This window comes from Chiloscyllium plagiosum, unplaced genomic scaffold (assembly GCF_037043375.1).
Source record: "Chiloscyllium plagiosum isolate Xiang-an unplaced genomic scaffold, Cpla_swu_hap1 HiC_scaffold_35, whole genome shotgun sequence".
Classification (NCBI taxonomy): Eukaryota; Metazoa; Chordata; class Chondrichthyes; order Orectolobiformes; family Hemiscylliidae; genus Chiloscyllium; species Chiloscyllium plagiosum.
The window spans coordinates 4,840,063-4,912,151 of record NW_028270173.1 but is presented as its reverse complement, the minus strand read 5'-3'; the positions used below and the strand labels follow the sequence as shown (position 1 = coordinate 4,912,151).

General features: G+C 47.8%; 1 protein-coding gene across 7 annotated transcripts; it reads left to right on the top strand.

The window, feature by feature from the left end:
• The first annotated feature begins 15,504 nt into the window (after nt 1–15,504).
• On the top strand, nt 15,505–52,779 carry LOC122546503 (uncharacterized). Of its 7 annotated transcripts, none has more exons than XM_087978820.1 (10): nt 15,505–15,608; nt 16,298–16,564; nt 28,009–28,056; nt 42,301–42,567; nt 43,480–43,593; nt 43,689–43,790; nt 48,166–48,294; nt 49,992–50,072; nt 52,044–52,151; nt 52,661–52,779. In XM_087978820.1, the coding sequence occupies exons 2-10, from the start codon at nt 16,387–16,389 to the stop codon at nt 52,732–52,734; spliced, it is 1,101 nt and encodes a 366-aa protein (XP_087834946.1). In that variant the 5' UTR covers nt 15,505–15,608; nt 16,298–16,386; the 3' UTR covers nt 52,735–52,779. The 7 variants fall into 7 exon arrangements, with proteins under 7 accessions (XP_087834946.1, XP_087834942.1, XP_087834947.1 ...); XM_087978816.1 differs by having other exon boundaries at nt 28,009–28,347; XM_087978821.1 differs by having other exon boundaries at nt 16,298–16,568; nt 28,009–28,347.
• Nucleotides 52,780–72,089: the final 19,310 nt, after the last annotated feature.

Below are 72,089 nucleotides of genomic sequence, written 5' to 3'. Positions count from 1 at the left end.
ATTCCACTACATTTACCCCTTCACCTATCATGATTGGGTTATTTCCCATGGCCAATCCACCCTGACCTGCACATCTTTGGACTGTGGGAGGAAACCGGAGCACCCGGAGGAAACCCACACAGACAGTTGCCCGAGGGTAGGATTGAACCCGGGTCCCTGGCGCTGGGAGACAGCAGTGCTAACCATTGAGCCACCGTGCCACACACAAATAACCATCCAAATTCTTCAGTCATGTTAAAGGCAATCTGTGTGGAAGAAACACCTGTTATAACAGAACCAAGTGAACTGCAAACGCAGCCGAACAAGGGTTTTATCCAGCTGCGACATGGTTTGCTAACTCTTGTCCATCTGATGAAGGCAAAAGTACCACGATAGTGGTTTACAAAACTATGAGGGGTATGGAGAAGGTGAATGGCAGTTGCCCTTTCCCTCGGATGGAGGGGTTCAAGGCTAGGGGCATATTTTTAAGGTGGGAGGAGAGAGATTTAAAAAAGACAGGAAGGGCAATTTCTTTTACCCAGAGGGTGGTTCGTGTGTAGAATGAACTTCCAGAGGAAGTGGTGGATGTGGGTACAGTCCCAACGTTTAAAAGGCATTTGGACAAGTTCATAAACAGGAAGGTTTGGAGGGATACGGGCCAGGAATAGGCAGGTGGAACTAGTTGAGTTTGGGATTAGGGTCAGCATGGACTGGTTGGGCCGAAGGGTCTGTGTCTGTGCTGAATGACTGTGTAGTGCTAAGGGACAGATGTGGACCAACCTTTCCAGGGTCCACACCCTCCCTGGATTCACTTCCTGTCTGTTCGGATCCCAAAAGGCAACAACTCAAGTCTTGAAACAGGAAAACAGGATTTAAAACCTGATATATTCACAACACAGGAGGTCGGAGTGACCTGAAGATAGAGTTCATATTTCAGGTCACAAAACACAGGAATGCTACATCACTGAAGGAGTCTGTTCAGCCCACCATTCCTGACCTGGTTCTATCCCCCAGGGCCCAATCTCCTGCCCTTCCCACCCCTATCCCTGCCCCCCCCATTTCTCTCCTCTGTCCCTCTGGAATGCCTCAGTTGAACCTGCCTCCCCCCCTCCATTCCCAGGCAGTACATTCCACACCCTCACTACCCACTGGGTGAGAAACTCTCTCCCTCACTTCACCCTCCCTCCATTTGTACATCCCTTTAAATCTACCCCCCTCTCACTCCTGTTCCTTTTCCGAGTGGGAACAGCTTCTCCCTCTCTCCTCTGTCCAGTCCCCCTCCCCACTCAGGATTTTGGAAACCTCTCTCAGATCTCCCTCTCCCAGCCGCCTTCTCTCCCAGAGAGAACATTCCCAACCTCTTCAATCTCTCCTCATCACTGACCTTCCCCCATCCCTGGATCCGTTCTTGTAAATCGCTCCTGCCCTCTCTCCGACGCGTTCCCCATCTTTCCGATAATGTGGGGCCCACACCTGGACACAGTACTCCAGCTGGGGTCTAACAAGGGGCTGGGACACGTTCAGCATCAGCCCCTTGCTCTTGGACTCTGTGCCCCTGTTAATAAACCCGAGGACACTGTGTGCTTTATTCACTGCCCCCTCCACCTGTACCAGGTCATTCGATACCAGGTATGCTTACCTTGAACTGACAAGACAGTGTGAAAGTAAGTCTTGGTTGAAGTGGAGTTGGGAGGTGTTAAAATAGTCTCATAAATTCCGCTGTCAGCGATGTCTGCATTCACCAAGACAATAGACCCTTTGGACTCCAAATAGCGAATTCGGTACTGGTAATACTGGTTAAAAGTCACCTCACTTTCCCCAAGGGAGTGAATCAAAATTAAGGTGACGGAGAAAGGCCGGAGGATTGACCATCGAATCGATGTGCCCGGTTTCGGAACCAGCCCAGGGAACCCAGGCAGTAAGACGGAGGTGTTACGACAAGCAGAGACGTGTACAATCCCAGCAAATTCTCGGGTTATCTGGGACGAGAGCACTGGAAAACAGAGATTACACATGGACATCCGACCCTCAGGAACGCAGGTCAGAGATTACAGTGAAAAAAACACGCCACTCCCGTTCCCTGATCCAGATTAATCCCCTTTCCCTCACACACTGACTGATCTAGATTAATCCTCTCTCTCTCACACCCTGACTGATCCAGATTAAACCCCTCTCTCTCACACACTAACTGATCTAGATTAATCCTCTCTCTCTCACACACTAACTGATCTAGATTAATCCCCTCTCCCTCACACACTGACTGATCCAGATTAATCCACTCTCTCTCTCACACACCCTGACTGATCCAGATTAATCCTCTCTCTCTCACACCCTGACTGATCCAGATTAATCCTCTCTCTCTCATACCCTGACTGATCCAGATTAATCCCCTCTCCCTCACACCTGACTGATCCAGATTAATCCCCTCTCCCTCACACACTGACTGATCCAGATTAATCCACTCTCTCTCTCACACACCCTGACTGATCCAGATTAACCATCTCCCTCACACCCTGACTGATCCAGATTAATCCTCTCTCCCTCACACCCTGACTGATCCAGATTAATCCCCTCTCCCTCACACCCTGACTGATCCAGATTAATCCCCTCTCCCTCACACCCTGACTGATCCAGATTAATCCCCTCCCTCACATCCTGACTGATCCAGATTAATCCTCTCTCTCTCACACCCTGACTGATCCAGATTAATCCCCTCTCTCTCACACCCGGATTTATCCAGATTAGTCCCCTCTCCCTCACACACTGACAGATTCAGATTAATCCTCTCTCCCTCACACCCTGACAGATTCAGATTAATCCTCTCTCCCTCACACCCTGACTGATCCAGATTTATCCTCTCTCACACCCTGACTGATCCAGATTAATCCTCTCTCCCTCACACCCTGACTGATACAGATTAATCCTCTATCCCTCACACCCTGACTGATCCAGATTAATCCCCTCTCTCTCACACCCTGACTGATCCAGATTAATCCCCTCTCTCTCACACCCTGACTGATCCAGATTAATCCCCTCTCCCTCATACCCTGACTCATCCAGATTAACCATCTCCCTCACACCCTGACTGATCCAGATAAATCCCCTCTCCCTCACACCTGACTGATCCAGATTAATCCCCTCTCCCTCACACACTGACTGATCCAGATTAATCCCCTCCCTCACATCCTGACTGATCCAGATTAATCCTCTCTCTCTCACACCCTGACTGATCCAGATTAATCCCCTCTCTCACACATCCTGACTGATCCAGATTAATCCTCTCTCTCTCACACCCTGACTGGTCCATATTAATCCCCTCTCTCTCACACCCTGACTGATCCAGATTAATCCCCTCCCTCACACCCTGACTGATCCAGATTAATCCTCTCTCTCTCACACCCTGACTGATCCAGATTAATCCACTCTCTCACATCCTGACTGATCCAGTTTAATCCTCTCTCCCTCACACCCTGACTGATCCAGATTAATCCCCCCTCCCTCACACCCTGACTGATCCAGATTAATCCCCTCTCCCTCACACACTGAGTGATCCAGATTAATCCCCTCCCTCACACCATGACTGATCCAGATTAATCCCCTCTCTCTCACACCCTGACTGATCCAGATTAATCCCCTCCCTCACATCCTGACTGATCCAGATTAATATCCTCTCCCTCACACCCTGACTGATCCAGATTAATCCCCTCCCTCACATCCTGACTGATCCAGATTAATCCCCTCTCCCTCACACCCTGACTGATCCAGATTAATCGCCTCTCCCTCACACACTGAGTGATCCAGATTAATCGCCTCTCCCTCACACCCTGACTGATCCAGATTAATCCTCTCTCCCTCACACCCTGACTGATCCAGATTAATCCCCTCTCCCTCACACCCTGACTGATCCAGATTAATCCCCTCTCCCTCACACCCTGACTGATCCAGATTAATCCCCTCCCTCACATCCTGACTGATCCAGATTAATCCTCTCTCTCTCACACCCTGACTGATCCAGATTAATCCCCTCTCTCTCACACCCGGATTTATCCAGATTAGTCCCCTCTCCCTCACACACTGACAGATTCAGATTAATCCTCTCTCCCTCACACCCTGACAGATTCAGATTAATCCTCTCTCCCTCACACACTGACTGATCCAGATTAATCCTCTCTCACACCCTGACTGATCCAGATTAATCCTCTCTCCCTCACACCCTGACTGATCCAGATTAATCCTCTATCCCTCACACCCTGACTGATCCAGATTAATCCCCTCTCTCTCACACCCTGACTGATCCAGATTAATCCCCTCTCTCTCACACCCTGACTGATCCAGATTAATCCCCTCTCCCTCATACCCTGACTGATCCCGATTAATCCCCTCCCTCACACCCTGACTGATCCAGATTAATCCCCTCTCTCACACCTGACTGAACCAGATTAATCCCCTCTCTCTCACACCAATTTATCCAGATTAATCTTCTCCCTCACACCCTGACTGATCCAGATTAATCCCCTCTCCCTCACACCCTGACAGATTCAGATTAATCGCCTCTCCCTCACACCCTGACTGATCCAGATTAATCCTCTCTCCCTCACACCCTGACTGATCCAGATTAATCCTCTCTCACACCCTGATTGATCCAGATTATTCCTCTCTCCCTCACACCCTGACTGATCCAGATTAATCCTCTCTCACACCCTGACTGATCCAGATTAATCCTCTCTCCCTCACACCCCGACTGATCCAGATTAATCCCCTCCTCACACCCTGACTGATCCAGATTAATCCCCTCCCTCACACCCTGACTGATCCAGATTAATCCCCTCTCTCTCACACCCTGACAGATCCAGATTAATCCCCTCTCCCTCACACCCTGACTGATCCAGATTAATCCTCTCTCCCTCACACCCTGACTGATCCAGATTAATCCCCTCTCTCTCACACCCTGACTGATCCAGATTAATCCCCTCTCTCTCACACCCTGACTGATCCAGATTAATCCCCTCTCTCTCACACCCTGACTGATCCAGATTAATCCTCTCCCTCACACCCTGACTGATCCAGATTAATCCCCTCTCCGTCACACCCTGACTGATCCCGATTAATCCCCTCCCTCACATCCTGACTGATCCAGATTAATACCCTCTCTCACACCCTGACTGATCCAGATTAATCCTGTCCCTCACACCCTGACTGATCCAGATTAATCCTCTCCCTCACACCCTGACTGATCCAGATTAATCGCCTCTCCCTCACACCCTGACTGATCCAGAATAATCCCCTCTCTCACACTGACTGAACCAGATTAATCCCCTCTCTCTCTCACCCTGATTTATCCAGATTAATCACCTCTCCCTCACACCCTGACTGATCCAGATTAATCCCCTCTTCCTCACACCCTGATTGATCCAGATTATTCCTCTCTCCGTCACACCCTGACTGATCCAGATTAATCCTCTCTCACACCCTGACTGATCCAGATTAATCCTCTCTCCCTCACACCCCGACTGACCCAGAGTAATCCCCTCCTCACACCCTGACTGATCCAGATTAATCCCCTCCCTCACACCCTGACTGATCCAGATTAATCCCCTCTCTCTCACACCATGACTGATCCAGATTAAACCCCTCTCCCTCACACCCTGACTGATCCAGATTAATCCCCTCTCTCTCACACCCTGACTGATCCAGATTAATCCCCTCTCTCTCACACCCTGACTGAACCAGATTAATCCCCTCCCTCACACCCTGACTGATCCAGATTAATCCTCTCTCACTCACACCCTGACTGATCCAGATTAATCCCCTCTCTCTCACACCCTGACTGATCCAGATTAATCCCCTCCCTCACACCCTGACTGATCCAGATTAATCCCCTCTCTCTCACACCCTGACTGATCCAGATTAATCCACTCTCTCACATCCTGACTGATCCATATTAATCCTCTCTCCCTCACACCCTGACTGATCCAGATTAATCCCCTCCCTCTCATCCTGACTGATCCAGATGAATCCCCTCCCTCACACCCTGACTGATCCAGATTAATCCCCTCTCCCTCACACCCTGACTGATCCAGATTAATCCTCTCTCCCTCACACCCTGACTGATCCAGATTAATCCTCTCTCCCTCACACCCTGACTGATCCAGATTAATCCCCTCCCTCTCACCCTGACTGATCCAGATTAATCCCCTCCCTCACACCCTGACTGATCCAGATTAATCCCCTCTCCCTCACACCCTGACTGATCCAGATTAATCCCCCCTCTCTCACACCCTGACTGATTCAGATTAATCCCCTCTCTCTCACACCCTGACTGATCCAGATTAATCCCCTCTCTCTCACACCCTGACTGATCCAGAATAATCACCTCTCCCTCACACCCTGACTGATCCAGCTTAATCCTCTCTCCCTCACACCCTGACTGATCCAGATTAATCCCCTCTCCCTCACACCTTGACTGATCCAGATTAATCCCCTCTCCCTCACACTGTGACTGATCCAGATCCAATTCCTTTCCCTCACACCGTGACTGATCCAGATTAATCCCCTGTCCTCACACTGTGACTGATCCCGATCCATCCCCTTTCCCTCACACCCTGATTGATGTGATAACACTCTGGGTTTGAGAAGTGTATTTTGTTTGGAGTGGGTGGGGGAGAGAGACAGAGGCGCTGAGCCGTCTGCTCCAAGGCGATAAACATCTGTGATGCTTTTCAAAGTTGGTAAATTAGAAGCAGCCTGGCTGGGTGGGGTGGTGGTCCCACCAAACCGAGGTTTTTAGTTGTAACTTTGTGCGGTTGCTGTGGTGTTGATGGTGGGTGTGGAATCTGTGATTGCCCTCCCTCTGTTACAGCTATAACCTGGGGCTACCTTCCTGCTGCTGGAGTTAACTGGGGGACATTAATTTCACTGAATGTGTCATTGCCAAGGGTGTGTTTGCTGTTTGTGAGCCACATTGAACAGTTAATTATTGTCCCTAATATCTATATGATACTGTTAGACATTTTGATAGAGTCCCTGGATAAGCCAATTATTTTAATGTCCTTTAATTTAACCTGTATTTTAATTATAGATGTATTTTGCCCAACTCTGACAGAGTGACCAATGGAATTGTGTTTGGAACGTATTTAACTTTAAATATGAAAACGTTAGTCTGTGGGGAAGGTTTCCAACACATTGTGATAAATATTTGTTCAGTGTTTCCTATTAACCCCCATCCCCCCCATCCCTGTGTGTGTGTCCCATCCCCCTGTGTGTGTGTGTGTGTGTGTCTCACCCTGTGTGTGTGTGTGTCTGTGTGTGTGTGTCCCCCCCTGTGTGTGTGTCTGTGTGTGTGTGTGAGTCTGTGTGTCCCCCTGTGTGTGTGTGCCCCCCGTCCCCCTGTGTGTGTGTGAGTCTGTGTCCCCCTGTGTGTGTGTGCTCCCCATCCCCCTGTGTGTGAGTCTGTGTCCCCCTGTGTGTGTGTGTCTGTGTGTCCCCCTGTGTGTGTGTGTCTGTGTGTCCCCCTGTGTGTGTGCCCCCCATCCCCCTGTGTGTGTGTCCCCCTGTGTGTGTGTGTCTGTGTGTCCCCCTGTGTGTGTGTCTGTGTGTCCCCCTGTGTGTGTGTCCCCCTGTGTGTGTGTCTGTGTGTCCCCCTGTGTGTGTGTGTCTGTGTGTCCCCCTGTGTGTGTGCCCCCATCCCCCTGTGTGTGTCCCTGTGTGTGTGTCTGTGTGTCCCCCTGTGTGTGTGTCTATGTGTCCCCCTGTGTGTGTGTGCCCCCCATCCCCCTGTGTGTCCCCCTGTGTGTGTGTGTCCCTGTGTGTGTGTGTCTGTGTGTCCCCCTGTGTGTGTGTCTGTGTGTCCCCCTGTGTGTGTGTGCCCCCCATCCCCCGTGTGTCCCCCTGTGTGTGTGTCTGTGTGTCCCCCTGTGTGTGTGTGCCCCCCATCCCCCTGTGTGTCCCCCTGTGTGTGTGTCTGTGTGTCCCCCTGTGTGTGTGTGCCCCCCATCCCCCTGTGTGTGTGTCTGTGTGTCCCCCTGTGTGTGTGCCCCCCATCCCCCTGTGTGTGTGTCTATGTGTCCCCCTGTGTGTGTGTGCCCCCCATCCCCCTGTGTGTCCCCCTGTGTGTGTCCCCCTGTGTGTGTGTGTCTGTGTGTCCCCCTGTGTGTGTGTCTGTGTGTCCCCCTGTGTGTGTGTGCCCCCCATCCCCCTGTGTGTCCCCCTGTGTGTGTGTCTGTGTGTCCCCCTGTGTGTGTGTCCCCCTGTGTGTGTGTGTGTGTGTCCCCCTGTGTGTGTGTGCCCCCCATCCCCCTGTGTGTGTGTGCCCCCCTGTGTGTGTGTGCCCCCCTGTGTGTGTGTGTGTCTGTGTGTGTGCCCCCCATCCCCCTGCGTGTGTGTGTCCCATCCCCCTGTGTGTGTCTGTGTGTGTGTGTGTGTGTGTGTGTGCCCCCCATCCCCCTGCGTGTGTGTGTCCCATCCCCCTGTGTGTGTCTGTGTGTGTGTGTGTGTCTCACCCTGACTGATCCAGATCACTCCGATCCACATCCACATCCACATCCCGGGACCGGGACCGGGACAGGGGCCGGCGCCTGTAACACGGGGCGGGGCGGGGCGGGGGACAGGGGCGGGGCCTACTGTGAGGGGGCGGGGCTGCGGTTTGAAATCGGGCGGTTGGAAAAGGGCGGGAGGAAAATGTGTCTGTGGGGTCTCCTCGGCCTCACGTGGGTCTGGGCCTGGAGTCAGGGTGAGGGGGAAGGGGAGGGGGAGGGGGAATGAAGGGGGAATGGGGGGGAATGGGGGGAATGGGGGGGAGGGGTAATGTGGAATGTGGAGGAGGGGGAATGTGGGGGAGGGGGAATGAGGGGGAATGGGAAGGGGAATGGGGGGGGAATGGGGGGAGGGGAATGAGGGGGGGGAATGAGGGGGAATGGGAAGGGGAATGGGGAGGGGAATGGGGGGAGGGGAATGAGGGGGAATGGGGGGAGGGGAATGAGGGGGAATGGGGGGTGGGGAATGAGGGGGAATGGGGGGAGGGGAATGAGGGGGAATGGGGGGAGGGGAATGAGGGGGAATGGGGGGTGGGGAATGAGGGGGAATGGGGGGAGGGGAATGAGGGGGGGGAATGAGGGGGAATGGGGGAGGGGAATGGGGGGGAATGAGGGGGAATGGGGGAGGGGAATGAGGGGGGGGAATGAGGGGGAATGGGGGGAGGGGAATGAGGGGGAATGGGGGGAGGGGAATGAGGGGAATGGGAAGGGGAATGGGGAGGGGAATGGGGGGGAATGAGGGGGAATGGGGGGAGGGGAATGAGGGGGAATGGGGGGAGGGGAATGAGGGGGAATGGGGGGAGGGGAATGAGGGGGAATGGGGGGGAGGGGAATGAGGGGGAATGGGAAGGGGAATGGGGAGGGGAATGGGGGGGAATGAGGGGGAGGGGAATGAGGGGGAATGGGGGGAGGGGAATGAGGGGGAATGGGGGGAGGGGAATGAGGGGGAATGGGGGGAGGGGAATGAGGGGGAATGGGGGGAGGGGAATGAGGGGGAATGGGAAGGGGAATGGGGGGAGGGGAATGAGGGGGAATGGGGGGAGGGGAATGAGGGGGAATGGGGGGAGGGGAATGAGGGGGAATGGGGGGAGGGGAATGAGGGGGAATGGGGGGAGGGGAATGAGGGGGAATGGGAAGGGGAATGGGGAGGGGAATGGGGGGGAATGAGGGGGAATGGGGGGAGGGGAATGAGGGGGAATGGGGGGAGGGGAATGAGGGGGAATGGGGGGAGGGGAATGAGGGGGAATGGGGGGAGGGGAATGAGGGGGAATGGGGGGAGGGGAATGAGGGGGAATGGGAAGGGGAATGGGGAGGGGAATGGGGGGGAATGAGGGGGAATGGGGGGAGGGGAATGAGGGGGAATGGGGGGAGGGGAATGAGGGGGAATGGGGGGAGGGGAATGGGGGGAGGGGAATGAGGGGGAATGGGGGAGGGGAATGAGGGGAATGGGGGAGGGGAATGAGGGGGAATGGGGGGAGGGGGAATGAGGGTGAGGGGGAATGGGGGAGGGGAATGAGGGTGAGGGGGAATGGGGGAGGGGAATGAGGGGAAGGGGGAGGGGGAATGGGGGGGAGGGGAATGTGGGTGAGGGGGAATGGGAGGGGTAATGTGGGGGGTGGGGAAGGGGAGGGGGAATGGGGAGGGGAATGAGGGGGGGAATGGGGGGAGGGGAAAGGGGGAGGGGGAAGGGGGGGAGGATAATGGGGGGAGGGGAATGGGGGGGAGGGGAATGGGGGGAGGATAATGGGGGGAGGGGAATGAGGGGTAGGATAATGGGGGGGAGGGGAATGAGGGGTAGGATAATGGGGGGAGGGGAATGAGGGGGAGGATAATGGGGGGAGGGGAATGGGGGGGAGGATAATGGGGGTAGGGGAATGAGGGGGAGGATAAAGGGGGGAGGGGAATGGGGGGAGGATAAAGGGGGGAGGGGGAATGGGGGGGTGGGGAATGGGGGGAGGGGAATGGGGGGAGGATAATGGGGGGGAGTGGAATGGGGGGGAGGGGAATGGGGGGGGAGGATAATGGGGGAGGGGGAGGATAATGGGGGGAGGGGAATGAGGGGGAGGATAATGGGGGGGATGGGAATGAGGGGGAGGATAATGGGGGGGGATGGGAATGAGGGGGAGGATAATGGGGCGGGAGGATAATGGGGGGTGAGGATAAAGGGGGGGAGGGGAATGGGGGAGGATAAAGGGGGGGAGGGGAATGGGGGAGGATAATGGGGGGGAGGATAAAGGGGGGGAGGGGAATGGGGGGAGGATAATGGAGGGGAGGATAATGGGGGGGAGGGGAATGGGGGGTGGATAATGGGGGGAGGGGAATGGGGGGGAGAGGAATGGGGGGGAGGGGAATGGGGGGGGAGGATAATGGGGGGAGGGGAATGGGGGGGAGGGGAATGGAGGGGAGGGGAATGAGGGGGAATGGGGGAAATGGGGGGAGGGGGAAGGGGAGGGGTAATGTGGAATGTGGAGGAGGGGGAATGTGGGGGAGGGGGAATGAGGGGGAATGGGAAGGGGAATGGGGGGGGGAATGGGGAGGGGAATGGGGGGGAATGAGGGGGAATGGGGGAGGGGAATGGGGGGAGGGGAATGAGGGGGAATGGGGGGAGGGGAATGAGGGGGAATGGGGGGAGGGGAATGAGGGGGAATGGGGGGAGGGGAATGAGGGGGAATGGGGGAGGGGAATGAGGGGGAATGGGGGGAGGGGAATGAGGGGGGAGGGGAATGAGGAGGAATGGGGGGAGGGGAATGGGGGGAGGGGGAATGAGGGTGAGGGGGAATGGGGGGAGGGGAATGAGGGGGAATGGGGGGAGGGGGAATGAGGGTGAGGGGGAATGGGGGAGGGGAATGAGGGTGAGGGGGAATGGGGGAGGGGAATGAGGGGAGGGGGAATGGGGGGGAGGGGAATGTGGGTGAGGGGGAATGGGAGGGGTAATGTGGGGGGTGGGGAGGGGGAATGGGGGAGGGGAATGAGGGGGGGAATGGGGGGAGGGGAAAGGGGGGAGGGGGAATGGGGGGGAGGGGAATGGGGGGGAGGATAATGGGGGGAGGGGAATGGGGGGGAGGATAATGGGGGGAGGATAATGGGGGGGAGGGGAATGGGGGGAGGATAATGGGGGGGAGGGGAATGGGGGGAGGATAATGGGGGGAGGGGAATGAGGGGGAGGATAATGGGGGGGAGGGGAATGAGGGGGAGGATAATGGGGGGGAGGGGAATGAGGGGGAGGATAAAGGGGGGAGGGGAATGGGGGGAGGATAAAGGGGGGGAGGGGAATGGGGGGGAGGGGAATGGGGGGGAGGATAATGGGGGGGAGTGGAATGGGGGGGAGGGGAATGGGGGGGAGGATAATGGGGGGAGGGGGAGGGGAATGAGGGGGAGGATAATGGGGGGGATGGGAATGAGGGGGAGGATAATGGGGGGGGATGGGAATGAGGGGGAGGATAATGGGGCGGGAGGATAATGGGGGGTGAGGATAAAGGGGGGGAGGGGAATGGGGGGAGGATAAAGGGGGGGAGGGGAATGGGGGGAGGATAATGGGGGGGAGGATAAAGGGGGGGAGGGGAATGGGGGGAGGATAATGGAGGGGAGGATAATGGAGGGGAGGGGAATGGGGGGTGGATAATGGGGGGAGGATAATGGGGGGAGGGGAATGGGGGGGAGGGGAATGGGGGGGAGGGGAATGGGGGGGAGGGGAATGGGGGGGGAGGGGAATGGGGGGAGGGGAATGGGGGGGAGGGGAATGGGGGGCAGGGGAATGGAGGGGAGGGGAATGAGCGGGAGGGGAATGGAGGGGGAGGGGAATGGAGGGGAGGGGAATGGGGGGGTGGGGAATGGGGGGGAGGATAATGGGGGGGAGGATAATGGGGGGAGGGGAATGGGGGGGAGGATAATGGGGGGAGGGGAATGGGGGGAGGATAATTGGGGGGAGGATAATGGGGGGAGAGGAATGGGGGAGGATAATGGGGGGAGGGGAATGGGGGAGGGGAATGGGGGAGGGGAATGGGGGGGAGGGAATGGGGGGGAGGGGAATGGGGGGGAGGGGAATGGGGGGGAGGAGAATGGGGGGGAGGGGAATGGGGGGGAGGATAATGGGGGGGAGGATAATGGGGGGAGGGGAATGGGGGGGAGGATAATGGGGGGAGGGGAATGGGGGGAGGATAATGGGGGGAGGGAAATGGGGGGGAGGATAATGGGGGAGGTTAATGGGGGGGAGGATAATGGGGGGTGGGGAATGAGGGGGAGGATAATGGGGGGAGGAAAATGGGGGGGAGGGGAATGGGGGAGGATAATGGGGGGAGGGGAATGAGGGGGAGGATAATGGGGGGGGGAATGAGGGGGGATAATGGGGGGGAGGATAATGGGGGGGAGGGGAATGGGGGTGAGGATAAAGGGGGGGAGGGGATTGGGGGGGAGGGGAATGGGGGTGAGGATAAAGGGGGGGAGGGGATTGGGGGGGAGGGGAATGGGGGTGAGGATAAAGGGGGGAGGATATTGGGGGGGAGGATAATTGGGGGAGGATAATGGGGGGAGGGGAATGAGGGGGAGGATAATGGGGGGGGGAATGAGGGGGGATAATGGGGGGAGGATAATGGGGGGGGAGGGGAATGGGGGTGAGGATAAAGGGGGGGAGGGGAATGGGGGGAGGATAATGGAGGGGAGGATAATGGGGGGGAGGGGAATGGGGGGGAGGGGAATGGGGGGTGGATAATGGGGGGAGGGGAATGGGGTGGAGGGGAATGGGGTGGAGGGGAATGGGGGGAGGGGAATGGAGGGGGAGGGGAATGGAGGGGGAGGGGAATGGAGGGGGAGGGGAATGGAGGGGAGGGGAATGGGGGGGTGGGGAATGGGCGGGAGGATAATGAGGGGAGGGGAATGGGGGAGGGGAATGGAGGGGAGGGGAATGGGGGGGCGGGGAATGGGGGGGAGGGGAATGGAGGGGAGGGGAATGGTGGGAGGGGAATGGTGGGAGGGGAATGGAGGGGAGGGGAATGGGGGGGCGGGGAATGGAGGGGAGGGGAATGGAGGGGAGGGGAATGGAGGGGAGGGGGATGGGAGGATAATGGGGGGAGGATAATGGGGGGGGGGGAATGGAGGGGAGGGGAATGGGGGGGAGGCGAATGGGGGGGAGGGGAATGGAGGGGAGGGGAATGGAGGGGAGGGGAATGGGGGGAGGGGAATGGAGGGGAGGGGAATGGGGAGAGGGGGGAATGGAGGGGAGGATAATGGGGGGAGGGGAATGGGGGGGAGGGGAATGGGGGGAGGGGGAGGGGAATGGGGGGGAGGATAATCGGGGGGAGGATAATCGGGGGGAGGATAATCGGGGGGAGGGGAATGGGGGGAGGGGAATGGGGGGAGGGGAAAGGGGGGAGGGGAATGGGGGATGAGGGGGAAGGGGAATGGGGGGGAGGGGAATGAAGGGGAGGGGGATGGGGGAGGGTGATGAGGGGGAATGGGGGTGGGTTAATGAGGGGGAATGGGGGGAGGGTAATGAGGGGGAGTAGGGGAGGAGGAATGGGGGAGGGTAATGAGGGGGAATGGGGGGGAAATGGGGGAGGGTTAATGTGGGGGAATGGGGGAGGGTTAATGTGGGGGGAGGGGGTGTGTGGGGGAATGGGGGGAGGGTAATGTGGGGAGGGGGAATGGGGGTGGGTTAATGAGGGGAAATGGGGGGGAGGGTAATGAGGGGGAGTAGGGAGGGGGAATGGGGGAGGGTTAATGTGGGGGAATGGGGGGAGGGGAATGGGGGTGGGTGAATGAGGGGGAATGGGGGTGGGTTAATGAGGGGGAATGGGGTGGGTTAATGAGGGGAATGGGGTGGGTTAATGAGGGGGAATAGGGGAGGGAGAATAGGGGAGGGGGAATAGGGGAGGGAGAATAGGGGAGGGGGAATGGGGGAGGGGAATGGGGGAGGGTAATGAGGGGGAATGGGGGAGGGTAATGAGGGGGAATGGGGGAGGGTTAATGTGGGGGAATGGGGGAGGGTTAATATGGGGGAGGGGGAATGGGGGAGGGTTAATGGGTGGGAATGGGGGAGGGTAATGTGGGGGGATTGGGGAGGGTAATGAGAGGCAATGGGGGATGGTAATGTGGGGAATTGGGGAGGGGAATGGGGGACGGTAATGTGGGGAATTGGGGTGGGTAATGAGGGGGTTAATGTGGGGAATGGGGAGGGTAATGGGGTTACTGGGGGAATTGGGATGGTAATGAATGGAATGGGGAGGGTAATGAGGGGGTTAATGTGGGGAATGGGGAGGGTAATGGGGTTACTGGGGGAATTGGGATGGTAATGAATGGAATGGGGAGGGTAATGAGGGGGTTAATGTGGGGAATGGAGAGGGGAATGGGGAGGGTACTGAGGGTGTTAATGGGCGAGGGTGCTGACGGGGTTAATGAGGGAGACTGGGGAGGGTGCTGACGGGGTTAGTGGGGGAGGGTGCTGACGGGGTTAGTGGGGGAGGGTGCTGACGGGGTTAATGGGGGAGGGTGCTGACGGGGTTAATGGGGGAGGGTGCTGACGGGGTTAGTGGGGGAGGGTGCTGACGGGGTTAATGGGGGAGGGTGCTGACGGGGTTACTGAGGGAGAATGGGGGAGGGTGCTGACGGGGTTAGTGGGGGAGGGTGCTGACGGGGTTAATGGGGAGGGCGTTGACGGGGTTAATGGGGGAGGGTGCTGATGGGGTTACTGAGGGAGAATGGGGGAGGGTGCTGACGGGGTTAGTGGGGGAGGGTGCTGACGGGGTTAATGGGGGAGGGTGCTGACGGGGTTAATGGGGGAGGGTGCTGACGGGGTTAGTGGGGGAGGGTGCTGACGGGGTTAGTGGGGGAGGGTGCTGACGGGGTTAGTGGGGGAGGGTGCTGACGGGGTTAGTGGGGGAGGGTGCTGACGGGGTTAATGGGGGAGGGTGCTGACGGGGTTACTGAGTTGTAAATGGGGAGAGACATGAGAAATGTTGTGTCGAAAGACTAGTGTTGGTTTAGTTTTTAATGAACGTGTTCAGATATACTGTGGCACAGCTCTGGTGTTGCTCTGGTGAACTTGTGTCTCCTGTCCCAGAGGTAGGGACACGAACACTGCCACAACGAGGAGCCCCATAAGCAGTATGTAGATCTGAGCTGAACCTCTCACAATTGTGAACAGTTTGGAATGGGGCAGGGTTTCCCTTTGCTTCCTTGCAGGGACTTTTCTCCCCATGTGGTGTTTTACCTTTTTTGTGGGTCTGCTCTGTTAAGTTTAGTAATTCGACTGTGAACTGTCGAGCTGAAATGAGGGCAATGGAATTTATTGGGGGCTGACGTGGTATTTTGGCTGCATTTATAACACACGATGAGCAGTGTTCATCGACACTTATTGTGCTGGACATGACCAGCCTTCAAACAGGGCTCTCCCTGTACAACCAGTTATAGAAAGAGCACTGACGTGTGAAGCAGCCGTGCTGCCTCTGTAATACAGCAACCCTTGGCCTTTTATCATTAAAGGGGAATTAACACTGGTGAGATGGCTTTTAGGAATCTAACCTCAATACGTTTGCTACTGACCTCGGTCATGACTGAGGCGAGCCAGCAACAACCATGAGTAATGGAACCAAAGGATCTATTCACTTTCCAAAATCTCCTCCAAAAACCGCTGCATTCCCCATGCTCCCAGTGTCCCCTGGTTTGTCCAACATCCTCTCCTGCCTATTTCATGTTGTTAGTGTCCTGCTCCCTACCAAAGCCTCCAGTGAAGAGTATATTTGGCAGGTGATTCTGATATGTGTCCCTGAACTCAGCGAGTGTTGTTGTCTCAGGTTTTACAGGTGGATCGATAGCTGCTGAGAAAGATTCTCCTTTGCTGCTACCTTGGTTTGCAGAAAATGGGTTTCAGAGTGAAGATGTGATGTTGTGGGATTACACCACCCCAGGGAACAAGACACGAGTTTTACAACCAGATGGACAGACACCTGAAACGAACATGAACAATGGGTCTGTCCTGTTGCAGGAATTTGCCGTAACTGCTCACCATCATTTTCATGAGCCCTTGCTTGATGGGTCTGCCAGGAAAATTCCTGCTTTAAGTAGGTATGAGTAGGCTTCGTATCCAACAATAAGGTGGTCAGAATTCATTTAGTTTGGCCATACAGGCATGAGATATTCCTGTCAAACAACATTGTTGATATTTCATTCTGAACCTCAGTGTCAAAGTTTTGTTATTGTTGACTTGCTGCCTTTGCAAAAATGTGCCGTCTGTCTGTGATTTGGCAGGAAATTAAATGAGTGCGAGGAAGTGGAGTTACAGTACTCTAATGGCTGTGACTAACACTCACTCTGTGTCCCTCTGTCCTTTGCAACAAGCTCGATCCTTGTTCCTTCACCGTGTTGGTAATTAATATTTGGAACAGTCACATTGTGGAATTCTATTCCCTGAATGTTTAAATATTTGCAGTTTGCTGGCTTACACCGCAGTAATAAATGCAAAATTAATGGGTTTCACAATAGGACGAAATTACAGGTACAAAGGTCCTCTCATGTCAAATTTCCCAAGTGCACCAGTGCTGATCAAACAGACAGTAGGGGCAGGCAGGAGTGGGTGGTATTGTCAGTGAATTAGTAGTGCAGAGATGGGCATTATGGACCTACCCACACTAAATGGACTGCAGCGATTTAAGAAGGCAGCTCACCAATATGGTTGACTAGTAATTTTTGAGAAGATTTATAGCTCAGATTGATGATAAATTTGTAAGTTAGCTTGCTGAGCTGGAAGGTTTGTTTTCACATGTTCCGTCACCATGACTAGGTAACATCATCAGTGAGAGTCTCCGGTGAAGCACTGGTGGGACGTCCAGTCTCTCTGTTTATAAGTCTTAGTTTCTTAAAGTGGGTGCTGTCATTTCTGTTTTTTTTTTCAAGGGAAGGTAGATGGGATCTAAGTCGATGTGTTTATTGATGGAATTCTGATTCGAATGCCATGCCTCTGAGTTCTTGTGTGTGTCTTTGTTTCGCCTGTCCTAGAATGTGTGTGTTGTCCCAGTCAAAGTGGTGTCCTTCTTTGTATGTCTGTATGGAAGCTAGTGAGAGTGGGTCATGTCTTTTGGTGGCCAGTTGCTGTTCATGTATCCTGGTGGCAAGTTTCCTGCTGGTTTGTCTGGTAAATTTGGGGAGCTGGTCCACAGACTAGCTAAATAGTCACCTGACAAAGGCATTCTTGTAGAACCGCGTTACAGAACGTCACCATTTTCACCAACCTGTATGTAACGACTGTGCTACCAGGAGTATAGACCAAAACAGAATGACAGTGGTATACAGTCAGAAGTTGCCCTGATAGTTCTCAACATTAACTCTGATCTCCATGAAGTTCCGTGGCATCAGTTGAAAATGGTCAAGGAAACTTGCTGATGATTGCCACCAATCCATTCCCACCATGCTTTGCTGAAGAATCAAGTATTCCTTCACATTGAACATCACTTAGAGGAAGCACTGAGGGTGGCAAGGCCAGTGAATGCACTTACAGCTGGTCTGGTGCTAAAGGACATAGGTGTTAGACTGGGTCAATGTTAGGTGCTGCGTGAACAACAACAGGGAAAAACATGCTTGACCTCATCCTTACCAATCTGACAGCTACAGATGCTCTGTCCATGATAATACTGCACAGTCAAAGATCTGCCTTCGCATTGAGAATACCCTCCATCATGTTGTATGGCACTATCACCATGTTAAATGGGACAGACTTTGAACAGATCCAGTAACTCAAGACTGGGTATCCATGAAGTGTTGTGGGCTATCAGAATAGCGTTCCACAATTTGTAATCCCATTGCCTGGCATATCCCCCTCTCAACCATAACTGTCAAGCCAGGGATCAACCCTGGTTCAATGGAGAGTGCAAGAGGGTATGCCAGAAATAACACCACGCATACCTAAAAATGAGGTTTCAACCTGTTGAAACGCCTAACCAGGATCTCCTTGTATGTCAAACAACACAAGCATCAAGTGATAGGCAGAGCTAAACAATCCCACAACCAACAGATCAAATCTAAGCTCTGCAGTCCTGCCACATCCAGTTATGAATGGTGGTAATAAAACAATTAATTGGAGAAGGGGCACCACAAATATCCCCATCCTCAAAGATGGAATAGCCCAGCACATCACGGCAAAAGGTAAAGCTGAAAGCATTTGCCACAGTCTTCAGCCAGAAGTGCTGAGTGGATGATCCATCTCTGCCTCTCCCAATGGACCCTAGCGTCACTGATACCACTCTTCAGTCAATTTGATTCACTCAGTGCAATATCAAAAAATGATTGGAGGCACTGGATACCGCAAAGGCAATGGGCCCCAACTCCAATACACTGACAATGTGGAAAATTGCCCATGTATATCCTATACGCAACAAAGTTGGTCAAATCTAACCTGGCCAATTACTTCTCATCAGTCTACTCAACCATCAGTAAAGTGAGGGAAGGTGTCACTAATAATGATACCAAGCAGCATCTGCTCAGCCATAACCTGGTCAGTTTGGGTTCCGCCAGGACCATTCAGCTCCTGATCTCATTAAAGCCTTGGTTCAAACATGGACAAAGATGCTGAATTCCAGAATGGGAGGGGAGAGTAACAGCTCCAGGGCATCTCTGCAGGACTTCCTCAGGTTAGTGTCCTAGGCCCAACCACCTTCAGCTGCTTCATTGATGACTCCCCACAACATCATAAGTCAGAAGTGAGGATGTTTGCTGATGATTGAGTCACGTTCACCATTTGCAACACCAGCCCTGGTTCAATAGAGAATGCAGGAGGGCATGTCAGGAACATGACCAGGCATAATAGCTGAAAATGAGGTGTCAGCCTGGCGAAACTGCAACACAGGCCTAACTACATATCAAGTCACAGAAGGAGCATCCAGTAGTCAGAGCTAAGCAATCCCATAACCTATGGATCAGATCTGAGATCTGTAGTCTTGTCACATTGTCGTGAACGATTGTGGAAAAGTAAACAGCTAACCCAGTCTCGAGTCTCCACAAATAGACACAAGCTCAATATGGGGGGCCCAGTGCATTGGTATAAAAGACAAAACTGTAACATTTGTGGTCATTGCAGCCTCTTCCTGAGGTCTGCAGTAACACACGCTAACCTTAGCCAATTTGATTCGTTCTGCATGATATGCCGAAAGCACAGGATAGTGCAGAGGCTTTTGACTGCCAACATTCTAACAATAGTAGTGAAGGTGCCCTCCAAAGCTAGCTGCACCCCTAGTTGTACCAATACAGTTGTACCAATACATTGGCAACTATCTGAAACGTGGAAAATTGCTGAGTCATGTCCTGTCCTCAAAAAGGAAGACAACCAACCCGACCAAATACAGCTGTCAGCCGTCAGCAAAATGGTGGAACTGGCCGTGACAGTGCAATGAACAACGACCTGCTCGGTTTGTTTATTGCCAGATTGACTTGGCTCCTGACCTCATTGCAGCCTTGATCCAAACATGAGAAAAGGATTGAATTCGAGGGAACTTGTGGGTAATTGCCCTTGATGTCGAGGCAGTATTTGACCAAGTGTGGCATCAAAGAGCACTAGAAACTCTGAAGCCAGGAAGGAAACCTGCCACCAGTTGGAGTTGTATCTTGCACAAACTAAAATGGTCATGGTTTGTAGAAATCAATCACCTCTGTTTCAGGACGTCACCCTGCAGGGGTCCCTCAAGGTTGTGTCCTAGACCCAAGAATGTTCAGCTGCTCCATCAATGACCTTCCCTCTGTTGTAAAGTCCGAGGTGGGCATCTTTCATGATGATTACACAATGCTCAGCACTCTTCACAACTCATCAGAAACTCAAGCAGTCCTTGTCCATTTGCAGCAAGACTTGGACAATCTCTGTGCTCGGACTGAAAAGTGAAACTAACATTAATGCCATATTGGGGCAGCATGGTCCCAGCACCAGGGACCCGGGTTCGATTCCAGCCTCGGGCAACCGCCTGTATGGAATTTGCACATTCTCCCCGTGTTTGTGTGGGTTTCCTCCCACAATCCAAAGATGTGCAGGTCAGGTGAATTGGCCATGATAAATTGCCCATAGTGTTAGGTGCATTAGCCAGGGGTAAATATAAGGTAGGGGAATGGGTCCGAGTTGAAGGGTCGATGTGGACATGTTGGGCTGAAGGGCCTGTTTCCATACTGTAGAGAATCTAATCTATAAGTGCCAGGCAATGACTGTCTACAACAAGATAATATCTAATCATCACTATACATGAATGCACGAAGCATTAGACATAAGATGGATGAGCTTGAGGCTCTTTTGGAAATTGGCAGATACGATATTGTGGGGATAACTGAGACGTGGCTGCAAGTGGACAGGGCCTGGGAAATGAATATTCAAGGCTACACGTGCTATCGTAAGGACAGACTGATGGGCAGAGGGGGTGGGGTGGCCTTGTTGGTAAGGGAGGATATTCAGTCCCTTGCGCGGGGGGACCTAGAGTCAAGGAATGTAGAGTCAGTGTGGATAGAGCTGAGAAATACTAAGGGTAAAAAGACCCTCTTGGGAGTCATCTACAGGCCCCCAAACAGTAGTCTGGATGTCGGATGTAAGTTGAATCAGGAGCTGAAAGTGGCCTGTCGCAAAGATGTTACTACAGTTGTTATGGGGGATTTTAACATGCAGGTAGACTGGGAGAATCAGGATGGTATTGGACCTCAAGAAAGAGACTTTGTGGAGTGCCTCCGAGATGGATTCTTAGAGCAGCTGGTGCTGGAGCTGACCAGGGAGAAGGCAATTCTGGATCTGGTATTGTGTAACGAACCAGAATTGGTCAGGGACCTCGAAGTGAAGGAGCCATTGGGAAGTAGTGACCATAACACATTAAGCTTCAATCTGCAATTTGAGAGGGAGAGGGTACAGTCGGAAGTGACAGTACTTCTGTTGAATAAAGGGAACTATGGAGCTATGAGGGAGGAGCTGACCAAAGTTCAATGGTGCAATACCTTAGCAGGGATGACCGTGGAGGAACAATGGCGTATATTTCTGTGTATAATGCAGAAGTTGCAGGATCAGTTCATTCCTAAAAGGAAGAAAGATCCCAGGAGGAGGCATGGGTGACCGTGGCTGATGAGAGAAGTTAAGAAACATATAAAGTTAAAAGAGAAAAAGTATAACATAGCAAAGATAAGTGGGAAAACTGAGGACTGGGAAGCTTTTGAAGAGCAACAGAGGATTACTAAGAAGGAAATATGCAGAGGAAAAATGAGGTACGAAGGTAAACTGGCCAATAATATAAAGGAGGATAGTAAAAGCTTTTTTAGGTATGTGCAAGGCAAAAAAATGGTTAGGACTAAAATTGGGCCCTTGAAGACAGAAACAGGGGAATATATTACGGGGAACAAAGAAATGGCAGAGGAATTAAATGGGTACTTCAGATCTGTGTTCACTGGGGAAGACACAAGCAATCTCCCTGAGGTAACAGTGGCTGAAGGACCTGAGCTTAAGGGAATTTATATTTGCCAGGATTTGGTGTTGGAGAGACTGTTAGGTCTGAAGGTTGATAAGTCCCCGGGGCCTGATGGTCTGCATCCCAGGGTACTGAAGGAGGTGGCTCGGGAAATCGTGAATGCGTTGGTGATTATTTTCCAGAGTTCGATAGATTCGGGATCGGTTCCTGAGGATTGGAGGGTGGCTAATGTTATACCACTTTTTAAGAAAGGTGGGAGAGAGAAAGCAGGAAATTATAGACCAGTTAGTCTGACCTCAGTGGTGGGAAAGATGCTGGAGTCTATTATAAAGGATGAAATTACGGCACATCTGGATAGCAGTAACAGGATAGGACTGAGTCAGCATGGATTTATGAAGGGGAAATCATGCTTGACTAATCTTCTTGAATTTTTTGAGGATGTAACTGAAGATGGACGAGGGAGATCCAGTAGATGTAGTGTACCTGGACTTTCAGAAAGCTTTTGATAAAGTCCCACACAGGAGGTTAGTGAGTAAAATTAGGGCGCATGGTATTGGGGGCAAAGTACTAGATTGGATTGAAAATTGGTTGGCTGATAGGAAACAAAGGGTAGTGATAAAAGGCTCCATTTCGGAATGGCAGGCAGTGACCAGTGGCGTACCGCAGGGATCCGTGCTGGGACCGCAGCTTTTTACAATATATGTTAATGATATAGAAGATGGTATCAGCAATAACATTAGCAAATTTGCTGATGATACAAAGCTGGGTGGCAGGGTGAAATGTGATGAGAATGTTAGGAGATTACAGGGTGACCTGGACAAGTTAGGTGAGTGGGCAGATGCAGTTTAATGTGGATAAATGTATGGTTATCCACTTTGGTGGCAAGAACAGGAAGGCAGATTACTACCTCAATGGAATCAATTTAGGTAAAGGGGCAGTACAGAGAGATCTGGGTGTTCTTGTACACCAGTCAATGAAGGTAAGCATGCAGGTACAGCAGGTAGTGAAGAAGGCTAATAGCATGCTGGCCTTCATAACAAGAGGAATTGAGTATAGAAGCAAAGAGGTGCTTCTGCAGCTGTACAGGGCCCTGGTGAGACCACACCTGGAGTACTGTGTGCAGTTCTGGTCTCCAAATTTGAGGAAAGACATTCTGGCTATTGAGGGAGTGCAGCGTAGGTTCACGAGGTCAATTCCTGGAATGCACTGAAAGACTGAAGCAACTGGGCTTGTATACCCTTGAGTTTAGAAGACTGAGTGGGGATCTGATTGAGACGTATAAGATTATGAAAGGATTGGACACTCTGGCAGCAGGAAACATGTTTCCGCTGATGGGTGAGTGCCGAACCAGAGGACACAGCTTAAAAATACGGGGTAGACCATTTAGGACAGAGATGAGGAGAAACTTCTTCACCCAGAGAGTGGTGGCTGTGTGGAATGCTCTGCCCCAGAGGGCAGTGGAGGCCCAGTCTCTGGATTCATTTAAGAAAGAGTTTGTTAGAGCTCTCAAAGACAGTGGAATCACGGGTTATGGAGATAAGGCAGGAACAGGATACTGATTAGGAATGATCAGCCATGATCATATTGAATGGCGGTGCAGGCTCGAAGGGCTGAATGGCCTACTCCTGCACCTATTGTCTATTGTCTTGACATTACGGTCGCTGAATACCCTACTGTCAACTTCCCAGCAGTTACTGTTGGCCAGAAACTGAATTGGACTTGTCATATCAATCCAGCAGCTACAAGAAAGGTTGAAGGCTTGGATTGTTGATTGTTGTAAAAGCCTAAAACAAAATCCAAATAATGTGGTTGCTGCAGATCTGGAATGTAAACAGAAAATGCTGGAGGAACTTAACAAAAGAAAATGTGAAGATAGTGTGGCTTTAGGAGGTGTATTGTGTCTTGTTTTGGTTTTGTTGAAGAGAGATTTTGAGCTGTAGGGGACAAGCTGTCTCGTCCAAGTCAATAAAGGAAACGGCTTGTGAGGCCTTGGGGTTCTTCTTAGGAGTTGAAAAGTCTGGTGCTGGAAAAGCACAGCCGGTCAGGCAGCATCCATGGAGCAGGAAAATCGACATTTTGAGAATAAGCCCTTCATCAGGAATCAGCAATTATCCTCATTCCTGATGAAGAGCTTATGCCCGAAACGTTGATTCTCCTGTTCCTCGGATGCTGCCTGACCTGCTGTGCTTTTCCAGCAACACACTCTTCAACTCTGATCTCCAGCGTCTGCAGTCCCCACTTTCTCCCGTTTTTTTTAAAAGTTGGAATAATAGAAGCTGCATGAATTGGTGAAGTTGGGTTCCCACAAAACCAGAGTTTTAGTTTAGCTTTCAGTCGTTGTTGGGGTTTTAAAATTGTTTGTGGAAGATGCCATGAATCTCTCTTTACCAGAATGTCTCACATGCAGCAGAACAATCTGTTTATTGACTTTGCCTTTGCCAAGAGTGTGTTTATGAGATGTGACGATATTGGAACAGTTGCTTTTTTAGCAATTAAATAATGTATTATTCTGTTAAGTTTTTTTAATAATTAAAGTTATACCAATTCTTCTTTCTTTTGTTTGCATTTTAACTGTAGTGTAAGAATAAATTGTTCTTTGCTTAAAGCCTAGAAGTGTGACCAATCGAATCACATCTGGAACATAGTGCCTTACACTTGGCTTTATATAAGATAAAAGTTAGGCTCTAGGCTATCTCCTTAATATAATTTGAGGGAGCTTTAGTCTGGTCTGTGGCAAAAACTCAAAGAACTGTGGATGCTGGAAATCAGAAATTGCTGGAAAATCTCAGCAGGTCTGGCAGTATCTGTGAAGAGAAATCAGAGTAAACATGACCCTTGCTCAGAACCCTTCCTTCTACTCAATGCATTGACCAATAAAGGCATGCATTGACCAATAAGGTGATCTTCCCTTTCTAATTTCTCAGTTCCACTCAAAAAACTTCATTAGATGTCCTCTCTGGAATATCCCCCTAAATATCGCCGTAATATTATCCCTAATCAAAACCAGCACGCCCCATCTGCTCTTACCCCTTTTCTATCCTTTCTAAAGCGTCTATACCCTGAAACATTAAGCTGCCTGTTGTGTCCATTCTTGAGCCACATCACTGGAATAGCTATGATATCCCAATCCTGGGTTCCCAATCTGCTCTGAGTTTATAAAAATGTCACCTTCACTACCCTATCCACCTCGTGACTCCATCTTCAAGGAACTTTGAACTTCAGTCATTTGATTAGATTAGATTAGATTAGATTAGATTACAGTGTGGAAACAGGCCCTTCGGCCCAACAAGTCCACACCGACCCGCCGAAGTGAAACCCACCCATACCCCTACATTTGTCCCTTACCTAACACTACGGGCAATTTAGCATGGCCAATTCACCTGACCCTGCACATCTTTGGACTGTGGGAGGAAACCGGAGCACCCGGAGGAAACCCACGCAGACACGGGGAGAATGTGCAAACTCCACACAGTCAGTCGCCTGAGGCAGGAATTGAACCCGGGTCTCTGGTGCTGTGAGGCAGCAGTGCTAACCACTGTGCCACCGTGCCGCCCAGTTGCCCTGCCTTATTTCCCAAGAGAAGGTCAAACTTTGCTTCTTCTTTAGTAAGTACATCCACAAACCGAACAAGAAAAATTTCTTGCACACACTTAACAGATTCCTCTCCATCCAAGTCCTTAACACAATGGCAGTCCCATTCCCATGTTTGGAAAGTTAAAATCCCCTATCTTCCCCACCCTATTATTCTTATAGATAACGGAGATCTCCTTACAGATATACTGCTCAATTTCCTGTTGATGGGGAGGGGGTGGGTGGGTCTATAGTACAATCCCAATAAGGTGATCTTCCCTTTCTAATTTCTCAGTTCCACTCAAAAAACTTCATTAGATGTACTCTCTGGAATATCCCCCTAAATATCGCCGTAATATTATCCCTAATCAAAACCGCCACTCCCATCTGCTCTTACCCCTTTTTCTATCCTTCCTAAAGCGTCTATACCCTGAAACATTAAGCTGCCTGTTGTGTCCATTCTTGAGCCACATCACTGGAATAGCTATGATATCCCAATCCCGGGTTCCCAATCTGCCCTGAGTTTATCTGCTTTACCTGTTATGCCTCTTGCATTGAAATAAACCCAGTTTATTTTATCAGTCCTACCACACTCTCTGCTTTACGCTGGCCTGTCCTGTTTGACTTGCTGCTTTTCCCAACTGCACCAGTGTCTGCCTTTTCTGTTTTCTCACTATCTCTCTTGGTCCCCTGTTACTTTATCAAACATCACCTTAATGACCAAATATGTTACATCCACTACTTTCCCTTTATCAATCTATGTCGGGTTATGAAGTCTGAGAGATTAGATTAGATTACTGAGAGATTAGATTACTTACAGTGTGGAAACAGGCCCTTTGGCCCAACAAGTCCACACTGACCCGCCGAAGCGTAACCCACCCAGACCCATTCCCCTATATTTACCCCCTCACCTAACACTACAGGAAATTTAGCATGGCCAATTCACCTAATCTGCACATTTTTGGACTGTGGGAGGAAACCCACGCAGACCACGGGGAGAATGTGCAAACTCCACACAGACAGTCGCCTGAGGCGGGAATTGAACCCGGGTCTCTGGTGCTGTGAGGCAGCAGTGATAACCACTGAGCCACCGTGCCGCCCATAAAGTCTGTAAAGTGCCTACGTGGAAAGTGGGGCTGTTCCTCCAATGTGCGCTGAACTTCACTGGAACATAGTGGCAAGCCTGGAACAGAAATGTGAGCTGGATGGCAAGTGTTGTGTTGACTTGGCTGTTTGGGGTTATTCTTGTAGAGAAAGCAGAGTTGTTCCAAAAAGCAGTCACCCAGTTTGCATTTGGTCTGGCCAAAGTAGAGGAAACTGCAGTGCAATCAGGAGATAATTACAAAGAATTGACTAGTTTGTTTAGAGGGTGTGTCTGGTATTTTTTACAGTGAGGAAGGAAGAGGTGAAAGGTTAAATGGAACTCCTTCTGGTGATTATATGGGAAGGTGCCATGGTGGAGAGGGGGGTTGAGAGGAGATGAAAAGATGTTGTAAACGTCAGAGGACTAGACCAGTATCACAGAGGCTTTGGTCCTTGCAGAATGCTGACAGGGAAGGGAAGGTGTTTGGTTGTGGCATCCTGCTGGAGATAACAGAAAGATGATAGTTAGTAGGAAGAGGCGAGAAGGGTAGAAAGCAAGGACAAAGAGAACTCTGGGAGGGGAAGGGGTGAGGGCCCTCAAACTTGGTGTCATATTTGACCCCACGATATGCTTCTATTAAACACATGTACTATCACTAAGACTAGGAGAAAGTGAGGACTGCAGATGCTGGAGATCAATCGAGAGTGTGTTGCTGGAAAAGCACAGCTGGTCAGGGAGCATCCAAGGAGCAGGAGAATCGACTTTTCGGGCCAGAGCCACTTAGACTGTCTATCTCCACCTCTACAATAATGTCAACTTAATCTCTGCCTTAGTTGGTCTGCTTCTGTGACCCTTATTCTTAGCCTTTGTTCTAGACTTGACTATACCTGTGTGCACCAGCCTGATCTCCCCCGTTCTACCCCCACCACTGAAACTTTGCTCCCCATGTCATAGCTTGTATGAAGTCTCATTCACTATCATTCTTGTGCTTGCTGTCCTTCTCATCCCTATCTATATCATCTCCTCCAGCTCCACAAACCCTCTGAGATCTTTGTGCTGCTCTCATTCTCGATTCTGACTTCACAAACACCTTAATTTTAATCTCCTCCCCCACTGATGGTGCTTGCAGCCCAAGGTCCTTTCCACCTGTACCTTGCTTTTATTCCTTAAGGCAGTCTTCCTATCACCTTGGCTAAACATTTGTTCATCTGTCATATTTTGTTTTTATAATACTCTTGTGAAGCAACATAGGAGACTTTATTTTTGGAAAGCATATTATCGATAAGCTGTTATAAATGTAAGCTGTTATGTGCAATGTGGCTGAAGCCTTTCATTGAACACAAATATCAGTTAGTTTCTCTTCTGAAATAACTTAGGTGCAGTGAAATGTTATTTAAATCTAAGTTTATGTTGATCTCAAATCACTGCTTTCTTTCAGAACATGAGGACACCTCACCTCACCCAATCAAAATAACCCGTGTTGCAGGTACAGCTGTCTTGCTACAACCCTATAGGCATGAATCTACCCTGCAGATTACCTGGCGGTATGTGGGGATGGAACGTGAGCAGATAATTCTGCAATACACATCTTATAGTAACATTGTGGCATTCAGTTCATATTTCGAAAACAGAGTGAAGTTTAACATTGAAACTGGGTCTCTCTTGCTGCAGAATTCACATATAATAAACACTGGCCTTTATGAAATGACTGCAATTGAACCTACACAGGATAGTGAAATTCTACATAAGCGTACCTACTTTTTTGTGGAGATACAGGGTAAGTGTGACTGCTGTGATATCCAGACAAGAACCATAAACATTGAATTGTGTGCCCGGTTTATTTCCAAAAGTTCAATGCTGTATGTATGTTATATTTACTTTCCTGAGAAATATTTCTATAGCGGTAGTAGCAGTAACTAACGTGGATTCCAATCCTTCAACCCCCCCCCAGCTCTATTACACTTGAATCATTGCTTTCTGCAATTGTACTCTTATCACCTTAATTTTCTTGACAACTTTGGTTTAGAAATTACTGCTGAACAGCATTTAATTTAAGGAACAGCTATTTGACATCTTCTTATCCATCATAAGCCCCTCAAGACTAGGGTTACACCCGAAACGTTGACTTCTCCACCTCCTGATGCTGCCTGGCCTGCTGTGTTCTCCCAGCCTCCTGCTTGTCTACCTCGGATTCCAGCACCTTCAGGGGTTTTTTTTGTCTCCTCCTCAAGTCTGCTGCACCACTCATTACGATTGTGGCAATTCTTTATGTCAACTCTATTTCCAAATCTTTACTTGAACTCATTGTTTTCTGACAATGCCCTTCATAATATAAACATCTAAAAATGTATTGGACTCTGACTGAGCACCCACAGCTCTCTGGAGTAATTCCCAAAATTCACAATCTTGTGTGAAGAAATTTCTCCCTGTCATAGAGATGTGGAGCATGGAAACAGAGCCTTCGGTCCAACTCGTCCATGCTGACCAGATATTCCAACCTAATCTAGTCCCATTTTCCAGCACTTGGCCCATATCCCTCTAAACCCTTCCTATTCATCTGCCTTTTAAATAATGCAATTTTGTACCAGCCTCCACCACTTCCTCTGACAGCTCGTTCCATACACTCACCACCCTCTGTTGCCCCTTAAGTCCCTTTTATATCTTTCCCCTCTCACCCTAAACTTGTGCCCTCTAGTTCCGGGCTCCCCCATCCCAGGGAAAAGACTTTGCCTATTTACCCTATCAATGCCCCTGATGATTTTATAAACCTCTATAAGGTCACCCCTCAGCCTCCGACGCTCCAGAGAAAACAGCCCCAGCCTGTTCAGCCTCTCCCTGTGGCTCAAATCCTCCAACCCTGGCAACATCCTTGTAAATCTTTTCTGAACCTTTTCAAGTTTCACAACATCCTTCCGATAGGAAGGAGACCAGAATTGCATGCAATATTCCAACAGTGGCCTAACCAATGTCCTGTACAGCCACAACATGACCTCCCAACTCCTGTACTCAATACTCTGACCAATAAAGGAAAGCATACCAAACGCCTTTTTCACTACCCTATCTACCTGTGACTCCACTTTCAAGGAGCTATGACCCTGCACTCCAAGGTCTCTTTATTCAGCAACATTAGCCAACACCTTTGCTGAAGATTCTTCCCCAAAATCCTCGACACTCTGACCAGGAGAAACAGCCTCTCAGTATCTGTCCTACAAAGCCTCCATTTTGCCTTTTCCGTATATCATAACTTTGCTGTGTTTAGGTGCTTAACGTATAAAAAATGGTTAAGTCTTAACTGCTGGCATTGCCAAAAACACCCACATCCCATGAAAAGATAAAGGAAACAAATAAGGTACGTTGACAGAGTTGGGCAGCTTTGCATGAATCCTTTTGTCCTCTGTTGCAACTTCAGAACTGAAACATTGAGTGCTCGGTTTTGTCAAATCGTAGCAACCTATAGCATAGTAGAAGGCTTTTCAGCATGTCATCTGTGTACCAGCTTTCTGAAGCAGCAATCATGCTTAGCTATATCCTATCTTTTCATCCATTACATTATACGTTCCTCCACACCAAGTGCCTGTCCAATACTATGCTTTCAATCTCTTAGTTTAGACAGCTACCACCACCTTTCCGTGTATAGCATTCAAGATCTCGACAAGCCTATCTGTGACAAACCATCTTTCTTTACTCTTATGTCTTTTGCCAGTCATTGTGAATCTGCCACCTTTGTTTATCGACCCACTTGCTAGAGGACTGGGGCCTTTTCTCAAATAAAGTCAGGCAGGTTGTGGTCAAAAGGAAGCTCAGCAGGTGAGTCTGAAACAAAGTTAATGTCCCAGGTCTGTAATATTTCATCGGTACTGGGAAAAGCTAAGAGGCGTAATAGGTTCTGCACAAAGAATAGCTGAGACAAAGCAAAATAGGAAGGCCTGTGATTGGGTGAAAGACAGGAGAGAATGAATGATGTAAAAGTTAGTCCTCCAGGTGAAATGATCCTGGACTAGACCAGCAAATTTATGCTGTGATTTATCTCGGGACCAGAAACATATTTTTTTTCCTAAAGTATACAATATGTAGGACAGAAACATAGAAAATAGGTGTGAGCGAAGGCCTTTTGGCTCTTCAAGCCTGCACCACCACTCAATGTGGTCAGGACTGATCACGCAATCTTAGTATCACATTCCCACCATCTCCCCATACCCTGTGATCCCTTTAGCTGCAAGGAACATGTCCAACTCCCTCTTGAATATATCTAATGAACTGCCCCAACTGCTTCCTGTGGGAGAGAATTCCACAGGTTCCCAATTCTCTGAGTGAAGAAATTCTTCCTCATTTCAGTCCGGAATGGCCTACCCCTTATCCTTAGACTGTGTCCCCTAGTTTTGGACTTCCCCAACATTGGGAAAATTTCTCCTGCATCTAGCCTGTCCAGTCCCATCAGGATTTTATATGTTACTATAGAGATCTCCCTTCATTTCTTCTAAATTCCAGTAAATACAAGCCCAAGTGATCCAATCTTTCCTCATGTAGCATCCCGGGAATCAGTCTGGTGAACCTTCACTTGACTCCCTTGATAGCAAGGATGTCCCCCTCAGTATAGGAGGCCGGAACTGCGCACAATACTCAGCGTGTGGCCTTACCAAGGCCCTGTATAACTGCAGCAAGACATCCTTACTCTGATACTCCAACCCTCTTACTATGAAGGCCAGCATGTCATTAGCTTTCCTCACTGCCTGCTCATCTTAAACAACTGTACCACCCTGATACCCAGGTCTCATTGCACCTCACCTTTTCCTAAACTGTCACCATTCAGATCATAATCTGCCTTAAAAAATAAAAGCAAATTACTACGGATGCTGAAATCTGAAACCAAAAGAGAAAATGCTAGAAAATTTCTGCAGGTCTGGCAGGTCTGTAAGGAGAGAAAAGAGGGGGGGGGGGGGGTGAAGCAGAGGCAAGATGGAAAACGGGAGAAGGGTAGCAAAGGGGGAAGAGGAGAGGAAAACGGTGATGAGAATGGGGAGTGAGAGAAAGACAATCAAGAAATAAGAGGTGCAGAACAGTGAAATTTTTTTTTAAAAAGGTAAATAAAATAAATGAAATAAAATTATGGAGCAGAATGAAAACAGAGGGGTCGAGATGGGATGATCATCTGAAGTTGTTGAATTCAGTGTTGAGACCGGCAGGCTGTAACGTGCCTAGTCTGAAGATGAGATGCTGTTCCTCCAGTTTGCGTTGAGCTTCACTGGAACATTGCAGCAGGTCAAGGACAGATAATCTGCCTACCTATTTTTGCGACCAAAGTAGATAACCTCATGTTTATCCACATTATGTTGCATTTGCCCACTCAGCCAGTCTGTCCAAGTCGCCCTGCAGCCTCTTAGCATCCTCCTCACAGCACACACTGCCACCCAGCTTAATGTATCTGAAACTTTGGAGATATTGCATTCAATTCTTTTGTCTAAATGGTTAATGTACATTGTGAACAGGTGGGCTGCCAGCACTGAACCCTGCAGCACCCCACCCATCACTGCCTGCTACTCTGTAAAAGACCCATTTATTCCAACTCTCTGCTTCCTGTCTGCCAAGCAGTTCCCCATCCATGTCTGATACCATGAGATTTAATTTTCCTTGCTAATCTTTTGTCAAAAGATCCCAGCTGTTTACTAAGAGAATACAGTCACAAGATTCCATTGTTTTGAACAAACAAAAATAAACTTTACTGCAAAAAGTTAATTAGTAATATTCTTTAATTGTACTGCCATTTTGTTTTGTTGTCCATTATCAATTCCCTGTTTCAGACTGTAAGGGACCTACATTTGTGTTCATTTTCTTTTATACACTTATAGAAGTTGCTTTTATGTTCCTTGCAAGCATACCATCATATTGTATTTTTTCTCTCTTAATCAATTTCTTTTGCTGAATTTCAAGCTGTTCCCAAACTTCAGATGTGCTTTTTTTTCTATCAACTTTATACGATTCCTCTTTGACTCTAATAGATTTATTAATTTATTTTGTTAGCCATAGCTGGGTCCCCTTTTCTGCTGCATTCTTGCACCAGAGAAAGGGAATATGTGACTGTGGCAATGCATGTGTAATCTTTCTAAATATGAACCATTGTCTATTTACTGTCCTGCCTTTTAAAGAGAATACCCAATATATCACAGCCATCTTACACCTCATACCTTGTAGTTTTGTTTGTTTGGATTTAGGAATCTGGCTTTGAGTTGGACTACTTTCTATCCCAGTGAAGAATTCTCCATGTTATGATCGCCCTTCCTTAAAGGACCTCACACAACAAGATTATTAGCAAACTCCATCTTGCTGTGTAGTACCAAACTTAGGCTAGCCTGTTCCCGAGTTGATTCATCAATGCACTGTGAGTAAACCAACTTGTGCACTCTAAAGCAATTCATTTGCTGCCATACTATTGGACGGGTGGTTTACCCGTTCCATGTGTAGATTAAAGTCACCCAGATTACGGGACACCTTTGTTACGTGCATGTCTAAACGTATTTTTAATTCCGCTCCCTTCCTTATCACTATTGGTTGAAGGCCTATAGACAAATACTCAGTTGCTTCTCGGCTGCATCCAGACTAATTCTGTGTCTAGATTTTCAGAGCTGACATCTTTTCTCACTATTGTATTGGTTTTATCCTTTGCTAACAATGCACCACCTGTTATTTGTTTTCTACATATCTTTCCGAAATATTTAGCACCTTTAGATATTCAGTTCTTAGTTCTGGTCACAATGCAGCTATGACTCTGTAATTACCTATTTACAAATATGGGTACAGTCAGTTAATCTCTTATTGAAACTATTCTTGGAATTCCAATGCAGTTCTTTTCATTCACCTTTTAGCAATTTTTACACTCTGTTTGCACAATGGTCCTATTTGCTGCTGGTCCTTGTTTCCTTTGCCTTTTGTTTGCTATTTCCATCTTTAATTTCGAACATTGTTTTGCTTTCTTGTGTTTTCTGCCCAGGTTCCCATTTCCCAGCCACTCTGGTTTGTATCATCCCTGTAGTTCTAGTGATGTCCTCCTGAAAGGATATTTCCAGGTCTATTCAGGGGACCAGTCACCTCAACAGAACTGGTTTCTCGCCTAAGAAGCTTCCAAGGAGAGCTTACAGAGAAATCTTGAAGTCATTAGAACTGAGAAAGTTTAGGTCATTACAATTTTGAAAGGATCATGCCATTGAACTCAGATAGGATTTTTGAAATTGTCTGTACGGTTTCAAGAAAGAGAAATTGGACGCGTTTATTTAAGTTAAGGAATTAAAAGCTGAAATAGTGCTTTCTGTTTGAGATTGAGTCTGTGTCATCGATAGTGTTGAAGCTTTGATATTTGTGTTAAAATCTTTCTAACTGTTTACATACGTAGTTTTCTTATTATTTCAAGTATTATTCCTGAAGAAGGGCTTATGCCCGAAACCTCAATTCTCCTGTTCCTTGAATGCTGCCTGACCTGCTGCGCTTTTCCAGCAACACATTTTCAGCTCTGATCTCCAGTATCTGCAGCCCTCACTTTCTCCTTTGATATGACGATCCCTGATATTCATCATGTCCTCCCCTTTCCACCCTGACACGCAGCCAAGGCATCTCTCTGCTCAGCGTTATCTCTATTTGCCTTCACTTTGTTTCCTCCTCTCTCACCATCTGCTGCTGCGTCTACTGTCTCCTTTGTCAGGTTACAGTGTCTTCATGACTTTCTGAAATGCGCAGGAAGTGATTAGCAGTCTGTGTAACCCAGCAAAGCAGCACAAGAATTACGAAAAGGAAATTGTGACCTACAAGTTTGTAATATGTTTTTGGACTCAATATTGCTTGGTAATATTCTCTTCTGACTTCTTTATTTCTCATGATAACTTTTACAATTCCTACTGGTGATTTACATAATCCTCTTGCTTATTAACTAAATCCTGTGCTCGGCACTTGCCATGATTCTCCTTTTTCTATTTTATTTTAAATGTTCTTTCTTTTATCTTTCAATTAAGGAGTGCCCATATTCAACAAGACTTGAATACCATCCAGGCTTGAGCTGACCAATGGCAAGTAACATTGGTGCCATACAACTGCCAGGCAATGGCATTGTGGGATTTGAATCACTCTCCCCAGTGCATTAGTCTGAGCCTCTGGAATATGGATTCAGTGACACAACATCTTTTCATGCCGGATTCTGGGCAAAGATACATCACTCTGACACAAAGCTACCATCTCCCTAACTGATGATAAAAAGTATAGAAAATACAAAGAGTAGGCTGTTTGGCTCATTGATCTTGTCCTGCCATTCAACATAGTCATGGCATCGCCATATTCCCATTCCCTCACCTTCTCCCATGACACCTAAAACCTCTAGAAATCTATTTCTTGCTTAAATATACTCAGTGATAGACAATGTCACAGGTTCACCACCTTCTGAGTGAAGCAATTTCTCCTCATTGGAGCCTGAAAAGACTCACCAGATACCCTGAGAACCCTCGTTTTAGAACCCTGCCATTCGGTCTGTCCAGCCCTGTTTTAATTTTAAATGTTTCAATGATATCCCTTCACATTCTTCTAAAACCCAATGGATACACACCACTGGTCAACTCAATCTGTCCTCTTATGACAAACCTGCCATCCCAGGGTAAACCTTTGCTGTAACTGCCTGTGGCAAGTGGACCAGAACATTACAGCGCTTCAGGTGTGTTCTTCCCAAGGTCCTAGACAGATACAGTGAGACTTCTTTTCTTATGTACTCAATCCACTTGCAATGAAGGCCAATATACTATTTGCCTTCCTAACTGCTTGCTGCACCTGCATGCTTGCTCTCAGTACTGGTTTACAACAACACCAAGGTCCCTTTGCACACAAAACTTTCCAGTTGATTGTCATTTAAATAATACTATCATTCTGCCTTTCCTCCTAAAATGAACAACTTCACACTTATCCATATTGCACTGCACCTACCATGCATCTAATCAATTTGTCTAAACCATCCTGAAGCCTCTTTACACATTGCTCACAATGCCACCTATTTTTTCCCATCAGCATAGAATAGGTGATCCATGAGCCTTTGTATTTGATCTTCTGTCTAACCAGCATTGCCAGCAGACAGGTTTACTCTGATCAGGGCATGCCACATTTTCATATTGATCTTCTCTCTTGATCATTCAAGTAGTTTCCCACTCAAACTCAGAGGTGGAGCTGTGCAGATTGTTGTGGGAAGGCAGTAGATTTTCTTTAGTATCTGGAGATCTTGCCGATGTTGCTCTGGATCGCACAGGTGGCTATAACTTAACGTATCTTTGTAAACCTTTTCTGAACCCTCTCCAGCTTAATAATATCCTTCCTGTAACAGGGTGACCACAACTGCACACACTGCTCCAGAAGAGGCCTCACCAATGTCCTGCACAACCTCAACATGATGTCCCAGCTTCTATACTCAAAGGTCTGAGCAATGAAGGCAAGGGTGCTAAACGCCTTCTCTACTACCCTGTCTACATGTAACGTAAACTTCAAAGCATCATGTACCTGAATCCCTGGGTCTCTGTTTTACAACACTCCCCAAGGCCCTACTTTTAATTGTAGAAGTGCTGCCCTTGTTTGTTTTACCAAACCCCAACACCTCTCATTTAACCAACTTAAACTCCTCGGAGGCCAGCGTGTTCTGAAGCCTGACAGGCACGGACTCAGTAGAAAAGGACTATAACTTGAGTACTTGGAAGACACTTTTTATTTCTTTTAGGACTTTATAAACTCTGTATCCCCATGCTAGTCTCTTTTATTACTATTTCAATTCTGTAACAACATTTAAAGTATCTGTATGTAGGTACCCTGTACCTAAGATGGAGCCGAGAGGTGACGTTACAAACTGTGTACACATGTCACACTAAAGACTATTCTATTCTGTTCAGCCCATTGACTCAATTGCTCAAGATCTGGAAGTAGGTTTGCTTGCTGAGCTGGGAGGTTCATTTCCAGACGTTTCATTGCCCTACTAGGTAACATCTTCAGTGGGTCTCAGGCCAAGCAGTGTACATGATTCCTGTTTTCTATTTATATGTTTGGGTTTCTTTGGGTTGGTGATGTCATTTCCTGTTCTTTTTCTCAGGGGGTGGTAGATGGGGTCTACTGTGATCAAGATCTGTTTGTAGTCTTAGATAACCTTCTTCACTGTCCACTATACCACCAATGTTGGGAGTGATTCATGTGTGGAATGAACTTCCAGACGAAATGGTGGATGCTGGTACTATTACAATGTTTAAAAGACATTTAAATAAGTACACGAATAAGAAATGTTTGGAGGGATATTGGCCAAGTGTAGGCGGCTGGAACTACATTAGTCTGAGATTAGGATCACCATGGACTGATTGGACCAAAGGGCCTGTTTCCAAACCTTATGACTTTATGCAAAACATCACATTCCGATCATTATTGCATTTTTAAAATTCATTCCTGGTACGTGGGTGTCCTGGCTAGGCCAGTATTTACTGCCCTAATTGTCTAGAGGGCAGTTAAGAGTCAACCATGTTGCTGTAGGTCTGGTAAGACTTGGTAAGAATGGAAAACATTCTTCCCTGAAGGACATTAGTGAACCAGTTCAGTTCTTGTGACAATCAACAGTGATTACATGGTTGTTATTAGGCTCGTGTTTTATTCCAGAATTTTATTGAATTCAAATTTCACTATCTGCAATGACAATCAGAGAAGGAGTAAACGTAGGGCATCGAGTCTGCTTCGCCCTTGGATCATGGCTACACGTTTCTTAACCCTATTCTCCTTCTTTCTCCCTGTAAAACTTGATCACCTTAATAAACAAGAACTTATCTATCTCTGTCTTAAATACACTCAATGACATGGTCTCCAAAGCCCTGTGCTGCAGTGACTTTCAGAGTTTCATTCAGCCTCTGGCTCAAGAGATTCCTCCTCATCCCAGTTCTAAAGGGTTGTTGCTTCACCCTGAGGCTATGCCCTCTGGTCCGAGTCCCTCCTACTACAGGAAACATCTTCACATCCACTCTATCCAGGCCTCGCAAGTTTCAAACAAGTCTCTCTCTATACTGTGAGCAATACAAAATAGTGAAAAACTTTCACATGTCGCTGCAAAAATACAGCACCATTTTGATATTTTAAGAAAAGAGAAAAAATGAAAAGTTAAAGTCCATCTATGTTTGAGCTCTGAGCCACTCAGAACCACAACTACTTTCTACACTATACCCAACTAACACCTTCTACACTATACCCATCTGACACCTTCTACACTATACCCAACTGACACCTTCTACACTATACCCAACTGACACCTTCTACACTATACCCAACTGACACCTTCTACACTTTACCCAACTGACACCTTCTACACTACACCCAACTGACACCTTCTACACTATACCCAACTGACACCTTCTACACTATACCCAACTGACACCTTCTACACTATACCCAACTGACACCTTCTACACTATACCCAACTGACACCTTCTACACTATACCCAACTGACATCTTCTACACTATACCCAACTGACACCTTCTACACTATACCCAACTGACACCTTCTACACTATACCCAACTGACACCTTCTACACTATACCCAACTGACACCTTCTACACTACACCCAACTGACACCTTCTACATTATACCCAACTGACACCTTCTACACTATACCCAACTGACACCTTCTACACTATACCCAACTGACACCTTCTACACGATACCCAACTGACACCTTCTACACTACACCCAACTGACACCTTCTACACTATACCCAACTGACACCTTCTACACTATACCCAACTGACACCTTCTACACTATACCCAACTGACACCTTCTACACTATACCCAACTGACACCTTCTACACTATACCAAATAACACCTTCTACATTATACCCAACTGACACCTTCTACACTATACCCAACTGACACATTCTACACTATACCCAACTGACACCTTCTACACTATACCCAACTGACACCTTCTACACTATACCCAACTGACACCTTCTACACTATACCCAACTGACACCTTCTACACTATACCCAACTGACACCTTCTACACTATACCCAACTGACATCTTCTACACTATACCAACTGACACCTTCTACATTATACCCAACTGACACCTTCTACACTACACCCAACTGACACCTTCTACACTACACCCAACTGACACCTTCTACACTACACCCAACTGACACCTTCTACACTATACCAAATAACACCTTCTACATTATACCCAACTGACACCTTCTACACTATACCCAACTGACACCTTCTACACTATACCCAACTGACACCTTCTACACTATACCCAACTGACACCTTCTACACTATACCCAACTGACACCTTCTACACTATACCCAACTAACACCTTCTACACTATACCCAACTGACACCTTCTACACTATACCAACTGACACCTTCTACATTATACCCAACTGACACCTTCTACACTACACCCAACTAACACCTTCTACACTACACCCAACTGACACCTTCTACACTATACCCAACTGACACCTTCTACACTATACCCAACTGACACCTTCTACACTATACCCAACTGACACCTTCTACACTATACCCAACTGACACCTTCTACACTACACCCAACTGACACCTTCTACACTACACCCAACTGACTCCTTCTACACTATACCCAACTGACTCCTTCTACACTATACCCAACTGACACCTTCTACACTACACCCAACTGACACCTTCTACACTATACCCAACTGACACCTTCTACACTATACCCAACTGACACCTTCTACACTATACCCAACTGACACCTTCTACACTATACCCAACTGACACCTTCTACACTATACCCAACTAACACCTTCTACACTATACCCAACTGACACCTTCTACACTATACCCAACTGACACCTTCTACACTATACCCAACTGACATCTTCTACACTATACCAACTGACACCTTCTACATTATACCCAACTGACACCTTCTACACTACACCCAACTAACACCTTCTACACTACACCCAACTGACACCTTCTACACTATACCAAATAACACCTTCTACATTATACCCAACTGACACCTTCTACACTATACCCAACTGACACCTTCTACACTATACCCAACTGACACCTTCTACACTATACCCAACTGACACCTTCTACACTATACCCAACTGACACCTTCTACACTATACCCAACTGACACCTTCTACACTATACCCAACTAACACCTTCTACACTATACCCAACTGACACCTTCTACACTATACCAACTGACACCTTCTACATTATACCCAACTGACACCTTCTACACTACACCCAACTAACACCTTCTACACTACACCCAACTGACACCTTCTACACTATACCCAACTGACACCTTCTACACTATACCCAACTGACACCTTCTACACTATACCCAACTGACACCTTCTACACTATACCAAATAACACCTTCTACATTATACCCAACTGACACCTTCTACACTATACCCAACTGACACCTTCTACACTATACCCAACTGACACCTTCTACACTATACCCAACTGACACCTTCTACACTATACCCAACTAACACCTTCTACACTATACCCAACTGACACCTTCTACACTATACCCAACTGACACCTTCTACACTATACCCAACTGACATCTTCTACACTATACCAACTGACACCTTCTACATTATACCCAACTGACACCTTCTACACTACACCCAACTAACACCTTCTACACTACACCCAACTGACACCTTCTACACTACACCCAACTGACACCTTCTACACTACACCCAACTGACTCCTTCTACACTATACCCAACTGACTCCTTCTACACTATACCCAACTGACACCTTCTACACTACACCCAACTGACACCTTCTACACTATACCCAACTGACACCTTCTACACTATACCCAACTGACACCTTCTACACTATACCCAACTGACACCTTCTACACTATACCCAACTGACACCTTCTACACTATACCCAACTAACACCTTCTACACTATACCCAACTGACACCTTCTACACTATACCCAACTGACACCTTCTACACTATACCCAACTGACATCTTCTACACTATACCAACTGACACCTTCTACATTATACCCAACTGACACCTTCTACACTACACCCAACTAACACCTTCTACACTACACCCAACTGACACCTTCTACACTATACCCAACTGACACCTTCTACACTATACCAAATAACACCTTCTACATTATACCCAACTGACACCTTCTACACTATACCCAACTGACACCTTCTACACTATACCCAACTGACACCTTCTACACTATACCCAACTGACACCTTCTACACTATACCCAACTGACACCTTCTACACTATACCCAACTAACACCTTCTACACTATACCCAACTGACACCTTCTACACTATACCAACTGACACCTTCTACATTATACCCAACTGACACCTTCTACACTACACCCAACTAACACCTTCTACACTACACCCAACTGACACCTTCTACACTATACCCAACTGACACCTTCTACACTATACCCAACTGACACCTTCTACACTATACCCAACTGACACCTTCTACACTATACCCAACTGACACCTTCTACACTACACCCAACTGACACCTTCTACACTATACCCAACTGACACCTTCTACACTACACCCAACTGACACCTTCTACACTACACCCAACTGACTCCTTCTACACTATACCCAACTGACTCCTTCTACACTATACCCAACTGACACCTTCTACACTATACCCAACTGACACCTTCTACACTATACCCAACTGACACCTTCTACACTATACCCAACTGACACCTTCTACACTACACCCAACTGACACCTTCTACACTATACCCAACTAACACCTTCTACAATGCACCCAACTGACACCTTCTACACTATACCCAACTAAATGTCCTAGCAGGCATTGCCTGATGTTGCTGAAGTGATTATTGAGAATTCAGGATTCATGTCTTCTCTTAGCCCCTCAAAAATGATGGCAGGTCAGGCAGCATCCAGGGAACAGGAGAATCTTCAGGAAATCCTTTGGGCTTATGCCCGAAATGTCGATTCTCCTGTTCCCTGGATGCTGCCTGACCTGCTGCGCTGTTCCAGCAACACATTTTCAGCTCTGATCTCCAGCATCTGCAGACCTCACTTTCTCCCCTCAAAAATGATATCATGGTATGGTGTAGGATCAGAATTTCAGAAGGTCTTCTCTCATCCCCGAGAATGATGTAACACCACCACTTTGGTGAATTTGATTAGACTGCTAGATCCTACTCATTGTGATTAAAACATGATCTTCTCCCTTACTGCCCAAACTTCCAAGATCTCACATTGTCTCGAGCTATGTTGAATGATGAGCTTGCTACCTTTGTACTGCTTAATTTGTGCACTTAGCAAGATCACCGTTAATAAACGATCTGAAACTGTACAGCACCAAGGCAGAATTGCTGACTAGAAAAACCTGTTCTAAGTAACAGCATAATTAACAAACCCTGTGTGCCTCTCCAATAGAAAGCTTATTTGTCCCTGACACAGACTGAAAGAAACTCACATTTTAAGGTAAATTCTAGTTAAATGCTAAAAGATTAGCTTTTAAAAGGGTGTAAACACTTAAAATTAACCCTCAAAATACTGATGTTCACCAGATTGCCAAGACCATACCTTGCCCTGAGCTGCACTCTACGATAATATTCATGCTTGCTTTATCCTTTGTGACTTCCTTTTGTTTTTGACAGAGAGGCTCCGAACACCCCAGATCATTCAGCATCCAACCTACATAAGGAATTATGTTCAGCTGAATTGCCTTGTAAGAGATACAAAAGTGAGTAGCTACGACTGGCAAAAGGATAACCGAGTTCTTAACAATAGCCGTACCACGTTCGAATTTGATAACAGCACTCTGCTCATTCGAGACATGGATGTCTCAGACTGTGGTGTGTATACCTGCATTGTGAAAAACGAGGTCAGCAGTAGCAGCAACTCACACTTCCTCAGATCTGATGGTAGGACCCCATTGTTTGGCAGCATTTGTATTCATTTGTTGATGAGATGTGGCTGCTGATGCTGGCTAGGCCAACATTTACTGCCCATCCCTAATTGATCAGAGGTCAGCTAAGAGTCAACCACATTGCTGTTGCATTGGAATCCCACGTAAAGCCGACCAGATAGATTTCCTTCCCTAAAGGCATTAATGATCTTGGTACGTTTTACAAAACAATTGACAATAGTGTACAGTCACCATGAGGCCAGCTTTCTATTGCAAATGTTTATTTTATTCAGTCTCTTTCACAAAACCAACGCAATCTGGTTACCCAGAAATAAACTTTTGTTATTCTTGCACTGAGACACCCAGATTCCTTTGCAATCTCTCTACTGGTTACTTTCACTATCTGACGAGTGTGAGGCCAAACAGTGATATTCTCACATTACTTTGTAGTTTCACACTCTGATATTGTGTGGGGTTTAATATTCTCACTCTGCTGTTGGATATTTTTTCTCTTCCTGGTGAAAGTTACCTTCATTTGGTGAAATTCCTTTCCTTTTTATGAAGTTTGAGGTGAAATGTACTCTTGGTTCAGCGCTGATGGAAGGCCAAATTGTGTCTGAAGGGGAAATGGGAACACTTCAGGCAACACAGAGAAGTTCAGTAGGTGTTCTCGGAGTATTGCCATGGTATTACAGTTGGTGATGTCATATTGAAGTGTGAATACTTAGCCCCATTGACACCAAATTCATCCCTGTCCTACATATCTTTCCAAACTCACAGCAATGCAGTAGACTCTTCACTGCCCTCAGGTTAAAATAACAGATGGAACATCCACAATAGTTCGATCCACACCATTAAAATTTCTACTTGCACTCTCTTATGCATGTCCAATTCTCTGTAATCAATTCATGTTATTTTCACATTTCAGAGATTCTCTTCATTGTTATCTCTATCTTTTTGTTATCTACCATGGCATTCGTTAGCAGTTTGACCTCCTTATGTGCGGAAGCTGTCATATACAAAGCCTTAAACAGACCCCAAGGTATTCATTTATAATGTAAAAAGCATTTGATTATTTCCACATCTAAACATTAGTTGCTGATATTTATTTCGCACACTTTGGGTTTGCATTCACAGGTCCAGACCAGAAGAGAGAACTTACAATCATTTTTCTGATCTTTGAACTTGTATCCTTCACTTGCCTGTTGACTGCAAGTCTTCTGGCTGTATTTGAGTCGGGTAAGTGGCCTGTTTAACTGATGTCTAAATACACACTGGCTACAATCAGCTCCAGCCTGTGGCTCCTGCTATCAATTTGATGGTACCTCATTCAAGCTTCATAGGTAGATCATGAAAGTACGTTTCAGACTGTGGGGGTGAAGGATATTGTGTTTCTTAGAGATGGACATAGTGCATTTCCTGTTGATAGCACAGGAGGAACATGTGGACCGAAGTCCATGTTGGTCATTGCCTGTTACATTTAGATCAATACATTTTGAATATGTTGTATTTGTCTTTCTTGTTAATCTTAAAATTGTCTTCCACTGTTGCCCTGATGCACATGTGTATTCCCATCTGCTGCTGATATTGTGCAACCTAGAGACATTCCTGGCTGTTTTATCATTGCAAAAGGTTACCCCACAAAAGGAGGCCATCTGGCCCATCAGTTTTATACAAGCTCTCTGCACATCCTATTCTCTGCCTTCTTCCTGTAGCCTGACAAATTACAACACAGGGATAGCAAGCTAAACTAGGTCAGCCTTTCTATCAGTGAATTTGCAACATGATGGCCATCTTAGAACATTCAATGACCCTCAAACTTGATCAATTTTTCCTGATAAAACTTTACAAATAGTAGATTTTAGACACCAAGTTTACAACTTAAATAAAAATAACAAATTATTATTAAGAATGCAACTTCAGAAGCATACAAACGACAATGCAATTTAATTGATAACTACAATCTAAGCCCAATCTGCTTTGAATATAAACTCTTGTTTGAAATAACTTCACAGAGGCTGGTATCTGTTGGCAGGTCATCCTTTATTTACACACTAACAGCCTTAGACTTTAGTACTGCCTTATTCAGGGTCAGCTACCAGAGTGTCAACATCTCTGACACTTACCTATTTTGTATGTCAGCCAGGGCTCCCTGATTGGACGAGTGTTAGAGCTCCAAATCAAGAATCTCCGATTCTGTGACACCCAGCTGGTTGCCCTGGTTACAGTTCCTACATCCCTCCCCCTCTGTGCCCAAGGACATCAGCTGCTCCTTTACCTTGGAGAGTCTTCTTGTGTATTTCAGCACTGAGCCAGGTTCCTCTGACCTAGGTGGCGTGTAATGTATGGAAGCTTGCCTCTTGTGCCAGGAGCACCTTGGTAGAATTTCATTCTCTTCTTCTGGTGCTAAAGGTGTCAAGATGGGTACATCCATCATGTCCGTTTCTGATTCTGAGGCCTCATCAAAGCTTGACGGAAAGGAATTTAATTAATTAACTCTGGCAGCCTTTCCGACTGTTCTGAGGGCAGGCTTGTTCTGTTCCCGCACCATTTCGAAGTTTGCAGATTTTATAGGCCCAGGGGCTAGTTCAGGACCGTCTCATCTACCTGGACTTTATATGTCACTGGTCCTGACCTCGCGTTGATCTTGCCTCTTCCCCATGCGTGGCTATTTCCATGATTCTTACATTAAACTTTGTCCCCTGTATCCGAAGTGTCTCTTTCACTTGGTAGACTCTTGTGTTCAGCATCAGCATTCCCAATGCCATTTCAGCCCCCATCCCCAAGTCTGGAAAGGTCAGACTTAACCTGGTATGGAATCTTCTAACCATTAGCAACGTTGCTGGTGCTATCTCTGAGGTTGTACGTGGGGTGATCTGAAAATCAAATGAGAATTGTGATAGCTTGGTATCTAGCGAGGCTGTTGGCTCTTTTAAGACAGCCTTCAGAGTTTGGACTGCGCTTTCTGCCAGGCCTTTCAATGGTGGATGGTATGGCGCTGCTCCATATTTCAGTCCCGTTTGACTTTTAGGAAATGAGCAAATTCCCTGCTGCCTTGAGTCCGCATACCTGCAGCAACTACAATGGCTTCCCAGCCCAGATCTTGAAGAAAATGTTAACTGTTTGCCTGAGGCTTGCTTTGTTTCGGGGTTTTGTTGTCTGCCTGATTAGGACTGAGTGAGGCTGTGCAATTGCCTACATCCAAGTAATGTTCCCCAAACTCTATCGGACTGGTGAGGGTGTCCATTTCCATTGGAATACCCTGCAACTGATATGCTCCACTTGCTGCATTCTCCAACGATAAAGCCAATTATAGCGCCTGTTTGAAGTTCAGTTGGGCTTCAGCTAGTTGGTGTTGTTGCATAGTTACATCACTCATGCCACAATAGCAGACAGTCTCTAAGCATCTCATTAAGGATTAATGTAAAGTCACAGCGGCCAGTCATCTTAACCTAATCCTAAATCCCAAAATAGATTCTCCTGATTTATGAATTGGAGGAGGCTTGTGGTAGTAATATTCCTTAATTATGTCTGCTGGTTCTTGAAAGGTTTTAATATTTGGTGCCTGAGGGGATGTTGGGCTCCTAATAACAGAAAAAGCTGCAGGTCCGCAGGCTGTCAGGAGAATTACCCATTGCTTTTCATCCACCACAATGTCATTAGCCAGGAAACCTAATGCATCCTTTCCACATGCTGGGGCCAGCACTCGACGTCAGAGTTGAACGGGTCAAGCTTCCAAACAAAGGCATGACGTAAAAATGACTGTTGCGAGCAAGTTTCTCCAGGATCATCCTTTACTCCCATTGCCACTGAAATAACTTCACAGAAGGCAGTGTCTGTCACCAAGGCACCCTTTATTTACACAAGAAAAGTCCTTGACTTTAGTATTGCGTCATTCAGAGTCAGCCCCCACAATGTCAGTATGTCTGACACTCACCGTTTTTATATGTCGACCAGGGCTCCCTGGTTGGGTCGGGTTAACAGCCTCAATCAGAGAGCTCACCAGCTAACTGACCTCATTACAATCACTACCACCAGAAAGACAGACACGGTTAAAGGATAAATTAAAACAGAAATCAAGGAATGATAGTTTGCCAGTTCGATTGCTGTTTCATCTATGAAAACTAGGCTTCATGAACTCTTTAGATGATGGATTGTAATACAGCATTTAGCAGCTATGCTTCAATTCCAAAATCACTGGTCAATGCCAACATCTCCCACAGACTCTCTGGATACTTCTCAGTTCTTTCTTACAGACTGGCATTCTTTTCTCAAAACTTGCAATAAGTCAATAACTAGAGAAAGCAATGATGTGTTGGACAATGTCAAAAACGACATGGCACCAGTTCAAATCCAACAGGTTTATTTGAAACTGTAAGTTTTCTGAGCCCTCACTCCTTCCTCAGAGTGGATGCTCTAAAAGCTTATGGTTCGAAATAAACTTGTTGGAATATAACCCAGCGTCATGTGATAGGAACTTAGAGAAAGCAAAACCAGTTTAAAATAAAATCTCCCAGTCTGACAGAGTCTGTCAAAAAATAGGCTCTTGCCGAAAACATAGTCAGAGCCAGTTCAGCATTCACGGTGGTTAGCAACAGCCCTCCCTGGATTGATCAATTCAAAATCCAACCAGTTGCCATTCCTTGAGTATTTCAAAACCTTGGTGGCAAAGCATTTACAATGTTCTTAGAGCGTTAATTAACCTGCCGTATCTTCCAGCATAGTTCCCAACAGCAAACATCAGTCTTCTGTTCTCTCCTCTCTTAAAAACAAGCTTCTGTTCAAAATTCAATTCTTAGCTGCATCTCACAGTTCCAAACCAAAAATGATAAAAACAAAAAAAAAATCTGATGGTCTTAACATGATCCGATTCTTTAGAAAAACCATGATTAAACCTGTTTCTACTGCACTCTGTAGTTCCAGATTTGAATCACTCACTGTGTGGAAACTTTTCTTCCAGAGCACCCGGAAGACACCCATACAAACACAGGGAGAGTGTCCAAACTCCACACAGGCTGTGGCCCAAGGGTGGAATCGAACACAAGTCCCTGGTGCTGTGAGGCAGCAGTGAATCCCTGTAACATTCAAGCCACTCACAGGCCAGTGTGTACCATCTACAAGATGCACTGCAGAAATTCACTGAAGATCCTGAGACAGCACCTTCTAATCCTTTGAGCCCTTCCATTTAGGACAAGGATAGCGGATATATGGGAACGCCACCCCCTGCAAGTTCCCTTCCAGTCCACTCACTATCCTGACTTGGAAATATATCGCCATTCCTTCAGTGTCACTGGATCAAAATCCTGGAATTCCCTCCCTCAGGGACATTGTGGGTGTACCTACATTGACTGCAGCAGTTCAAGAAGGCAGCTCACCCCCACCATCTCAAGGGGCAAGTAAGGATGGGAAATAAATGCTGGGCCCAGCCAGCGTCACCCACATCCCACTAATGAATAAAACAATTCTGCTTCTCTTTGACAATGTGTTGAATGTTTAATTCAAAGATGCACAGAGCAATGTTCCTGAAGAGAATTGATGTTTATGAGGGTGCAGAACTGGATCTGTCTGACCACACTCTTATTTCACCAAGACCTCTATTCTGTTCCTTTCACAGGCTTCTCCATATTGTACAGATGTATCGCGGGGTTCGGGTGTTTGATGTGTGTAGCAGCGATCATCTATGTTTCCATCCTCTTTCTTGGTCTGAACACAAACCGCACTCCGTTGTTCTTAACCATTAATGGTAAGCTGGAAGTCTAGTACTTCTGTTTGGGGATTTTTAAAATTTTCTCATGGGACATGGGGATTTAAAAAATTTTCTCGTGGGACATGGATATCACTGGCTGGGCCCAGCATTAATGGCCATTCCTACTTGTCCCTTGAGAATGTGGGGGTGAGCTGCATTTACTGCCCCTGTCCCTAGTTGCCCCCCTTGAGAAGGTGAGGGTGAGCTGCATTTACTGCCCCTGTCCCTAGTTGCCCCCCTTGAGAAGGTGGGGGTGAGCTGCATTTACTGCCCCTGTCCCTAGTTACCCCCCTTGAGAAGGTGGGAGTGAGCTGCATTTACTGCCCCCTGTCCCTAGTTGCCCCCCTTGAGAAGGTGGGGGTGAGCTGCATTTACTGCCCATGTCCCTAGTTGCCCCCCTTGAGAAGGTGGGGGTGAGCTGCATTTACTGCCCCTGTCCCTAGTTGCCCCCTTGAGAAGGTGGGGTTGAGCTGCATTTACTGCCCCTGTCCCTAGTTGCCCCCCTTGAGGAGGTGGGGGTGAGCTGCATTTACTGCCCCTGTCCCTAGTTGCCCCCCTTGAGAAGGTGGGGGTGAGCTGCATTTACTGCCCCTGTCCCTAGTTGCCCCCTTGAGAAGGTGGGGGTGAGCTGCCTTCTTGAACCGCTGCAGTCCATGTGCTGTGGGTAGACCCACAATGTCCCTTAGGGAGGGAATTTCAGGATTGGGACCCAACCACACTGAAGGAACGGCCGATATATTTCCAAGTCGGGATGGGGAGGGGCTCGGAGGGGAACTTGCAGGGGGTGGGGTTCCCAAGGTGATAGTCTGTGTTTAATATTTATCATCCTATAAGCTACACGTGTTCGGATAGGTATCTGTGTTCTCTCTGTTGGCAGTTGACTGGTGTCCACCAGTCAGCCCTGTTCCTACTGAATGAGAGGAGAGGAGAGGTGAGGGGGAGGCAGCTGTTTCTAACCAGGCGTGATGTGTCAGTTTGTAAACAAAGTCAGATGGTGCACACCACCAGGTTATAGTCCAACAGGTTTATTTGGAATCCCCAGCTTTCGGAGCACTGCTCCTTCGTCAGGTGAATAGACAGAAGGTTAAATCAGCTTAAGCTGCCAACATGTCAGAGCTGCCTCCTCTGCAGTGGGAATGACCGAATGAGCATCTTCAGTCCTCGGCTTTTCCCTAGTCGTCCATGTTCTCTTCTACTGTGAGGGGAGAAGGAAGAGACCCATGAGTGTGAGAAATGGAATAGTTTGGGAGTGCCTTTGGGGGATGGGGGTGATGTTGCATTCAGGTGACGATGAGTGGTGGTGATGGCTGGTGAGATGAGGAGCAAGGAATGGGATGGATGCAATTACAAGGCCTGAGGATCAAACTTGGGAAGAAGCCACACATGGGAATTTTGTGAAATGTGCCATGGCACTCGGCTTTCCTTCCCGGATAGGTAGTTGGAACTCTTGCAGTTTTGTGCTCCTGCTTATTGGGGACACAACTTGGAACCAGGTGGACATGATGTCAGAGGCAGCCTTCCTCTCTGAGTCTGTAGGAGACAGAACCTCCCAGTAACGTGTCGAGAAGATTGCAGGACAGAGACTACTTCATGTGTATACATTCATGTCAGGTGTATTTAAAGATCAGGAATGTATTATAATTAATCTTTTCCACGCAGAGCAGGCTAATTTTAATTACTTTCTCTCCTGACAGTTCACTTTTTGATCCTGTTTGTTTGTGAAATTCTTTCGGTGGTAATTTCAATTGCCTTACTTTATCGATCAAAACAAATTGGTGAGTAGCTGAGATATTCGAACCAAATAAAACCTTGTCAAACATTAGACTCCTTACTATTTCCATTTGGACTGGAGGGAAACCTGAACGTTCCCCACATGAACACAGAAAAAGTCTTCGCCTCCTGAAATATCAGTTTTTATTACATCAGGGATGGTTGTGTGGAATGGATTCCCATCAGGAACTTTGTGCAAGATTTCTGCTTTGCACTACTTTCCCATTTAGGGTTTGTTTATTATTGATACCTCTACTGTTACAGCTCAATGGGGTCACACATTTGACATCAAGCCCTGCTAGTCCTGGAGTTGGTCAGAAAGGGTAAAGATCTTAAAAAATAGGAGAACTTCCCAATGTACCTGTTGTTTAGACCAAAGTTGACTGTACTTAACAAGAATTACTATTTGTTACAAATAAACAGATTCCAACTACAATTCCGATTATAAACTGTCAACACAACAGGTTAAAACTCTAACCTCTTTATCAAGTTCATTCTCGACTTACACTTAGATAGACACAAAATATTTTAAAAACATGGATGATATGGGTGGAGGGAGAGACTGGGGAGCAGGTCAACGACCCCTGTCCTCAAGGTTTGCTGAACTGATCCTGTAGCTGATCAGACACTGCTCCTTGGTTTTCCTTTTCAAATACTTTTACTTTGTTGAAGAAAGCATTTCGTGACTGGTTCATATTGTGTAAAGGTCTCTAACTTGTTAATTAAAAGTCACAGCTCATGGCAACAAATACGAAAATAAAATGGCTCCCTTCAGGGTAGGGATGGCTTTTACTCCAGACCTCCCCTTCACCCTCTAGCGTTCACACCCACAAGCTGTTCAGCTCCCTGGGAGGAAATTGCATCATTGTTGGCAAGCAGCAACTGGTCAACAACATCAACAACTCGTCACATGTCCACAGGCTAAGTCAGCTGCAGCTCCATTTGTATCAGCATCCAGGATCCAGCTCAGCTCTCACTCAAGGGGCTTTCAACTGCTTCACCAAGCAACTGTGTTAACCATGGTAAAAACCAGGACTGCAGATGCTGGAAACCAGAGTCTACATCAGAGTGCTGCTGGAAAAGCACAGCAGGTCAGGCAGCATCCGAGGAGCAGGAACATTGATGTTTCGGGCAAAAGCCCTTCATCAGGAATAGAGGCAGGGTGCCTGCAGAGTGGAGAGATAAATGGAGAGAGATGATATTCTCCAGCTGTGTAAACAATGCTCAAAAGGATGGTCCGGTTACTTGTTTTTAAAAATGCAGCAATCCTTGATTTTCAAAATTGTTATTTTCCCGTTTCACTCCACAATCAAAAGTACAGAAAAACAAAAAAGATAGACTTTACACTATCATCTGCAGATTGTCATATTGTCCATTTGGTTTATGTTTAATATTCATGTCTCTGTTGTACATTAAGTCCCCGTGTCAACTAGATTTGATATTTATCATTACACACAGATGAACTGATACTTATATCTTTATATGCTGCATGTGTACAGACTCTTTAAACATAGATTTTGATATAAAATCATAGAACCCCTACAGTGTGGAAACAGGCCATTTGGCCTAACAAACCCACACCAACTCATTCACCTATCCTATTGCACTAAATTTCCCCTAACACATCTAACCTGAAAATCCCTGAACACTATGGGCAATTTAGCATGGTCAATTCACCTAACCCGCACGTCTTTGGTCTGTGGGAGGAAACCCAACAGACACAGGGAGAACGTGCAAACTCCACGAGGACAAGTTGCCCAAGACTAGTATCGAACCCGGGTCCCTGGCGCTGTGAGGCAGCAGTGCTAACCACTGAGCCACCCTAAATTATTTGTTCTGATTTATATGTGACATTAACTCTCACAATGTGCTGATAAGGACCAACTATCTGGAGTTCAGGAAGAAATGATATTTTATATAATGTTATCTTTCTCTCTCGGTGTTCCTGCTATCATTTTTATTCTGTTTGTTCCCAGCTACAAAGTGTGAATATCAGCACAAACGTTTAATTATAAGGAGCTTACTAGTTGTGCTGATCTACGTATTTCCTGTGTTTGTATTTATTCTCTTCTACATCATGCACTGTAAGTAAAACATTGTAGTGAAGCTCATGAATTGGAAATTGGGAATTTATTATTCTGGCTGCATTCGTTGTTAAAATTCTGACTTGTGCATAGCCTTTATTGCAAGAAGTTAAACTGCTCAGATGGGAAGCTCAGTCTTGGAGTATATTTAAGATAAAGATCGATAGATTTCTAATTATCAGTGGCACACAGGGTGGATAAAAGGCACTGATCAACCATTTTCATATTGCAATGTGAGGCTTGACTGGTTGAATTGCCTCTTCCTAATCCTGTTCTGAACATATCAATAATTAGACACAATCACGAATACCAATGTTGCTCAATTCATCAAGTCAACCCCATTGCTCAATATGTGCTAACAACCTGCGTGTTAAGCCTTTATCTGTTTTTGATGTGATGGTTGCAACTTTTCTGTGATCATACTGAAAGAGTTGAAAACCAATTTGGTTATTAAAAGTGCATGGAAGAATACTAGACTCTTAAAATTAAATCCATCTCTATCTCTGCAGTTCTAGAAGTGGAAATGTATCGGCAAATGAAAGCATTCAAACGAATAAATCGACATCGTATCAGGTCAAAGTAGCATTGTAGATCCTACAAGGTATAGTTGACGAGAAAAGAATAAAACAATCTGATGTACTACAATTCACAGAGGTAAATTGTATTGTGCAGTACCGTAAGGTAATGATGGAAACATATATAATTACAAAAGGCATGGGGAGGATGGATTGTCAGAGCCTCTATCTCAGGATGGAAATGTCAAATAGTAGCCAGTAGAGATTTAAAATGAGAGGGGAATGTTTAAAGGGGATGTACAAGGAAAGGTTGTTCACACACAGGGTGGTAGGTACGTGGGGCCCACATCCAGGGAGGCGCTGGGACAACCAGATACGTCAGCAATGTTCAACAGGCATTTAGACAAACACATGCATGGTCAGGAAATACACAGATATGGACCACAAGTGGGCAGATGGAGTTCATTTTAAAATGGCACCAGGGCCAATACAGATTTTGTGGGCCAAAGGGCCTGTTTCTTAAATGTACTGTTCTAACTTCGACATTGTAATGTTACAGGCAATGTATCCAACCATACAGAGAACCACAGGGTAATGTTACACACACACACACATACACACACACACACAGAGTGAAACACGGTAATGTTACACACACACACACAGTGAAACACAGGGTAATGTTACACATACACACAGAGTGAAACACGGTAATGTTACACACACACACACAGTGAAACACAGGGTAATGTTACACACACACACACATACACACAGAGTGAAACACGGTAATGTTACACACACACACAGTGAAACACAGGGTAATGTTACACACGCATACACATACACACACAGAGTGAAACACGGTAATGTTACACACACACACAGTGAAACACAGGGTAATGTTACACACACACACAGTGAAACATAGGGTAATGTTACACACACACACAGTGAAACACAGGGTAATGTTACACACGCATACACATACACACACAGAGTGAAACACGGTAATGTTACACACACACACACAGTGAAACACAGGGTAATGTTACACACGCATACACATACACACACAGAGTGAAACACGGTAATGTTACACACACACACACAGTGAAACATAGGGTAATGTTACACACACACACACAGAGTGAAACACAGGGTAATGTTACACACACACACAGAGTGAAACATAGGGTAATGTTACACACACACACAGAGTGAAACACAGGGTAATGTTACACACACACACAGTGAAACATAGGGTAATGTTACACACACACACAGAGTGAAACATAGGGTAATGTTACACACACACATAGTGAAACACAGGGTAATGTTACACACACACACACAGTGAAACACAGGGTAATGTTACACACACACATAGTGAAACACAGGGTAATGTTACACACACACACAGTGAAACATAGGGTAATGTTACACACACACACAGAGTGAAACATAGGGTAATGTTACACACACACATAGTGAAACACAGGGTAATGTTACACACACACACAGAGTGAAACATAGGGTAATGTTACACACACACAGAGTGAAACACGGTAATGTTACACACACACACAGAGTGAAACATAGGGTAATGTTACACACACACACACACACACAGAGTGAAACACGGTAATGTTACACACACACACACAGTGAAACACAGGGTAATGTTACACACACACACAGAGTGAAACACGGTAATGTTACACACACACAGTGAAACATAGGGTAATGTTACACACACACACATAGTGAAACACAGGGTAATGTTACACACACACACACAGAGTGAAACACAGGGTAATGTTACACACACACACACACACACACAGAGTGAAACATAGGGTAATGTTACACACACACAGAGTGAAACATAGGGTAATGTTACACACACACACACAGAGTGAAACACAGGGTAATGTTACACACACACACACACAGAGTGAAACACAGGGTAATGTTACACACACACACACACAGAGTGAAACACAGGGTAATGTTACACACACACACAGAGTGAAACACGGTAATGTTACACACACACACAGAGTGAAACACAGGGTAATGTTACACACACACACACACAGAGTGAAACACAGGGTAACGTTACACACACACACACAGAGTGAAACACAGGGTAATGTTACACACACACACAGAGTGAAACACGGTAATGTTACACACACACACAGAGTGAAACACAGGGTAATGTTACACACACACACACACAGAGTGAAACACAGGGTAACGTTACACACACACACACAGAGTGAAACATAGGGTAATGTTACACACACACACAGAGTGAAACACAGGGTAATGTTACACACACACACAGAGTGAAACACAGGGTAATGTTACAAACACACACACAGAGTGAAACATAGGGTAATGTTACACACACACAGAGTGAAACTCAGGGTAATGTTACAAACACACACACAGTGAAACACGGTAATGTTACACACACACACACAGAGTGAAACATAGGGTAATGTTACACACACACAGAGTGAAACACGGTAATGTTACACACACACACACACAGAGTGAAACATAGGGTAATGTTACACACACACACACAGTGAAACACAGGGTAATGTTACACACACACAGAGTGAAACACAGGGTAATGTTACAAACACACACACAGTGAAACACAGGGTAATGTTACACATACACACAGAGTGAAACATAGGGTAATGTTACACACACACACAGAGTGAAACATAGGGTAATGTTACACACACACACAGAGTGAAACATAGGGTAATGTTACACATACACACAGAGTGAAACATAGGGTAATGTTACACACACACACACACAGTGAAACACAGGGTAATGTTACACATACACACAGAGTGAAACACGGTAATGTTACACACACACACAGTGAAACACAGGGTAATGTTACACACGCATACACATACACACAGAGTGAAACACGGTAATGTTACACACACACACACACACAGTGAAACACAGGGTAATGTTACACACGCATACACATACACACACAGAGTGAAACACGGTAATGTTACACACACACACAGTGAAACACAGGGTAATGTTACACACGCATACACATACACACACAGAGTGAAACACGGTAATGTTACACACACACACAGTGAAACATAGGGTAATGTTACACACACACACACAGAGTGAAACACAGGGTAATGTTACACACACACACACACACACAGAGTGAAACATAGGGTAATGTTACACACACACACAGAGTGAAACATAGGGTAATGTTACACACACACATAGTGAAACACAGGGTAATGTTACACACACACACAGAGTGAAACATAGGGTAATGTTACAAACACACACAGAGTGAAACACGGTAATGTTACACACACACACAGAGTGAAACACGGTAATGTTACACACACACACACAGAGTGAAACATAGGGTAATGTTACACACACACACATAGTGAAACACAGGGTAATGTTTTACACAGACACACAGAGTGAAACATAGGGTAATGTTACACACACACAGAGTGAAACATAGGGTAATGTTACACACACACACAGAGTGAAACACAGGGTAATGTTACACACACACACAGAGTGAAACACAGGGTAATGTTACACACACACACACACAGAGTGAAACAGAGGGTAATGTTACACACACACACACACACAGAGTGAAACATAGGGTAATGTTACACACACACAGAGTGAAACACAGGGTAATGTTACAAACACACACACACAGTGAAACATAGGGTAATGTTACACACACACAGAGTGAAACTCAGGGTAATGTTACAAACACACACACAGTGAAACACGGTAATGTTACACACACACACACAGAGTGAAACATAGGGTAATGTTACACACACACACACAGTGAAACATAGGGTAATGTTACACACACACACAGAGTGAAACATAGGGTAATGTTACACACACACACAGAGTGAAACACAGGGTAATGTTACACACACACAGAGTGAAACACAGGGTAATGTTACAAACACACACACAGAGTGAAACATAGGGTAATGTTACACACACACAGAGTGAAACTCAGGGTAATGTTACAAACACACACACAGTGAAACACGGTAATGTTACACACACACACACAGAGTGAAACATAGGGTAATGTTACACACACACACAGAGTGAAACATAGGGTAATGTTACACACACACACAGAGTGAAACATAGGGTAATGTTACACACACACACAGAGTGAAACATAGGGTAATGTTACACACACACACAGAGTGAAACATAGGGTAATGTTACACACACACACAGTGAAACACAGGGTAATGTTACACATACACACAGAGTGAAACATAGGGTAATGTTACACACACACACACAGTGAAACACAGGGTAATGTTACACACGCATACACATACACACAGAGTGAAACACGGTAATGTTACACACACACACAGTGAAACATAGGGTAATGTTACACACACACACACACACACAGTGAAACACAGGGTAATGTTACACACACACACACACACACACACAGAGTGAAACATAGGGTAATGTTACACACACACAGAGTGAAACACAGGGTAATGTTACACACACACACAGAGTAAAACATAGGGTAATGTTACACACACACACAGAGTGAAACACAGGGTAATGTTACACACACACATAGTGAAACACTGGGTATTGTTACACACACACACAGTGAAACACAGGGTAATGTTACACACACACACAGAGTGAAACACAGGGTAATGTTACACACACATATAGTGAAACACAGGGTAATGTTACACACACACACACACACACACACAGAGTGAAACATAGGGTAATGTTACACACACACAGAGTGAAACACAGGGTAATGTTACACACACACACAGAGTGAAACATAGGGTAATGTTACAAACACACACAGAGTGAAACATGGTAATGTTACACACACACACACAGAGTGAAACATAGGGTAATGTTACACACACACACAGAGTGAAACACGGTAATGTTACACACACACACAGAGTGAAACACAGGGTAATGTTACACACACACACACACAGTGAAACACAGGGTAATGTTACACACACACACAGAGTGAAACACAGGGTAATGTTACACACACACACAGTGAAACATAGGGTAATGTTACACACACACACACAGTGAAACACAGGGTAATGTTACACACACACACAGAGTGAAACATAGGGTAATGTTACAAACACACACAGAGTGAAACACGGTAATGTTACACACACACACACAGAGTGAAACATAGGGTAATGTTACACACACACACATAGTGAAACACAGGGTAATGTTACACACACACACAGAGTGAAACACAGGGTAATGTTACACACACACACAGTGAAACATAGGGTAATGTTACACACACACACACAGTGAAACATAGGGTAATGTTACACACACACACAGAGTGAAACACAGGGTAATGTTACACACACACACAGAGTGAAACATAGGGTAATGTTACACACACACACACAGTGAAACACAGGGTAATGTTACACACACACAGAGTGAAACACAGGGTAATGTTACACACACACACAGAGTGAAACATAGGGTAATGTTACACACACACACAGAGTGAAACTCAGGGTAATGTTACAAACACACACAGAGTGAAACACGGTAATGTTACACACACACACAGAGTGAAACACGGTAATGTTACACACACACACAGAGTGAAACATAGGGTAATGTTACACACACACACATAGTGAAACACAGGGTAATGTTACACACACACACAGAGTGAAACACAGGGTAATGTTTTACACACACACACAGAGTGAAACATAGGGTAATGTTACACACACACAGAGTGAAACACAGGGTAATGTTACACACACACACACAGAGTGAAACATAGGGTAATGTTACACACACACAGAGTGAAACACAGGGTAATGTTACAAACACACACACAGAGTGAAACATAGGGTAATGTTACACACACACAGAGTGAAACACAGGGTAATGTTACAAACACACACACAGTGAAACACGTTACTGTTACACACACACACACAGAGTGAAACTCAGGGTAATGTTACACACACACACAGAGTGAAACACAGGGTAATGTTACACACACACAGAGTGAAACATAGGGTAATGTTACACACGCACACATAGTGAAACACAGGGTAATGTTACACACACACACAGAGTGAAACATAGGGTAATGTTACACGCACACACAGAGTGAAACATAGGGTAATGTTACACACGCACACATAGTGAAACACAGGGTAATGTTACACACACACACAGAGTGAAACATAGGGTAATGTTACACACACACACAGAGTGAAACTCAGGGTAATGTTACACACACACACAGAGTGAAACACAGGGTAATGTTCCAAACACACAGAGTGAAACACGGTAATGTTACACACACACACAGAGTGAAACTCAGGGTAATGTTACACACACACACACAGAGTGAAATATAGGGTAATGTTACACACACACACACAGAGTGAAATATAGGGTAATGTTACACACACACACAGAGTGAAACATAGGGTAATGTTACACACACACACATAGTGAAACACAGGGTAATGTTACACACACACACAGAGTGAAACATAGGGTAATGTTACACACACACACACACAGTGAAACACAGGGTAATGTTACACATACACACAGAGTGAAACATAGGGTAATGTTACACACACACACACAGAGTGAAACACAGGGTAATGTTACACACACACACAGAGTGAAACATAGGGTAATGTTACACACACACAGAGTGAAACACGGTAATGTTACACACACACACACACAGAGTGAAACATAGGGTAATGTTACACACACACACACAGTGAAACACAGGGTAATGTTACAAACACACACAGAGTGAAACACAGGGTAATGTTACAAACACACACAGAGTGAAACACAGTAATGTTATACACACACACACAGTGAAACACAGGGTAATGTTACACACACACACAGAGTGAAACACAGGGTAATGTTACACACACACAGTGAAACACAGGGTAATGTTACACACACACAGAGTGAAACACGGTAATGTTACACACACACACAGAGTGAAACACGGTAATGTTACACACACACAGTGAAACACAGGGTAATGTTACACACACATACACATACACACAGAGTGAAACACGGTAATGTTACACACACAGTGAAACACAGGGTAATATTACACACACACAGTGAAACACAGGGTAATGTTACACACACACACAGAGTGAAACACAGGGTAATGTTACAAACACACACACAGAGTGAAACATAGGGTAATGTTACACACACACATAGTGAAACACAGGGTAATGTTACAAACACACACAGAGTGAAACATAGGGTAATGTTACACACACACACACACACAGAGTGAAACATAGGGTAATGTTACACACACACACAGAGTGAAACATAGGGTAATGTTACACACACACACAGAGTGAAACACAGGGTAATGTTACAAACACACACAGAGAGTGAAACATAGGGTAATGTTACACACACACAGAGTGAAACACGGTAATGTTACACACACACACAGAGTGAAACACAGGGTAATGTTACACACACACACACACAGAGTGAAACATAGGGTAATGTTACACACACACACATAGTGAAACACAGGGTAATGTTACACACACACACAGAGTGAAACATAGGGTAATGTTACACACACACACACACACAGTGAAACACAGGGTAATGTTACACATATACACAGAGTGAAACATAGGGTAATGTTACACACACACACACACAGAGTGAAACACAGGGTAATGTTACACACACACACAGAGTGAAACATAGGGTAATGTTACACACACACATAGTGAAACACAGGGTAATGTTACACACACACACAGAGTGAAACATAGGGTAATGTTACACACACACACTCAGTGAAACACAGGGTAATGTTACAAACACACACAGAGTGAAACACAGGGTAATGTTACAAACACACACACAGTGAAACACGGTAATGTTACACACACACACAGAGTGAAACACAGGGTAATGTTACACACACACACAGAGTGAAACTCAGGGTAATGTTACAAACACATACAGAGTGAAACACGGTAATGTTACACACACACACAGAGTGAAACACAGGGTAATGTTACACACACACACAGAGTGAAACACAGGGTAATGTTACACACACACAGTGAAACACAGGGTAATGTTACACACACACACAGAGTGAAACACGGTAATGTTACACACACACACACAGAGTGAAACACAGGGTAATGTTACACACACACACAGAGTGAAACTCAGGGTAATGTTACAAACACACACAGAGTGAAACACGGTAATGTTACACACACACAGAGTGAAACATAGGGTAATGTTACACACACACACACAGTGAAACACAGGGTAATGTTACACACACACACAGAGTGAAACACAGGATAATGTTACACACACACAGTGAAACACAGGGTAATGTTACACACACACACAGAGTGAAACACGGTAATGTTACACACACACACAGAGTGAAACACGGTAATGTTACACACACACAGTGAAACACAGGGTAATGTTACACACGCATACACACACACACAGAGTGAAACACAGGGTAATGTTACAAACACAGAGTGAAACACAGGGTAATGTTACACACACACACAGAGTGAAACACAGGGTAATGTTACACACACAGAGTGAAACACAGGGTAATGTTACACACACACACAGAGTGAAACACAGGGTAATGTTACACACACAGAGTGAAACACAGGGTAATGTTACACACACACACAGAGTGAAACACAGGGTAATGTTACACACACAGAGTGAAACACAGGGTAATGTTACACACACACACAGAGTGAAACATAGGATAATGTTACATGCACACATAGTGAAACACAGGGTAATGTTACACACACACACAGAGTGAAACATAGGGTAATGTTACACACACACACAGAGTGAAACATAGGGTAATGTTACACACACACAGAGTGAAACACAGGGTAATGTTACACACACACACAGAGTGAAACACAGGGTAATGTTACAAACACACACACAGAGTGAAACATAGGGTAATGTTACACACAGAGTGAAACACAGGGTAATGTTACACACACACACAGAGTGAAACATAGGGTAATGTTACACACACACACACACAGTGAAACACAGGGTAATGTTACACATACACACAGAGTGAAACATAGGGTAATGTTACACACATACACACAGAGTGAAACATAGGGTAATGTTACACACACACACACAGAGTGAAACACAGGGTAATGTTACACACACACACAGAGTGAAACATAGGGTAATGTTACACACACACACATAGTGAAACACAGGGTAATGTTACACACACACACACAGAGTGAAATATAGGGTAATGTTACACACACACACACACAGTGAAATATAGGGTAATGTTACACACACACACAGAGTGAAACATAGGATAATGTTACATGCACACATAGTGAAACACAGGGTAATGTTACACACACACACAGAGTGAAACATAGGGTAATGTTACACACACACACAGAGTGAAACATAGGGTAATGTTACACACACACAGAGTGAAACACAGGGTAATGTTACACACACACACAGAGTGAAACACAGGGTAATGTTACAAACACACACACAGAGTGAAACATAGGGTAATGTTACACACAGAGTGAAACACAGGGTAATGTTACACACACACACAGAGTGAAACATAGGGTAATGTTACACACACACACACACAGTGAAACACAGGGTAATGTTACACATACACACAGAGTGAAACATAGGGTAATGTTACACACATACACACAGAGTGAAACATAGGGTAATGTTACACACACACACACAGAGTGAAACACAGGGTAATGTTACACACACACACAGAGTGAAACATAGGGTAATGTTACACACACACACATAGTGAAACACAGGGTAATGTTACACACACACACACAGAGTGAAATATAGGGTAATGTTACACACACACACACACAGTGAAATATAGGGTAATGTTACACACACACACAGAGTGAAACATAGGGTAATGTTACACACACACACATAGTGAAACACAGGGTAATGTTACACACACACACAGAGTGAAACATAGGGTAATGTTACACACACACACACACAGTGAAACACAGGGTAATGTTACACATACACACAGAGTGAAACATAGGGTAATGTTACACACACACACACAGAGTGAAACACAGGGTAATGTTACACACACACACAGAGTGAAACATAGGGTAATGTTACACACACACAGAGTGAAACACGGTAATGTTACACACACACACACACAGAGTGAAACATAGGGTAATGTTACACACACACACACAGTGAAACACAGGGTAATGTTACAAACACACACAGAGTGAAACACAGGGTAATGTTACAAACACACACAGAGTGAAACACAGTAATGTTATACACACACACACAGTGAAACACAGGGTAATGTTACACACACACACAGAGTGAAACACAGGGTAATGTTACACACACACAGTGAAACACAGGGTAATGTTACACACACACAGAGTGAAACACGGTAATGTTACACACACACACAGAGTGAAACACGGTAATGTTACACACACACAGTGAAACACAGGGTAATGTTACACACACATACACATACACACAGAGTGAAACACGGTAATGTTACACACACAGTGAAACACAGGGTAATGTTACACACACACAGTGAAACACAGGGTAATGTTACACACACACACAGAGTGAAACACAGGGTAATGTTACAAACACACACACAGAGTGAAACATAGGGTAATGTTACACACACACAGAGTGAAACACAGGGTAATGTTACAAACACACACAGAGTGAAACATAGGGTAATGTTACACACACACACACACACAGAGTGAAACATAGGGTAATGTTACACACACACACAGAGTGAAACATAGGGTAATGTTACACACACACACAGAGTGAAACACAGGGTAATGTTACAAACACACACAGAGAGTGAAACATAGGGTAATGTTACACACACACAGAGTGAAACACGGTAATGTTACACACACACACAGAGTGAAACACAGGGTAATGTTACACACACACACACACACAGAGTGAAACATAGGGTAATGTTACACACACACACATAGTGAAACACAGGGTAATGTTACACACACACACAGAGTGAAACATAGGGTAATGTTACACACACACACACACACAGTGAAACACAGGGTAATGTTACACATACACACAGAGTGAAACATAGGGTAATGTTACACACACACACACACAGAGTGAAACACAGGGTAATGTTACACACACACACAGAGTGAAACATAGGGTAATGTTACACACACACATAGTGAAACACAGGGTAATGTTACACACACACACAGAGTGAAACATAGGGTAATGTTACACACACACACTCAGTGAAACACAGGGTAATGTTACAAACACACACAGAGTGAAACACAGGGTAATGTTACAAACACACACACAGTGAAACACGGTAATGTTACACACACACACAGAGTGAAACACAGGGTAATGTTACACACACACACAGAGTGAAACTCAGGGTAATGTTACAAACACATACAGAGTGAAACACGGTAATGTTACACACACACACAGAGTGAAACACAGGGTAATGTTACACACACACACAGAGTGAAACACAGGGTAATGTTACACACACACAGTGAAACACAGGGTAATGTTACACACACACACAGAGTGAAACACGGTAATGTTACACACACACACACAGAGTGAAACACAGGGTAATGTTACACACACACACAGAGTGAAACTCAGGGTAATGTTACAAACACACACAGAGTGAAACACGGTAATGTTACACACACACAGAGTGAAACATAGGGTAATGTTACACACACACACACAGTGAAACACAGGGTAATGTTACACACACACACAGAGTGAAACACAGGATAATGTTACACACACACAGTGAAACACAGGGTAATGTTACACACACACACAGAGTGAAACACGGTAATGTTACACACACACACAGAGTGAAACACGGTAATGTTACACACACACAGTGAAACACAGGGTAATGTTACACACGCATACACATACACACAGAGTGAAACACGGTAATGTTACACACACACACAGAGTGAAACATGGTAATGTTACACACACACACACACAGCATGAAACATAGGGTAATGTTACACACACACACAGAGTGAAACACAGGGTAATGTTACAAACACACACAGAGTGAAACACAGGGTAATGTTACAAACACACAGAGTGAAACACAGGGTAATGTTACAAACACACACAGAGTGAAACATAGGGTAATGTTACACACACACACACAGAGTGAAACATAGGGTAATGTTACACACACACACAGAGTGAAACACGGTAATGTTACACACACACACACACAGAGTGAAACACAGGGTAATGTTACACACACACACACAGTGAAACACAGGGTAATGTTACAAACACACACAGAGTGAAACACAGGGTAATGTTACAAACACACACAGAGTGAAACACGGTAATGTTACACACACACAGAGTGAAACACAGGGTAATGTTACACACACACACAGAGTGAAACTCAGGGTAATGTTACACACACACACAGAGTGAAACACAGGGTAATGTTACACACACACACAGAGTGAAACACAGGGTTATGTTACACACACACAGAGTGAAACATAGGGTAATGTTACACACACACACAGAGTGAAACACAGGGTAATGTTACACACACACACAGAGTGAAACACAGGGTAATGTTACAAACACACAGAGTGAAACACAGGGTAATGTTACAAACACACACAGAGTGAAACATAGGGTAATGTTACACACACACACACAGAGTGAAACACGGTAATGTTACACACACACACACACAGAGTGAAACACAGGGTAATGTTACACACACACACACAGAGTGAAACATAGGGTAATGTTACACACACACACACAGAGTGAAACACGGTAATGTTACACACACACACACACAGAGTGAAACACAGGGTAATGTTACAAACACACAGAGTGAAACATAGGGTAATGTTACACACACACACAGAGTGAAACACAGGGTAATGTTACACACACACACAGAGTGAAACACAGGGTAATGTTACACACACAGAGTGAAACACAGGGTAATGTTACACACACACACAGAGTGAAACACAGGGTAATGTTACACACACAGAGTGAAACACAGGGTAATGTTACACACACACACAGAGTGAAACACAGGGTAATGTTACACACACATAGTGAAACACAGGGTAATGTTACACACACACACAGAGTGAAACATAGGGTAATGTTACACACACACACAGAGTGAAACATAGGGTAATGTTACACACACACAGAGTGAAACACAGGGTAATGTTACACACACACACAGAGTGAAACACAGGGTAATGTTACAAACACACACACAGAGTGAAACATAGGGTAATGTTACACACAGAGTGAAACACAGGGTAATGTTACACACACACACAGAGTGAAACATAGGGTAATGTTACACACACACATAGTGAAACACAGGGTAATGTTACACACAGAGTGAAACACCGGGTAATGTTACACACACACACAGAGTGAAACATAGGGTAATGTTACAAACACACACACAGAGTGAAACATAGGGTAATGTTACACACAGAGTGAAACACAGGGTAATGTCACACACACACACAGAGTGAAACACAGGGTAATGTCACACACACACACAGAGTGAAACATAGGGTAATGTTACACACACACAGAGTGAAACACAGGGTAATGTTACACACACACAGAGTGAAACATAGGGTAATGTTACACACACACACAGAGTGAAACACAGGGTAATGTTACACACACACACAGAGTGAAACACAGGGTAATGTTACAAACACACACAGAGTGAAACACAGGGTAATGTTACAAACACACACACAGAGTGAAACATAGGGTAATGTTACACACAGAGTGAAACACAGGGTAATGTTACACACAGAGTGAAACACAGGGTAATGTTACACACAGAGTGAAACATAGGGTAATGTTACACACACACACAGAGTGAAACATAGGGTAATGTTACACACACACACAGAGTGAAACACAGGGTAATGTTACACACAGAGTGAAACATAGGGTAATGTTACACACACACACAGAGTGAAACACAGGGTAATGTTACACACACACACAGAGTGAAACACAGGGTAATGTTACACACACACACAGAGTGAAACACAGGGTAATGTTACACACAGAGTGAAACACAGGGTAATGTTACACACACACACAGAGTGAAACACAGGGTAATGTTACACACACACACACAGAGTGAAACACAGGGTAATGTTACACACACACAGAGTGAAACACAGGGTAATGTTACAAACACACACACAGAGTGAAACATAGGGTAATGTTACACACAGAGTGAAACACAGGGTAATGTTACACACACACACAGAGTGAAACATAGGGTAATGTTACACACACACACACAGAGTGAAACACAGGGTAATGTCACACACACACAGAGTGAAACATAGGGTAATGTTACACACACACAGTGAAACACCCTCCCCTCCCCCTCTCACTCCCCTCCCCCTCCTTCCCCATTCCCCTCCTCCTCCCCCCCTCCCCCCTCCCCTCTCTCTGTCCCCCCCTCCCCCCCTCTCTCCCCCTCCCCACTCTCTCTCCCCCCCTCCCCCCTCTCTCTCCCCCCCTCCCCCCTCTCTCTCCCCCCTCTCTCTCCCCCCTCTCTCTCCCACCCTCCCCCCGTCTCTCTCCCCCCTCTCTCTCCCACCCTCCCCCCGTCTCTCCCCCCCTCTCTCTCCCCCCCTCCCCTCCTCTCTCCCCCCCCTCTCTCCCCCCCTCCCCCCTCTCTCTCCCCCCCTCCCCTCTCTCTCTCCCCCCTCCCCCCTCTCTCTCCCCTCTCTCCCCCCTCCCCCCCTCTCTCCCCCCCTCTCTCCCCCCTCCCTCTCCCCCCTCCCCCCTCTCTCTCCCCCCTCCCTCCCCCCCTCCCTCCCTCTCTCTCCCCCCCTCCCTCCCCCCCTCCCTCCCTCTCTCTCCCCCCCTCCCTCCCTCTCTCTCCCCCTCCCCCCTCTCTCTCCCTCTCCCCCCCCTCTCTCTCCCCCCCTCCCCCCCTCTCTCTCCCCCCTCCCTCTCTCGCTCCCCCCTCCCTCTCTCGCCCCCTCCCCCCTCTCTCTCCCCCTCCCCCCCCTCTCTCTCCCCCCCCTCTCTCTCCCCCCCCTCTCTCTCCCCCCCTCTCTCTCCCCCCCTCTCTCCCCCCTCTCTCTCCCCCCCCTCTCTCCCCCCCTCTCTCCCCCCCTCTCTCTCCCCCCCTCTCTCTCCCCCCCTCTCTCTCCCCCCCTCTCTCCCCCCCTCCCCCCTCTCCCCCCCTCTCTCCCCCCCTCCCCCCTCTCTCCCCCCCTCCCCCCTCTCTCTCCCCCCCCCCTCTCTCTCCCCCCCTCCCCCCCTCCCCCCTCTCCCCCCCTCTCCCCCTCCCCCCCTCCCCCCTCTCCCCCCTCTCTCCCCCCCTCCCCCCTCTCTCTCCCCCCTCCCCCCTCTCTCTCCCCCCCTCCCCCCCTCACCCCTCTCCCCCCCTCTCTCCCCCCCTCCCCCCTCTCTCTCCCCCCCTCCCCCCTCTCCCCCCCTCTCTCCCCCCCTCCCCCCTCTCTCTCCCCCCTCCCCCCTCTCTCTCCCCCCCTACCCCCCTCCCCCCCTCTCTCTCCCCCCCTCTCTCTCCCCCTCCCCCCCTCTCTCGCCCCCCTCTCCCCCTCTCTCGCCCCCTCTCTCTCCCCCTCTCTCCCTCCCTCTCTCTCCCCCTCCCCCCCACTCCCCCCCACTCTCTCCCCCCTCTCTCTCCCCCCCACTCTCTCCCCCTCCCCCCCACTCTCTCTGCACCCCCTCTCTCTGCCCCCCTTGCCCACCCTCTCTGCCCCTTCCCCCCTCTCTCTGCCCCTTCCCCCCTCTCTGCCCCTCCCCCCGCTCTCTCTGCCCCTCCCCCCTCACTCTGCCCCTCCCCCCTCTCTCTGCCCCTCCCACACTCTCTGCCCCTCCCCCCTCTCTGCCCCTCCCTCCTCTCTGCCCCTCCCCCCACTCTCTCCCCTCTCCCCTCTCTCTCCCCCTCCCCCCCCTCTCTCCCCCTCCCCCCCTCTCTCTCCCCCTCCCCCCCACTCTCCCCCTCCCCCCCTCTCTCCCCCTCCCCCCCTCTCTCCCCCCCCTCTCTCCCCCTCCTCTCTCCCCTTCCCCCCCTCTCTCTGCCCCTTTCCCCCTCTCTCTCCCCCTCCCCTCTCTCTCCCCCTCCCCTCCCTCTCTCTCCCCCTCCCCTCCCTCTCTCTCCCCCCCTCCCCTCCCTCTCTCTCCCCCTCCCCCTTCTCTCTCCCCCCCTCCCCTCCCTCTCTCTCCCCCTCCCCCCTCTCTCTCCCCCTCCCCTCCCTCTCTCTCCCCCTCCCCTCCCTCTCTCCCCTCCCCTCCCTCTCTCTCCCCCTCCCCTCCCTCTCTCTCCCCCTCCCCTCCCTCTCTCTCCCCCTCCCCTCCCTCTCTCTCCCCCCTCCCCCCCTCTCTCCCCCTCCCCCCCTCTCTCTCCCCCTCCCCCCCTCTCTCTCCCCCTCCCCCCCTCTCTCCCCCCTCCCCCCCTCTCTCCCCCTCCCCCCTCTCTCTCCCCCTCCCCCCCACTCTCCCCCTCCCCCCCTCTCTCCCCCTCCCCCCCTCTCTCCCCCCTCCCCCCTCTCTCCCCCCCTCTCTCCCCCTCCTCTCTCCCCTTCCCCCCCTCTCTCTGCCCCTTTCCCCCTCTCTCTGCCCCTTTCCCCCTCTCTCTCCCCCTCCCCTCTCTCTCCCCCTCCCCTCCCTCTCTCTCCCCCTCCCCTCCCTCTCTCTCCCCCTCCCCTCCCTCTCTCTCCCCCCCTCCCCTCCCTCTCTCTCCCCCTCCCCCCTCTCTCTCCCCCCCTCCCCTCCCTCTCTCTCCCCCTCCCCCCTCTCTCTCCCCCTCCCCCTTCTCTCTCCCCCTCCCCTCCCTCTCTCTCCCCCCCCCTCCCCTCCCTCTCTCCCCTCCCCTCCCTCTCTCTCCCCCTCCCCTCCCTCTCTCTCCCCCTCCCCCCCCTCTCTCTCCCCCTCCCCCCCCTCTCTCTCCCCCTCCCCCCCTCTCTCTCCCCCTCCCCCCCTCTCTCTCCCCCTCCCCCCCTCTCTCTCCCCCTCCCCTCCCTCTCTCTCCCCCTCCCCTCCCTCTCTCTCCCCCCCTCCCCTCCCTCTCTCTCCCCCTCCCCCTTCTCTCTCCCCCCCTCCCCTCCCTCTCTCTCCCCCTCCCCCTTCTCTCTCCCCCCCTCCCCTCCCTCTCTCTCCCCCTCCCCCCTCTCTCTCCCCCTCCCCCCCCTCTCTCTCCCCCTCCCCTCCCTCTCTCTCCCCCTCCCCTCCCTCTCTCTCCCCCTCCCCTCCCACTCTCTCCCCCTCCCCCCCCTCTCTCTCCCCCTCCCCTCCCTCTCTCTCCCCCTCCCCTCCCACTCTCTCCCCCTCCCCCCCCTCTCTCTCCCCCTCCCCCCCCTCTCTCTCCCCCTCCCCCCCTCTCTCTCCCCCTCCCCCCCTCTCTCTCCCCCTCCCCCCCTCTCTCTCCCCCTCCCCCCCCTCTCTCCCCCCCCTCTCTCCCCCTCCCCCCCTCTCTCTCCCCCTCCCCCCCACTCTCCCCCTCCCCCCCTCTCTCCCCCTCCCCCCCTCTCTCCCCCCCTCTCTCCCCCTCCTCTCTCCCCTTCCCCCCCTCTCTCTGCCCCTTTCCCCCTCTCTCTGCCCCTTTCCCCCTCTCTCTCCCCCTCCCCTCTCTCTCCCCCTCCCCTCCCTCTCTCTCCCCCTCCCCTCCCTCTCTCTCCCCCCCTCCCCTCCCCTCCCTCTCTCTCCCCCTCCCCCCTCTCTCTCCCCCTCTCTCTCCCCCTCCCCCCTCTCTCTCCCCCCCTCCCCTCCCTCTCTCTCCCCCTCCCCCCTCTCTCTCCCCCTCCCCCCTCTCTCTCCCCCCCCCTCTCTCTCCCCCTCCCCCCTCTCTCTCGCCCTCCCCTCCCTCTCTCTCCCCCTCCCCCCCTCTCTCTCCCCCTCCCCCCCTCTCTCTCCCCCTCCCCCCTCTCTCTCTCCCCCTCCCCCCCTCTCTCTCCCCCTCCCCCCCTCTCTCTCCCCCTCCCCCCCCTCTCTCCCCCTCCCCCCCTCTCTTCCCCCTCCCCCCCTCTCTCTCCCCCTCCCCCACACTCTCCCCCTCCCCCCCTCTCTCCCCCTCCCCCCCCTCTCTCCCCCTCCTCTCTCCCCCTCCTCTCTCCCCTTCCCCCCCTCTCTCTGCCCCTTTCCCCCCTCTCTCTGCCCCTTTCCCCCTCTCTCTCCCCCTCCCCTCTCTCTCCCCCTCCCCTCCCTCTCTCTCCCCCCCTCCCCTCCCTCTCTCTCCCCCTCCCCCCCTCTCTCTCCCCCCTCCCCCCTCTCTCTCCCCCCTCCCCCCCTCTCTCTCCCCCTCCCCCCCTCTCTCTCCCCCTCCCCCCCCTCTCTCCCCCTCCCCCCCTCTCTCTCCCCCTCCCCCACACTCTCCCCCTCCCCCCCTCTCTCCCCCTCCCCCCTCTCTCCCCCCCTCTCTCCCCCTCCTCTCTCCCCTTCCCCCCCTCTCTCTGCCCCTTTCCCCCCTCTCTCTGCCCCTTTCCCCCTCTCTCTCCCCCTCCCCTCTCTCTCCCCCTCCCCTCCCTCTCTCTCCCCCCCTCCCCTCCCTCTCTCTCCCCCCTCCCCTCCCTCTCTCTCCCCCTCCCCCCTCTCTCTCCCCCCCTCCCCCCTCTCTCTCCCCCTCCCCCCCCTCTCTCTCCCCCTCCCCCCTCTCTCTCTCCCCCTCCCCCCTCTCTCTCCCCCTCCCCTCCCTCTCTCTCCCCCTCCCCCCTCTCTCTCCCCCTCCCCTCCCTCTCTCTCCCCCTCCCCTCCCTCTCTCTCCCCCTCCCCTCCCTCTCTCTCCCCCTCCCCTCCCTCTCTCTCCCCCCCTCCCCTCCCTCTCTCTCCCCCTCCCCCCCTCTCTCTCCCCCTCCCCCCTCTCTCTCTCCCCCTCCCCCCCTCTCTCTCCCCCTCCCCCCCTCTCTATCCCCCTCCCCCCCCTCTCTCCCCCTCCCCCCCTCTCTCTCCCCCTCCCCCACACTCTCCCCCTCCCCCCCTCTCTCCCCCTCCCCCCCTCTCTCCCCCCCTCTCTCCCCCTCCTCTCTCCCCTTCCCCCCCTCTCTCTGCCCCTTTCCCCCCTCTCTCTGCCCCTTTCCCCCTCTCTCTCCCCCTCCCCTCTCTCTCCCCCTCCCCTCCCTCTCTCTCC

Coding starts and splice junctions, on each gene's coding strand:
- LOC122546503 (XM_087978816.1), top strand. CDS start 16,387: ATGTTGTGGGATTACACCACCCCAGGGAACAAGACACGAGTTTTACAA. Junction 28,348..42,300: donor CTTTTTTGTGGAGATACAGG/GTAAGTGTGACT, acceptor TGTTTTTGACAG/AGAGGCTCCGAACACCCCAG. Junction 43,594..43,688: donor AGCCTTAAACAGACCCCAAG/GTATTCATTTAT, acceptor TTGCATTCACAG/GTCCAGACCAGAAGAGAGAA.